Here is a 71,326-nt window from a genome sequence, read left to right on the forward strand (position 1 = left end):
ATCTCACTTTAGGGTGCTGAATCCGAAAATGATGGCTATCAAGCTGGATTTTTAGTGGAAGTATGCCTAATTCGCATTAATATTTAATACCTGTCGTGTAATATATTTGTTCCCATATTTGGATACATATATATATATATATATATATATATATATATATATATATATATACATATATGCAATAAATTCAGAATATGAGTTAAACAAACTTTGGCATATCTCTCTTCTGGACAGACTGTTTCGTACCATAAGGCACTCATCAGCAAAATATATATATTTTTTGTAAAGTTTATTTGGGTGATTCTACTTACACTTCCTTGCGTCATGATCTGCGTTAAGTGATTTCAAACCTACGATCTCTTTCGGATTTTTTTCCCCGGAACCAACTGTCTTTCCGGCCAGGTCATCCCGGATTGCCGGATTCCTTCTTTTTTGGGGGGGTGCAAAAATCAAACTTAATTTCATCATCACTTATACTTCGAACCGTAAAGCTTTACTCGTCACCTATACTCATCTTTCCGACCCCCAATCTTTTTTATTTCCTCGATATCGTTATCACGCGATCGGTGAATCATCCATCCATTCTGTATCTGTATGGTTACGTTGCAGAAACCTATTCAGGCATTATCGCAACGGAGTATAGGTACTCAAGGCACTGCAGAGTATATAGGTACTCAATGCACTGGGAGTTATGTCTATTATTAGATGAATGAAGTCCGGTTCTTTTCAGAACCACACATACTCACAAAAGAGATTTATTCACATGGTGCTACCGCAAACTTATCTTGTCTTATGAATGAAGTACATGAGAAATATGAGACCCATTATGTAGCACCTTATAAGGGTTTACAAGGTGCTGCGGCCACTGCCCAGGACACCGGGGCGAACCCCTTCTCTTAACGACAAGTGTTACTGGGTTCTTTAACGTACATTACACAACACACGGGACCTACGGCTTTACGTCCCATCCGAAGGACGAAGCATGAATGGTTAAGTGCCTTGCTTAAGGGCACAAGTGTCCGCCGGCGGGCTCGAACCCACCGTCACTGTTGCCTCTGAAACACCAGAACATGAGTCCGGTGCTCTTAACCGCTAGGCCATGACACTCCAATGGAGTAATTTTATTTGTTTGTTTTCCCGCAGATTATTAAATAATGGAATATCCAGTTCAAGGCGTTTGCTACCCAAGTGTCCGGAGAAAAAACCTGTGTACATTTCCAGATATGTTTGCTGATGAACCCCCCCCCCCCTGCGAAAATTCCTGGATCCGCCCCTGCTTATAGGCTTATTTTTTTCATTTTTTCCCCACTTCTGAATTCCATTCTTTCGTAGATAGCTGGTCAAGGATTTCGTAAAAATTTGGTTGTAATATCATAGGGCCTATCAGTATCAATAATCAGCAGTGCCTTAAGTTCAGCCAATTAAACTGCACGTGTTTATGACCGTCATCATGTAAACACAGTGTGTCGATCAATATTTTTTATCAATGAAATTTAGTCTAGCGCCCTCATTTGTCTGACAATGTCCATGTTCACCACGTAAACGTGTAATGGCTGGATTGACTTGCCACTGAAGCGGAATTTCGTCGTAAGTTATTTTGTATCAATTTCAATTTCATAAAACAAACGAGTGTGTCATTGTGCTTGTAAGAATGTCAGTTGCTTCTTTACTATTTTCTACTACCGCCCTGTACTAGTGTAGTAAAATGACCATCTATGTTTTCTTTTTGACGGTGAAGGACCGCGCGATCGACCGTCGCTTTAGCAAGTTGCCCCGCCCCTACGTTACAGTATGGAGGGGTAGATTTGGCGATCGTGTAGTGTAGGGCCAGGGCCCGGTTCTAGCATAAGGGAACAAAATCTACTTTTAAAATTATTAGACCGACCAAACTTGTTGGCGACGTTCTCAATAAACAGGTACGGTATGTCATAGATAGAGGGCAGCCGGCAGGGTTTTGATTTTTTGAGGGAAATTTGGGCATGATTGTTGGGGGTAAAATGACGATGACAGTGCGACGACAACATGCAACCCGAAAATAAAGATGGCAATCACCGCGCAATGTACCGTGAACATACTCCTAGAACTATGAGGCTCCACGTAGTGGAGCCTCATAGGCAGATTACCCCTCTAAACTGTTTGCTATACAAAACACCAACTAAGTACAAAAACGTCCATCCCAACCAAGCTTTTTCCCACAGAACCGCTGCACAGTTTGCCCCTAAACTCCGTACAATACCTCATGACATACTCGCGTTATGTGCACCAAACGAACATCGGTGGATTCTGTCGGTTTTTCGGCAAAAATGATGAAAAATATGCCCTTTCCGCACTGAGCCAACCTGACACTTGAAAAGTGCACGCGCGCAGAATGATCGCAGTCATTTTCGGTTCGATCGCTCTGAGCGCTCGTATTGTACGGAGTTTAGGGGCAAACTGTGCAGCGGTTCTGTGGGAAAAAGCTTGGTTGGGATGGACGTTTTTGTACTTATGTTTTTGTATAGCAAACAGTTTAGCGGGGTAATCTGCCTATGAGGCTCCACTACGTGGAGCCTCATAGTTCTAGGAGTACCGTGAACATGCACGGCGCGCTGAATCGCAAGGCACAAACCGTGCAGAAAAATCGTGATTTCTACCCCAAGAAACTGTTCAAAATCGCAAAACGGGTGTCATTAGAATCGAGAAAAGTCTGCTTTTGATTGCAAAGGTGATTTTTGAGCAATAAAAAACATTTTTGACTCTAATTTGTTCAAAACAAAATAGGGGCCCTACTCTACACCTACGCAGGTACTCAGCAAAGTCCACTTCTGGATGTTAATGCTGAGATGAAGTTTAAGGTGCATGTGAAGCAGGGGGAAGCTTGTGCAGAAGCAAAATTTAAGTGCGAGTAAAAAAGCTCCAATCTTGGAGCTACTTGGCAGAGATGTGTGCCCTGAAGACGTCCACTGATGGAACTGTGATGACGTCTGCAGGAAGGGCATTCCAGAGCCGGACTGCTGTAGGCACAAAGGAGAACTTGTAGATGTCCTTGGAGGAATGGGTTGTGAGAAGCTGGTATCTTGCCGGATGGTAGTTTCGAAGTCTGGTATCTGTCATGGGGGTCAGGTAGTACTGATATTTGTTAATTGCGATGAGGTTATGGGATATTTTGTATAGCATGATCTTGATGGCTGCTTCCCTTCTAGATTGGAGTGAAGCCCACTGCAGGTTTTGTAGCATTGCGCTCACACTCTCAGTACGTTGGTAGATGTTCAGCACAAATCTAGCTGCTCTCTTCTGGATGGCTTCGACCTGGTTGATAGTGGTTTGATGATGTGGGTTCCACACAGTGGAGCAGTATTCAAGATGTGGCCTGACCAGAGAGATGTAGGCTTGTTGTTTTAACCGTGGGTGGCAATGCTTCAGGTTCCTTTTAATAAGCCCCAGCATCCGGTTGGCTTTTAAGGTGATGTTTGATATGTGCGTCTTCCAGGAGAGCTTGGATGTGAAAGTAAGACCCAGGTATGGATGTTCGTTTACTGATGTCAATGTGTCGTCGCCCAGGTGGTAGTCAAAGTCGATGTTGTTTATGCGGTGGGAGACTTGCATCACATGGCATTTGTCTGAATTGAACTTCATCTGCCACTTTGGCTGTCCAAGAGTACAGCGTATCAAGATCATTCTGAAGAGCTCTGCAGTCTTCCACGGTGTTTATGTACCGGTACATAAAACAGTCGTCAGCGAACAGGCGTAAAGACGAAGTGATGGAGTCTGATATGTCGTTGATGAATGTTAGGAATAGCAGTGGCCCTAGTACCGTGCCTTGGGGCACACCAGACAGAACATCTGACCACTCCGAGGCTTCGCCATCCACCACGACTCATTGGGATCTTTTGGTGAGGAAGTTGCTGAACCACTTCAAAAGAGAGCCACGTACCCCATAATGATGTAATTTAAGGAGGAGTCTTTGGTGGGGTACTCAATCAAAGGCCTTGGAGAAGTCGAGGATTATGGAATCTGTTCGCTTTCTGTCATCCAGGGCTTTGGCAAAATCATGGGCTACAATGATGAGCTGTGATTCACAAGAGCGGCCATGGCGGAAGCCATGTTGACTTTCGATTAAGATCTCATGAGTGTCGTAATGGCCCATCACATGGCTAAAGATGTATGCTCAAGGATTTTGCATGATATTGATGTGAGCGATACTGGTCGGTAGTTGGCAGCTACACTGCGATCTCCTTTCTTATATATCGGCGCTATGTTTGCAATCCTCCAGTCATGGGGAATTTCACCAGTATCCAGTGACTGCTGAAAGATGGATGCCAAAATAGGGGATATTTCCTCTGCCATTTTTTTCAAGATGCAGGCTGGAATTGAGTCAGGACCTGTTGCCTTGGTGATGTTGGTGTTCTTTAGCAGTTTACAGACACCATCCACTGAGATTTTTATGTCCTGGACTTCAGGGAAAGGAGACTCACCCATCGATGGCAGATCAGACAGATTTTCAGAGGTGAAGACGGATTTGAATTTCGTATTCAAGATCCTGGCTTTGCCTTTGTTGTCGGAGACTGTCCTGTCATTGTGTGTCAGGGGTGAGATACCAGAACTATCTTGCCGCTTGGCTTTGATGAGGCGCCAGAAGTTTTTCTTGTGCTTGTCGTCATGATCATTTAGCATGCGGTTGGTGTAAGACCAGTAGGAGGCTCGGATCTTTTTCTGCACAGTCTTACGGAATGACTTGAAATGGTCCCAGTCATTTCGAGAGTTAGAAGTTTTTGCCTTCTTGTACATTCGGGCCTTCTTTCTGATCATACGCTTAATGGAAGGTGTAATCCAAGGCCGGCTAGCACGAGATCTTGAAATCTTGCTGGGGATGTTTTTCTCCATTGTCTGCAGGATGAAGTTTTTCAACAAGAGCCAGTTCTCATTGGTGGATCGCTGAGATAATACGTCATTGAAGAACTCTTCATGAAAGGTTTTAAAATCAGATCTTACACCTTCCATGTCACCTTTGCTGTAAATAAAGATATTTCTTGGTTGCTTCTTGTTGACTGCAGGCCGTAAGTCGATGTCACCCAGAACAGCTTGGTGGTCACTACACGATAGCCATAAATTTACACACGCATATTCCTTGGCAAGAGAACAAAAGTCCACATAGTTTTAGGATATTGGACTAACCAATCTACGATTGTTGTGGATATGGAGCAGGGTTTTGATTTTTTTGAGGGAAATTTTAAGGTCAAATGACGACGACAAAATGCAACACAAAAATAAAGATGGCGATCACCGCAGTGCACCATGTTCGTGAAAGCACTATTGTGTTGTGCATTAAGGCCTACTGGTGTTACGTGAACCAGGTAGGTAGGCCGACGATGCACACCCCTAGTTGATTTGCATGGTATCAACTGTCAAATGCATAAGAAAATAGGATTTTGTACTGAAAGATAATTAAGATATACCGTTACCGGTACTATTACTATTCAAAATTTCAAAAAACAAATTGTGTCATTAGAATTAAGAGAAGTAATAGTCTGCTTTACTTTGCAGAAGTCATTTTGGAATGATAAAAAAGTCTTGACTCTTACTAGCCCCATAAATGTGGCCAATTTACTGGACTACCTCCGTAAACATAGGCCACACGTCCACCATGTACAAAAACGTGTCGCACTTTGTCAAATTTTGATTTTTACATTTAGGCTTAGTTTGTAGGGTTTTTTGCTTTAGAAGCATACTTACCCTATTGATAGGCTAATCAGAAAGTGCTGCCTTTTTCAGATGTCTAATTTTTGTGAAATTTCATGTTGAATTTTTGATACGCAAATGTGTGCAAATGAATCTGGAAATTTCACAAAAAATAGACATCTGAAAAAGGCAGCACTTTCTGATTAGCCTATAAAGAGGGTAAGTTTGCTTCTGAAGCAAAAAAACTTACAAACTAAGCCTAAATGTGAAAATCAAAATTTGACAAAGTGCGACACGTTTTTGGACATGTGGACGTGTGGCCTATGTTTACGGAGGTAGTCCAGTAAATTGGCCACATTTATGGGGCTATACTCTTACTTGACCAAACCTAAAGGGAGACCTGTAACTTCACAATGCGTTCCCTAACCCTTTTACCGGTCGGTGTGACCGAAAATGTGCAGTAACTGAAGGTATAGTTTGTGCTGCATTATACGAAAGTTTGCACAAAATCCCATTTGTAGTTCACTCTGTCCCACAATGCAAAGCAACTTGATGTCTTCACTGCATACTTCCAAGTTCCAGTTTCTCCATGAAACCATCTTCAAAAGTAAAGGCTAAAACTAATTTGAGTAACTTATCTAAAGCATGTACTTGTTGCAGAAACACACGACTGATTGTGGAGTTTACACACCTTCCCCCCTAGAACCACTGGGACAGCATGGCCACCCCTGACCAAGCCCCGCCCACTGGGGAGGGAGGGGAGAGCAAGTCTACCCCTGGTAAACCCGGAAAGGTAAGGAAATGTTTAAAAAGCGTAACTTAAGTTCTCCTGTAATGACTAAATTTTAGGAAATTTTGTTCAAAATGTGATGGGAGGCATTTTTTTTGCAGGAGTAAATGCACTTGTATTAAAATTGCATAATTTGCAACAATGATTCGGTTCAAATTTTTAGCCCTAACCTTCCCAAATCCTCCAAAATCCTCCTTGCATGAAGTGGAGGATTTCAAATGATTGAGGCTATATGGCAAAAATGTGTGGCTGAATTTGACTGACTGTGTCAAGGTCTTGGGCCGGACCTTGTGTTGTTTATGCTCAGCTGTGCATAAGTTTAGGCCTAAATTATACTTGAAATCCTCCACACTGCTCCAGGATGTTACTGGCTCTGCCTCGACATATTGACAGTGATTGCTGGAGAATGGAGGCAGAGGTCACCGCTCCAAGGAACGTCTTCAAGAAATAATGGAAGATTTAGAGGATTGAGGCTGTGTGCAATTTTTTCAAGGAGGCAGTTGGAGGATTTTGCAGGATTGAGGTTGCCTCCTGGCAAAAATGGTTAACATGCGCAAGTAATTAAAAACAATTTTGCAAATGAAGAGAATGAGAAAATGACATTGTTTCCTCCCCCCAAAATATTATATTTCATTGGACAGGAACTACTGTAAGTACCGGTATTAAAATGATGATTAGGCCGAGTAAAAAAAAAAGAAAAGGTTCTCGTCCGGGTGTTTGAAAAATAGGAGGAAGAGGGGCTTTTTATTTTATATTTTTAATTTTTTTCAAGATGGCCACCATTTTAAAATTTCCTGCAACCGTTGGTGTTTCCACTGTTCAAAGACACTTTTAAAATGAAAGACAAGTTGGACAAGAGAACTGAACATATTTACAGTGTCCTTTAGAGTTGGTCTACCAAGAACAGTTTTAGATGCATTTGCTTTAACCGCCAAAAGTCGCGAGCGAATTCTAAAAACACATGCTCCAGCGTGAGCTAGTCTCATACCGGTTGCATTCTGGCTTTGAAGTCAGCATTTACCGCATACAGTACGGCAGACAGATTCCGGTTGAATTTTCAAACGACTGTAGTCTAAAATTATCAATATACATACATGTACGTAGTCTGGTTCCCTAGACCTGACAATTATTCCTGACGCTTACGTCTCAGCCTCGACTCCATGGGCGCGTAGATTCATCAGGAATAGTCAGAATCTTTTCGTCTGGGAACCAAGTGGGTGAGTTGTTGTTAACTCGCCATGCTCGCACTGTCGCAGGGGTAGCGATCACACGTCGATATTATGTGGTGTACAAAGTGACCGACAGAGTCTATACTGAAAACTTCGACTCACATATTTCGCAAGTATTTATTTTCCGATGAATTTGTGGACTTTTTCAGTGTTTTTACTGCATTTTTCAAAAATAAAAAATAATAAAAAAATCCAGGTGGTCTCCAAAAAGAGGCGGGCGGGGACGAGAAACTTGTTTTGTTTTTACTTTGCCTTACATGTACTTTCAAAATTGGATGTTGCTGTCACTTCAGTTTACTGTGTACATGATGGCATTAATGATTTTGTAGCAGTTTTGTGTGTGTATATGAATTTACATTTATTATTTATAAGATGAATTTGCGTCGGGGTGATGTAAATAAATATTAGATTTTGCCCTTCTACATATAAACACTGTATACTCAGTGTGTTTTTATTTTATTATATTTTATTTATTTATTATCGGGCAAACAAGATAAAAATATTAAAAACAAACAGGCCCGAGGATTTTCCAAAATCGAAACTAATCACTATTTAAAGGGATCTCCAGACAACAGATAAAATACAAACAGTAAACAAATATACTCACATACATAAATAGACAAAAAAAACATTGACATAGGACAACATCCAGTCATTAGACGCATAAAAAAATATTAAAAAAATATATAAAAATTCATGTATTACTGCTTGGATTGTATTTATAAAAAGTTCTAAATTTCACGAGAGGAGGGCGCCCCACAATAAAAAAGAAAATTAGATACATATAATATATGTATGTGAGTATATAAATATTATTTAAAAATACAGGAATAAAAATACAGGAATAAAATTACATGGATAAAAAAAAACAAAAAAAACCCCCAGAGCCCCAAAGACCAAAATCATGTTGCGGCCACCCTGACTTCATCCAACCCAAATCAACACAACCAAGAACGAGGCCAGAAGGAAAAACAGACCGGTTCCCCTTTGCACAAAATACATGAACTCAGCACCGTCACCGGATACAGGGAACACGACTGAAATGGTGGCAACATGACAAAGGTCTAGCCTATATTACAGTCATGGACAAACCTTATTACGTATTAAAAAAAAAAGAAAAAAAGGCAACGTTAGGCCCCCCAAAAAAGTCTCCGGTTTCTGGTATGGAGCTTGCCCAAAAAGTGGTGCGGCGACGCGGCTTTTTTTTTTTTTTACCTGTTTTTTTTGCTTCAAATGTCGGCTGAGGACTGCAATTGGTGCCAGACTAAACTTAGTGAAAATATATGGGAGTTCAGAGAGGCCACATAAAGCTTATTCTCGATCATATCCCCATCTAAAAACACGTTAAAATTGTGCAGCAGCAGGATTCCAGTCAAACCAGTGAGTTTGGCAGTTTTGAGACATCATCTTTTATTGAAAAAAAAACTTTTTCATTTTGCCGACGCGCATGGCTACGGCGACGCACGCGCATACCAGAAACCGGAGACTTATTTTTTTTGGCCTTATCATTCCAAAATGTGGCGCTGTATAACAGTTTTGTAGTTCGTTGAGTTGATGGCTTGGTCTCTAACATCAGCAGGCAAACTATTCCACACATAAGGAAAATTGTTAAAAACAGAGAATTTGAAGGAGTTGGTTCTGGCAAAGGGGATTTTAAACCTAAAGTCTTCAAGATGCCGGGTATTGATGTCAGGGAGGAGATGGATTTCTAAGTCATACCGTTTGTGAAAGCAATGCAAAATGAATGTGAGAAGTTGATATTTATGACGGTGTTACCTCCCCAGTAAACAGAAAAAATCAATTGGGTGGGACTCGAACCCACGACCTGCTGCTTTCTGGTGCAGACGTCTTTAATACCACTCGACCACCGAGCTAACGGGATCGGTTGGCTGGTTCGAATTTGATGGACATGTAGATATCAATATTAAGTTTTGCCTTTCATCGACGTACATGTATAAACACTGTATACTCAGTGTGTTATTACCTCCTGAGTAAACAGAAAAAAAATTAGTTGGGTGGGACTCGAACCCACGACCTCCTGCTTTCTAGTGCAGACCACCAAGCTTGCGGGATCGGTTGGCTGGCTCGAATCTGATGTACTTGTAGCAGCGGGTACCGCAATTAAACTATTCATTTTTCCAATGTCACTCGGGAGGTAACACACTGAGTACATACAGTGTTTATACGTCGCTGAGGGGCAAAACCTAATATTGATGTTATACATTTGTCACCCATTTCTTTTCATGCAGGAAACATGCACAAGAGTGCCCACTAGTATAATGCACAAAAACACCAGGCTTAAAAAAATGGCAGTGCTGCGGTACATAATGCCTAGCCTCGCCAAGGGCAATTTTATAAAAATGCAGAAATTGCTGCATTATGTATCGCTACGGCTCACTGACCGTACATAGCCAAGAGCTGCATTTGTTTACTCGCACCACCACACCCAGAGTTGCACACACATCGTTGCTACGGGTACTGGCTTGTTAACAATCGTCTTTGTGGTTCGGTCAGGCGCAAATCTCATTCTGTGGGGAATATGCTGTCGTTCAATTGAAATCGAATGAATTGATGGTTCGTGCACACTGCACACAGGACTTGTTTTGCTAATTTCTGTGCAAAAAAATGGAATCTGATAGTGTATTTATTCAACTTGAATTTTGAAAGAGTGAAAAATTTAAATTTTGATATATTTTTGTTTACATTTCCCCTTTTTACAATGGTTAGATTACATGTCAGAAATTTAAATAGTATATGAAGAACACTACCAAAATTAACAGTCTTGTGAAGTTCTTGATTTGTCGCAGATAAGTATTTTTTTTTCATGGTTTGTTTGTGCCAATGAGACTTTCTCTAGCTAATGGAAAAATTCCGCCCCCCCCCCTCAGGTCTCGGCCATTGAGTGAAGAGAAATTATTAAACTTGGTGAATGCATAGAACAACTTAATATGCACATGCCCAAGAAATTTCATGACTATATAGGTTGAAGGGTTTTAGAATTATCTGCTAATTAATTATTCATATGCACCAATGGTAATTCGGCTTTGCGTACACTAAACATATGGGGAAATTCAGTTTCAGGCCGCAGTAACCCATGGTCAGAATTTTATGTTTTTGTTATCAACAGATGCCCAACACTCGAGGCTAAAGTCAGTAAAGCTCGAGTCGGGAAAATATTTTTGGCAAGGGTATCGCGGAACAAGTTGAGGGGAGGTCCCCCTTGGCCCTTTTAGGGTTAAAGTTGGTTTGGAATGGTTTCCAAAATACAAAACCGAAAAGTGAAATTCAAACGGAATTTTGAAATATCCGGATTTTGAACCCACCGTCGGTTATGAAGCTTTTTATGTTACATGCAAGTGCAAAACTTGTGTGTACTCACACATGTATGCACTGCTTTTTCTCCTTGTTTTATGTGTATGAATTTAGAAGTCTAAAAAAAATTTAAAAAGCTAAATCCTTGATAAAAAATGTTTAGGATTTTGTGTTCATGAAGGTATCTTTAATTAAAACAAAAATATATACCGGTAGATGGCATTATTTATGCAAATTGAAAATCGACCCTGTACCCGGAGCAGTTGTTACTCATTGGAAGTCAGTATTTTACGGCCATGCTATTAATAATTAATTTTTATTGAGCAAAGTGGAACATCTGTCCAAGTTGAATTTGATTAAACTTATTGATTTTTGAAGGACTTCGTGGTTTGTTGTTGCAGCTTTAGTTGGATGCATTCTTCTGGTTTTTTCTGGGTTTTTTTTCTTGTCTGTACTTTCCTGGTGGCCACTTGACTTATTGGAAAAAAAAAGTTTACAGTGAAGTATTTTTGTAGAGATTTTCAGATTTGAGCAAAAGATTGAATTGTTTCATCTAATGTATTAAAGAGAATATACAACAATTTGCAAACATCGAAAAACAAAACTACCAAATTTTTACGAAATACCTTACTAGGATGTTGGTAAATGACAGTTTAAAGCATCCTGGAAATTTATGGCACCTTGTGTGAAGTCGTTTGTATTTTTGTACCAATTTCCAACGGTGGTCGGCCGACCACCGTTGGAAAAACCGAACTATTTTTCAACTACTGCTCCAAATTTACCACTTTTTTCAGTTCAAATTTTGTTTGCTATTGGTTACATGGTCATGAACGGGTGCAGGCCAGCCAGACTGGTTCCCTTACCTTACAATTTTCCGGCATCTATAAATTGATCCATTTCATCTTTAGTGGAGTCAGGGAACCAGACTACTTTAACATTTTTGTTTTTGTTGTTTTTTCCCCAGCATTTTTGAACAACACTGTCAGTGTAACAATATTTGATCCATTATACTAACTCCTCAATTAGTTCATTTCTGAAAATTACAGCAAAAGCCAATGATGTACATTCCCTTTAACAGGCATGCAACTTTTCCTCGGATCCGCCGATTTCCTCGTTTTTTTACTTCCCATGAATGCCATTACAAATTGATAAAATACTGTACAATGTCTTGTGTTGTTTGGAGTTTCCTAATTTTTTTCCTAAAATCCCAGTTGCATGCCTGTGTATATAGCACAGAATGCTCAGTGCTTGTAACCCTAACTGAACTCAACCCATCAAAGTCCAACAGCAGGTTTTGTTGAAATCTGTTAGAATGGGTACAGTACCCCTAAACTGATGGTCTTTTACATTGGGGTTGGCATACCTCCAGAAACTAAGTCCAACAGTGTGTGTGTACAATTTTCCATGTGGGTGTTGGAATTTGCCAGAATGGGTACGGTTCCTAGTAAATTAGGGAGTTAGGGGTAAGAAGGAGTATGGACGAAAAAATATTAGTGTTTTTAACCAAATTGTGTCAAATTTTTACGTAAAGTGACGCGTAACTAATATATTTTCCTCTCTTTTTTGCAGTTGGACACCTTGGCAAGGGAAGATTTGATCAAGTTCGTGAAAAAGCAAGCCATGCAGGTGCAGAAATTAAAGGCACAGTGTGACAGTAAGTATGGAAACCCTCACCAAATTTACTTCTTCGCGGGAATCTTCTTTGCTCTTCCAAAATCCAACGCTGCACTGTAAAACAATGGCACCTTCTTTTTTTAAAAATGAAATCGGGATGTAAAGCCCCCAAAAAGTTGATCACAAAATGATTACAAGTTGATCACAAGTCAATCACGAGTCCATCACCAATCATTCAGTCCTAATTCAGTTAACAAGCTTTAAAAAAAATAAATGCGACAAAGGCCTTTCTTGTGACATGAAGGGGCATCATGGCGTGCATTTGTGAAATGTCTCAGAAAAGATCTTGAAAACTGCACGGACCTTTTTTTTACTCGATCAACTTTCAGAGCTTACTAAGGAGAAGGCAGGCTCCACCCCGCCCGGCGACCAACCTGGCGTTGCCAAGGCAACAGAAGAGCTGGAGGCAAGACTCAAGACGTCCGAGGAGGAGCTGGCAGAGTTGAGAGATGAACGGGAAGGGATGCTGACAGCTTACAACGCTGTCCAGCAGCAGCAGGAACAAGCCGTAGAGACACACAAGGTACCATAGAGCTAATGAACGGTAGAAAGTGTACCATTACCACTTAAAGGGAAAATACAACATTTGCAAACATCAAAAAATAAAACTACCAAATCATTTTGAAATACCTGGCTGGACTGTTAGTGAATGACAGTGTAAAGCATCCTGTAAAATCATGGCACCTGGTATACTGTCATTTTCAAGAAAAGTGGTATTTTTGTATCAATTTCCAATGCTGGTCGGCCGACCAGCGTTGGAAAAAACTGGCTTTTTTTCAAATACTGGCCCCAATTGACCATTGCACTTGTTTGCAATCGATTACACACCTATGAACGGGTACAAGCCAGCTAGACTGGTTCCGTGACCTTACAATTCCCCAATGTATGTAAACTGCTCTGTTTCTTCTTATATGGAGTCAGGGAACCAGACTACAGGAAAATGATTGTTTTTCTTGGTTTTTATAGCATTTTCGAACCCAAAACCTCAAAAAAGTCAGTGTAACTATATTTGCTATATATTTCCAACCCCCCAATTCCATCCATTTCTGAAAATTACAGCTAAAGCAAATGATGTTTATTCCCTTTAATAGAGCTCTGTCTGCAAGACACATGGCACATATGCACTTGTTTGCAATTGTACTGATCAGGTAGTACGCACAGCTAATTTTTTATTCTGATTGTCAACAAACGCATGTTGTCGTTGTCTGAGCCCCAGGTTACGGCGGCAATACATTCAAGTCCGCTCTAACTCTCTCTAAAGCGAGCCAGGCAGTATTTAAGCACAAAAACCTAAGAATAAAAGATTTGATAAATTACCTGTCTTTAAAGGGACACTAGGTCCTGGAACAGCCCAATTGGGCTACAAAACGCGCTTTGAACGAGATGATGTTAATCGGAAATAACATTTAAAAGTAGGATATAAACATCCACACAACTATCCTTTCAAAACTGGGCGTTTTTGTGTTATTCCTGTATTATGCATGCGAGAACGAATTTCGGGGTCCACTTTTGCGACCCCATAAATTTGAGCTGTTTGGATGCTAGTTGTGATTTCATTCGTAAAGTGTTCGCCTTTTGCGGACGTTGAAGAAACCATTTTTTTTCTGCATTGGTGATTGGTCACCGCTGTTCCCGAGACACACAACGTGTATATCGTACACTGAGAACGACACGAAAAACGTATTCGTACTCCGTCATGTCCGATGTAAACAAGCGGGGGTTTTTGTCTTTTTCTCGGGAATGGTAAGACATTAGGTTCGTTTCCTTTCAACCAGATGTTTAAAATAGGCTAAGTAAACAATCCAAAACGTAAAATTTTCAGGGATTTCAGGACCTAGTGCCCCTTTAACTTTTACGGAAGTTTTTCATGAAGTGCAATCTTTGTCATTCCCAGAATCTTGAGGATGCCTTGAATAAGGTCTCAGCAGAGAAGGAGGACTTGGGCAAAGAAGTTTCCCATCTTAAAGACGATTTGAGTAAGGCCACCTCAGAAAACAAGGTAAGATTGTCGTCTACTAATGTCCATTTACTGATATGTTTTATCAATATAGAGCTTGAACAAAGATATTGAATGGAGCGAGATTAGAACCTACTACCTTCAGAACACCATACTGGGAGTCAGGTTGGCGTAGCACAAATTTTCCTGGCCTTCCATCGCTGTGACCCGGGTTCGATTCATGCCTGGGCCAATATGTGGATTGGGCTTTCAGTCCCTACTTGATTCCTTGGGTTTCCCCCCAGAATATTCTATTCTGGGGATTTTCTCTCACATCTAAAACTTGAATTCCTTCACATTGTCTTCTCTTTCCTGGGCCTCATGGGAGACCTGTGGATTTTACTGAATGGGATACCCATTTGAAACAAGAATTGAGTAAATAAACAAAAAAATAGTGTTAGACTTTTTGTAATTTATTTGATGAGTTATTTTTATTGCGTAAAACTTTTCAAAACTGGATCTGTTCCTGACAACTGTTAGATGAAAATTACCCAAAGATCAGAAGTTTTCAGACCCTGGGAATTTATGTTTGTTTTTTATATTTTTAGGAGCTGTTGGAGCAGCTAGAATGCATGCAGATGAAGCAAGAAACAATGACGTCCACGTTTCAGTGTCTACAGGAAGAACAAAGCACTCTGGGGAAAGAAAATGAGGTCAGTTCCTCTTACTCTTAATGAGTGAAACCATAAACCTTCAAAATCCTTCAAATTTTCCCAGTGAATGTTAAAGATCTGGGAGTATTTAGAATTCATCCATGTTGACAATAAAGCTATATCTTTGTACAATTTCTGTTGTTCCAAAGGCCTTGCAAGAACAGATCAAAGTGCTAACGGCTGCAAGGGATCAGGTCATGGACTCGCTGCAAGCCTTCAAACAGCAACAGCGGGAGAAGTCAAGTGACGCCACTCAACTGCAGAACACCCTTGCTGAGGCGACAACTCAGAGAGACAAGCTGGCTGAGCAGCTCCAAGAGCTGCAGAAGTCCCAGGAAGCCTCTGCCACTGAGATTCAGGAGCTTAGGTCCAAGCTAGAAGCTGCTAACGAAGAGAGCAGCATTTCTCAAAAGCAGGCGGTGGACAGGACAGCTGAGGAAGCTCAGGCCAGGAAAGATCTCGAGGAGGAGATCCAAAGGCTGCGTCGCCTTCAGGAGGAGATTGTTAAGTCAAAAGACAAACTTATCACCACCAATGAAGAAGCTATGAGAGTTCTTAGAGAGGAGCGTGAGATGGCGAAAACAGAAAATCTCGAGACTCAGAAAGACCGAGACAATCTGGCAAATGAGGTGACAAAGCTCAAAGAAGAACTTGAAGCTAGAGAAAGAGACTCTGGAGATGCAGCACAAAGACAGAGTGAATTAGACAACCAGTTGCAGCAGATGGAGGAGAGTTTGAAGGCAATTGCTGCTGCGAAAGAGCAATCTATTAACGAAACTGAAGAGCTAAACTCTCAAGTTATGAAGCTGTCATCCGAGTTGAAATCGGCAAATGAGGTTCTACGCTCATCTGAGCAGGATAAGGACAGCAGCCAGGCCATGTTGAAGGAACTAAAAGAGAAACTTGAGGATCTGAGAAGTGAATTGCAGAGGTCTGAAAATTCTAACAGTGAGCTAAAAATCCAGATTGACCAGTTGACAAAGGAGAAGGACGAAGCAACTGAAGAGACTCAAACTCTCAAAGAACAGGCTGAAGATAATGAAACACAGCTTTTAGATCTTAGATCGGAACTGGAGAGCTTGAGACAAGAGAAGGACCAAGCCATCAACGATTTGGAAGAGAAGGCAAGGAAAGATGAGACCGCAGCGGAAAATCATAAGAAGCTACAGGATCAACTTGATGCAGTCCTAGCTGAGAAGGAGCAACTTGCCGGAGAGATATCCACCCTGAGGCAACTTCAAGACGGCAGTCAAGAGCTGGACAAAATCGTAGAAGGCTTACAAGAAGAGAAAAACAAATTGGCCACCAAAGTAACTGACATGGAATCAGTGAATTCCTCACTTCTTAATGGCGTGGACTGCTTGAAGAAAGAGAGGGATCAGCTTGTTGCAAGGGTAGAAGAAGCCGAGAAAGAAGTAAGCCAGCAGTTGCAGAGCAACATCAATTTAGAGCAACAGGTGCAAGAAAAGCTCAATGAAGCCAAAGAAGAAGCACAGAAATTGTCTGAGAACCACAAGAAGGCCTTGGAGATAGCAGAGAGAGAAAGGGACAGGGCCAGAGAAGATCTTGAAGCTGTCAGAAATGACCAATCAAGCTCCAATGATGAACTTCACGAACAGCTACAAAGGATCCGGTCTGAACGGGATAGCTTAGCAGATGCCAAACTCTCCCTGGATTCAGAGGTGAAAAGGTTATCAGAGGACTTGGCCACAGCTCAGGACAGCTTTAATGTATCTCTGAAAGAACAAGAGTTGAAACTGGAAGTTGGGAAAGAAGAAGCGACCCGTCTAGAAGGAGAGTTGAAATCAATAGAACAGACCAACGAGGAGCTTCACACTGAGTTGATGGCCATTAGGGAGGCGCATCTGGAAGCTTTGAATCAGTGCACAAATGCTGAATCACAGCTGAAAACCTTGAAGGCTGGACAAGACGAGAGTCTGTCGAGAGAAAAGGAGGAACTCCAAGAGAAGTTACAAAATCTGAGTACTGAAAAAGACGGGTTGACCATGCAGCTTCAGGAACAAGAGGTAAACTTCAAACATCAGTTGGAAGAGGTGTCAGTTACCATTCAAACTTTGGAGAGGGAGAAACAACAAGCTTGTGATGATCTGGTTAGCTTGCGGAAGATGGAAGCATCAGAACGCGGTCTAAAGGAAAGTCTAGAGACAGTTAAACATGAGAATGAAAAACTGCAGGGAGAGTTTCAGGCCAAGGAAACTGATTACAAGAATGTAATTGGAGAACTGAGGGGGCAGTTGGAGACATTAGAAACCAACCAAAGCAAAGTCAGGGAAGATCTAGAAAGGATGGCTTCAGAGCTTCTTGATAAGGATTCAGTTATTCAACAAACTACAGAACAGAACAAGGTTGAACTGGAAGCCAAGCAAACAGAATTAGACAGTGTTAAAGCAGAACTGGAAGCTACTCAACAAGTCAAAGAAGACTTTATTGCAAAGACCGAGCCCAAGGTTCAAGATAGTTCACCAGAACGAGCATCTGCGTCCGACTACCAACAGACCCCAGAATCTAAAATTCAAGACCTGGAATCAAAGATCAAATCTCTAGAGGCAGACAAGGTGGCTTTCAAAGCCAACTTTGAGAAACTCAAGAAGGCCAGCCAGAACAAAGTCCAGCGTCTCAAGGATCAGATGGAAGCCATCCAAGAAGAGAAGAAGACTCTCTCCGAAAAACTTGATGCCTTGGCATCCTGTGACAGAAGCAGAACCAGCCAGATTGAAGAGCTAACTGCCCAGACCGAGTCCCTAAGAGTAGAGAAAGCTGACTTGTTGCAAGAAGCGAAATCCGCAAGAGAGGATTGTGAAATGCTAGAGAAAGCAAAATTGAAGCTGGAGTCAAACTTGAAGGATGTGGAAACAGAGAGGACATCCCTCTTTGCCGACTTGCAAGCAGCACTGGCTGAGCAGAGCTCCCAGGAGGAGGGGCAGCAGGACTTGGCCAAGAGGCTCCAAGATATGGAGGCGTCCAAGCAGAAGCTGGTCAACGAGCTGCAGGAAGTCCAGGCAGAGGTTGACCAGAAGGGAGAGGAGGTCAGGCGCTTGAGGGTGGACTTGGAAGACGCTCTTGCAGAGAAAGAGAAGCTGAAAGAGAAGGGAATCACAGGAGCCATCTCTGAGAGTTCACCTGAAATGACTGAGGTAAGGGATACTGGTGTACTTAATCAAACTCTTTGTTTAGGGTTAGGGTTACAAGTTCTGCTTTTACTTTGCCCCAAATTTCTCTAATCTCGAGTGTTAGTCATGGCCTCTTGATTTCTTGAGTCTTCAAAGTTTGAGATTTTGGGAATTTTTACCCCTGTCCAGAATTGTTAATAGCGCATTTAGGATCCGAACTTGGGTCAAACAGGTAGCAATGAAGTGAAAAACCACTGCACTTGTACAAGCCAATTGTGGTTATGTTTGCTTCAAATTTTGCCTTTGCATCTTTTTTAAAACCATCTTTCAGGAAAAGCCGAAAGAAAAAGAGTCCCTTCAAGCTTCCGCCCCTGCAGGCGACTCTCTGCAACAAGAATTAGGTAAGAAAATATGTTAGCAGGAGTACCTTGAAGTGAGTTTCCAGCATGCTTGAAGTAAGCCATTCTTAAATTCCAGATTATGTGAGGTTCTTACGGGGTGGAGTTTGTTAGAGTGACTATTCTGTGTTCGCAAACAGTTGGTCTCCCGTTTAGCCGGGATCCTTCAAAATCCGTGAGGAACGGCTGACGAGAATTTGCACAAGCCTCTCAAGTTTTAATCTCAATAAAAAATGCTGAAGAGGTTAGGGTAAAGCTAAAAACGTCTCTGGCTTGATTTAACGTTTTCTTGTGTGTCTTTGTCAGACGCCAAGGTGAAACAGTTGAAAGACACCGAAGAGAAAGCTCAGAAATTGAGATCCCTGGCGATGAAAGTGAAGAAGGAACTCGAACAGGCCAAGAAACAGGTAAAGCACAAAAGTCATTCTTCATTCATTGTTTACTTGATTTTTGAGAGAGTGGTGTAGACGACTGGACGGTGTTGGATGGGGTGGTCACTTGAGGCCAATTGTCAACGAACGGATCTCTGCTGCACTACGTTATATCTCTTGAAATATGAATGGCTTAAAAGTATTGACGAATGCTGTTTAATGTGGGCCAAATAACATGCAAACGATGCTTAAATGTTTGGGTTGCCGGGCGATTGCCTGTCAACATGACATCAAATGACACATGTTGTATTTAAAGAGGTTGTGGAATGCTCGAAGACATTTCCGTCATTTTTCGGGTATATGTAGCCTAAGGTGTGATGAAATAAAAACGACTATTGTTTCTGTCATAAGATGAGTACAAAAGGTACTTTTGAGAGCTGTTTTTCAAGTCCTGTCATGCCTGTTTCGACCCGAACGTGCAATTTGTGTAAAAGTCGTCGTTGCGGGCAGCAAACAAAACACAGTAAATTGTGACGTAATAAACAGGACTCCCGATGCAGAGTAGCATAAACGAGTCCTGTTTATTACGTCATGATTTAGTGTGTTTTGTTTGCTGCCCGCAACGACGACTTTTACACAAATTGCACGTTCGGGTCGAAACAGGACCTGAAAAATAGCTCTCAAAAGTAACCTTTGTACTCATTTCATGACAGAAACAATAGTCGTTTTTATTTCATCACACCTTAGGCTACATATACCCAAAAAATGACGGAAATGTCTTCGAGCATTCCACAACCTCTTTAACAGTCCCCTACGAATGAACAATTTGTATTGCGAAAATTCAAGTTTTTGAAAATATCTAATATTTCTGTGAATATTTCTTTGAACAATTGCATCAATGAAATTAATGAAATTTCCTCCAAAAAGTGTTTCTTGAAAAACTATTGAAAAGATCAACAAGTCAATAAATATGTATTGAGAATATTTAACATTTTGTTAATATTTCCAAAAGTAACGGCTACCGAAAATTGATGAAATTCAAGCCAAATTGTTTTGCCCAATAGTTAGAAAATGTTTGCGGATATTAGTAAGCCATCCTGCAGTTTAATAGTGAAGGATCTTTTAATGAAAGATTCTTCATTTGATGTCGTAGATAACTTCTCAGGTGGAGGAACTGAGCCGCGTGACATCAGAAAAAGAGCAGTTGTCGAAGAAGTTGGACTCTCAGACTCAACAGCTAAGTGGAAGCAGGCAGCACATCGAGAACTACCAGGTAAATCAAAAAAATAGTTCGAGCTCCACCCCAAATTCTGTAAATACCCAAAATCTGGTGTTTTTTTTAGTATTTGGAGAGTTCAAGGAATGTACCGGTACAGCACAGTCACAGTCGAGGAAATTTTTTAATGTTTACCATTAATAAAGGAATAAATGTGTGCTTGGCCAGTTTTCAACACTCTGTCATGTGTTTGGATGCTCATAATTGAAGGCAAGGGTAATTATCAGCACCCAGACTCCAACTGGTCTTAAACATAGCATTTAATACCGGCCAAGCACATGTTTATTCTCATTCATAAATACCTTTTCGGTCAAAAAATCTAAACTTTTCGGTCAAAACAAGTCAAAAATTGTAAATCTCCAACCATTTCGTTCAACAAAACACCCCTCTAGATATGGTATGGCTCTCTCATAAACAGCTCCTTATATTGTGTGTACTGCGTGATGTGGCACAGAACACAGCTGTGCCGGTCTAGTGTAAATTTAGGACTATGAAATACGGCGGACACACTGGTAGTATTGCACATGTCTTCGTGAGGATTGTGAACGTTCAACCAATTAATCGGTACTGGCACCAGATTTTGTAGGAGTCCACATTTCATGTGACTTGGGAAAGTCTTTAAGACCAGCCACCCGGTCTTTATCAACCGTTTAAAACTGGTCATGTGATGGGCTCTCGACCAATAGGAATGGGTAAGCTGTCTTAGGTAAATTGAGATTTGAATTTTTTTTTTACAGAGCCTTCATGTTGAGTATGAGAAGTTGCAAGATTCGCTGGATGCTGAAAAAGATCTGTAAGTATCGAAAAACAATTCTAAATCTTCTTTTATCAAAAGAAAATGACACAATTTGTGTGAAATTTGTGTTTCATTGACCAAGTTTATGCTCATTGTAAACAATCTTCTAGGTCCCGAGAGCTGCAGAAGAAACTAAATGAGACGTCTGAAGATCTGAAGGTAACGCTTGTTTCTTTTCTAAATCAGTCAGATCAGTCACATTTGCTGTTTCAAAATAGGAAAAAATTAATAAGTAAAGTAAAATAAAAAGGCCTGCAATTATCAAAACTAGTGCTGATGCAGACGGTATGCTAATATTTCACTTTACGTGGCCTGGAGCAAGCCCACAGATGTGTAATAGGAAAGGAAAATATTGAGGACAGTTAAAAAAAAAGGCAGTCTTTAAATGTGGTACAGATGGGGACGAGAAACGAATGATTCATTACACATGGCCTGATCCAAGTATTTTGGTCTTTAATTATACAAAATTAACCACAGATAAAAAGTTAACGCAGTCATCAAAACTGAATCAGGTGCGAATGAGAAACCAACCATTTACTTCATGTGGCCAGATGCATTCACTATAGTAATGCACTATGTTAATTTGGATTTAAAGATAAAATAATTATAAAAAGAACCACTTTTTTTTTGGTCAGAATCTTTCCTCGGAGTGTGCCCAGACCAAAGTGGCTAAGGAGGAGCTAGCCAGGTCATGTGACCACGCCGTCAAGGAGATCCACACCTTAGAACGGAGCGCAGCGGAACTCAGGAGCCGACTTCTTGCCGTAGAGGATGAACGCGACAAGGAGAAAGAGGAGAAAGAACGAAAGATACAGGAGCTGGAGGAGGTACATGGGCCTTGAGTTTGTTGGGGCTAATTTATGCAAATTTATTCCAACTTGGTAGGATGTTGGCTGTACAATAATTTATGCAAATTTACTCAAACTTGCTAGGACTACCAGTTCAAATCTACCAGTTTTTTAATTTATGCAAATTTATTCAAACTTGGTATGATGTCAGCTCTTCAATAATGTATGTACATTTAATCAAAGCTGTTACAATGTCAAATCGATTATTCAACAATAAAATAGGAATTTATGCTCAAACTTAATGGCCCGTATACTGCGTAAACACGGACATTTGAAAAGTAAGTTGTGTTTCTTTGATTTACAAAGCAAGGTTGACAAAGACTTGGATGCATTTTTGTCTTTTCCTGAATTTTGTTTTTGTAACAGGCAATCGAGAAGATCAAAGCATTTGAACACGACGCTGGGAAACAAAAGGAGAACTTTGACACCACGACAAGGCAACTGCAAGCTGCTCTCAAGGTAACTACATGTCTTACCAAGGCCAGTAACAGTTATACCTCCCCTCCCCCTTTTCACCAAACCCATCTCCCCCCCCCCCCCCCAAAAAGGACTACATTTTTATTGGACACTATTTGCTGAATCTACAAGAGATATAGCAAAATATGTACCTGCGGTAATTTTATGCCTACTTACAGAAACAAACATTTTCTGACTAAGGGAAGAAGAAGCTCGGGATGCAACTATGACTGCCCACCACTTAATTATGGGATTGTTTTTTTTTTTACAAATTTGAACAAGTTTTCTTCTCCACCGTTCCACAGGAGGCCAGCCAAAGCAACCTGATGGACCTGGAGATTGCCGACTACGAGAAGACTGTCTCCAACCTCAACCATACCATCCAGGAGAAGGACAACCGCATCGTTGAGAGCAACACGGAGATAGAACGTCTCCAGAAACGCATCGAGGCTATGCAGAAAGAGACGGGTCAGTTGCCTCTTTATTCCCCCCCCCCCCCCCCCGAACTAATTTGTTTAAAACCAATTAGAGCACAGTTGTGCAGAAATGTCTCAAAATGTTATCTTGTTCTTTTCCCATCCTGTAGATGCATCTGATTATCAGCGAGCGCAAGCTGATGAAAGAGGCAACAAGCTGAAGGCCATGCTCATGAAAACCAAGAAAGATCTAGCGGACGCCAAGAAAGCTGTAAGTCGCTCCAAGAAGCTTGTCAGGTTACAACCCTTGGTTAAAGGGAAAATACAACATTTGCAAACATCAAAAAATTAAACTACCAAATCATTTTGAAATACCTTGCTGGACTGTCAGTGAATGACAGTGTAAAGCATCCTGTAAAATCATGGCACCTGGTATACTGTCATTTTCAAGAAAAGTGGTATTTTTGTATCAATTTCCAACGCTGGTCGGCCGACCAGCGTTGGAAAACACTGGCTTTTTTTTCAAATACTGGCCCCAATTGACCATCGCACTTGTTTGCAATCAATTACACACCTATGAACGGGTACAAGCCAGCTAGACTGGTTCTCTGACCTTACAATTCCCCATTGTATGTAAACTGCTCTGTTTCTTCTTATATGGAGTCAGGGAACCAGACTACAGGAAAATGATTGTTTTTCTTGGTTTTTATAGCATTTTCGAACCCAAAACCTCAAAAAAGTCAGTGTAACTATATTTGCTATATATTTCCAACCCCCCAATTCCATCCATTTCTGAAAATTACAGCAAAAGCAAATGATGTATATTCCCTTTAACATATACCCTGTCATCCAGTGCCCCCACCAGACCCAATCTTCCCCTTCTGCCATACTTGCCAATCTTACTATTGTCGACTAGGTTGGAATTGCTCAACGTCTTTCATAATTCAACTCTGTGGAGACAAAATGGCTTCCAACAATGTCCCTGAGAACACTTCTGATGAAAACATAAAGATGGCGTACATCACTGCATGTAGCAAGTCTTTATTCACAGCTCTTTCTTGTTTGGTGGCATTGCTTTGTAACACATTCTTGACCTTTAACCTTTGACCTCAGGAATCTGACCAGCGGACCAATGAGGCGGCTCTCCACGGCCAATTGGAGCGACTGACCCAGCAGTCGGAGGCCCTCAAGGTGGACCTCTCCGTCTTAGCGGCTGAGAAACAGAAGCTCCATGACCAGGTTCGTCCACTGAAAGGACACGCTACAGAACTGACTGTGGCAGGGTCTGCGGATAGTAGACCACATCAACACTGACGTCACATTTGCAATTTTCAATTTGTGACACCCGACTGTACAGCTACCCAAATGCCTGTCTCATGAAAATCCCCATTATTGTAGTGGACAATTCCAACGCTATGAAAGGAATGGTAATGTCTGTGACACAGGCAATAAACCATAATATCTAATTAATGATTTAGAGAATGATCCAAAACTCCTAGTACAACGCCATGGTCCAGTGGTTACTGTGTTTGACTCACGCACGATTGTGCGTGGGTTCGAATCCTGCCAGGAATATGGTGTTTGTGCCCTTGGGCAAGACACTTAACAACAATTGCCTCTCTCCACCCAGGAGTATAAATGGGTACCTGTGAGGGTCGAGGACCGATTGAACGCTGATATCGGCTGCCACGTGGTCCCATGGCCTGATGAACGGGGCAATAATTGTAAAGCGCTTTGAGATTGTTGATACAATGAAAAGCGCTGTATAAGCAGTACAATTATTATTTTTGTTATAAGTCTGTAATCTCCTTGACCATCACTAGATGATAGATGTGTAGGATTTAAAAATTCACTGCGCTCCTGCAGGTTCTGTCATGGACATGACATAAGGCTTTATTTGCTGTACAGCAAAAATTAATACTGCAGACGTTAATTTAAATTTCCCTACAATGTACCCCATGAATGATTTTGTTCTCATGCGTTTGGTTGTAGCTACGCGCAGCCAGCGACGTCAACCTACGCACCGTCCGCGGCTTGGAACAGAAGAACCGAACCTTGCGGGAGGATCTGGAATTAGTGAGGAACGAACTGGCGGGCACACAGGAGGAATTCGAAAGCTACAAGGTACAAAAAAAGAAGGAAAAGTGTGCTTGAAAATGACTCCGTCTGGCTGTCAGTACAATTCACAATTAAAATTGTGGACAAAATGAAAAACGACACTTTTGTGAATTGGCCATAACTCAATAAATGTTTACTCGATTGGAAAGGTTGGTTTGATGCACTACAGTCTTTAACTGTGTATCTATATTTGCGGTGTATTTGAGGGCGCTTTGAGTGTTGTTTTTTGGGGGGACACCCAGTAGTCAGCAGTAAGGCCAAAAAAAATAAGTCTCCGGTTTCTGGTATGGAGCTTGCCCAAAAAGTGGTGCGGCGACGCGTTTTTTTTTTTTTTTTTACCTGATTTTTTTGCCTCAAAATGTAGGCTGATGACTGCAAATTTTGTTCCCGACTAGACTTAGTGCAAATATATGGGAGTCCAGAGAGACCACATAAAGCTTATTCTCGATCATAACCCCATCTAAAAACACGTTAAAATTGTGCAGCAGTAGGATTCCAGTCAAACCAGTGAGTTTGGCGGTTTTGAGACATCATCTTTCATTGAAAAAAAACCTTTTTCATTTTGCCGACGCGCATGGCTACGGCGACGCGCGCGCATACCAGAAACCGGAGACTTTTTTGTTTTGGCCTAAACTGATATTTGTTTCTTTGTCCTCCGGCTGACATTACACCTTTGACCCCATGTTGGCATGTCACCTTTGACCTCTGCAGGTCAGAGTTCACAGTGTTCTGAAGCAGCAGAAGACCCGGGACAGTTCGCACGTGGACGTGGAAGCGGAGCTGCAAGAGAAAGATCACCTGGAGAAGATGAACAAGCAGCTCAAGGCCAAGATCCAAGAGACAAGGTTCGTACATCTTCAAAAAAATGTGTTTAATAAAAATTCATAAATACCTCAGACAGTTTAGCCATTCCTATTGGTCGAGAGCCCGTCACGTGGCCGGTCTTAAACGGATGATAAAGACATGGCTAGCTGGTCTTAAACACTTTTCCAGTGTCGCAATAAAATGTAGACCCCTAAAAATCCAGTGCCTCTTAACGTTTCATTGGTTGAACGTTCACAATCCTCACGTAGGCATGCACAACACTACCAGCGAGTCAGAATTTTATAGTTCTAAATTCAAAACGCAACGCGCCAGGTGCGTTCTGCGCGACATCGCTCAGAACATGCCACGCGCGCGTCAATCTCCATAAAAGGGCTGTTTACATCTTACTCGCCAGCTGAACACTTCATTATATTGCTAGAGGGATGTTTGAAAAAGCATGAAGTGAACTTGTTGAACAAATCGGTATTTTTTGAACGAATTATTTGATATTTTTTACCAAAAAGGTATTTATGAATGGGAATAAATATGTGCTCAGTCGGTATTTATCACTCTGTTTAAGACCACTTAGAGTCTGGGTGCTGATAATTACCCTCGCCTCTGGCTCGGGTAATTATCAGCACCCAGACTCTAAGTGGTCTTAAACAGAGTGATAAAAACCTCCAGAGCACACATTTATTCCCTTAGTAAAGTGTGGTTCCTTTCTCAAGCAAGAGCACGGCAAAATGTTTGAGTCCAGCGTCATAAAATGTTATCAGTTTGGCCCATCTACCAACCTTTCATGAAGAGCTCTACTGTACAACTTTACAGCCTGTTAGCGTCAACTAATAATACAAAAAAAAAAAATATCTCAATCATGATCAAGTCTTAATCCTGAAACACTTGTTTATGTTTTTGATATAGGGATGAGCTGAGGGCAGTGACAACAGAGTTGGAACTCCTCCAAGACGAGCACGACCGACTGCTGCAGCGACACAGCGACATGGTGCTGGACAGCCAGAACAAAGAGGCAGCATGGAGGGAAAAGTAAGCTACTGCATAACTGCAGCTGCTGCCTTAGTCTTGGTTTCCAGACTGGATTTAATTTAATGTTCCCTAAACGCAACCAATTCTTTCCCATCCCCCACTCTACTGGCACAATTAATCCCCGGCAATAGAGGGCGCTCTCAACAAAATGAAGCACATTCAATCTTTGGGAATCTTGGCACTCGAACCAAAAAAATTTACGTGAATCCAGGTAACTGGGAGTCCCTCAGGACTGAGTGCCAGGATTGCATCCATCTTGTTGGTAACGCACTCTACCATCTCAGAGTTTTGGCTGTGCTTGGGCACGTGTGGTCTAGCGTTGGAGCACAGGATTCGTGATCGAGAGGTTGTGGGTCCGAGCCCCATCGTGGACATGCGTGTTGTGCCCTTGAGTAAGGCGCTTCACCTCAATTACTCCTCTCAGCCCAGGTGTTAAATGGGTACCGGCATTATTCAATGCTGGGAAGGTATAACAGACTCGCTTTGGAGGAGGTGTGGCGATCTCCCCACAGCAGCATACGAGTCTGGCCCAATCGCTATGAAAGAGAGATGGGCACTCCGTCCCTGTGAATACAGGTTCGTCCCCTTTACTTTTTTTTTTGGCTTCAGCCTGAATGCCAATGCTATATGCCTATTTTGGCATGGAGCACTTTCAAGCTCATTATTTTTTTTTTTTTAGGATGGAGAAACTACGCATAGAGAGCCAGTCAAGTAACATTGAGCACCGCGAGACGATCAGGGAACTCACTGCCCAGAACGACTCACTCACCAACACGTTCAAGGTAAAACTAGGGAAGCCAATTTTCTCAAATTTCAATAGTGACTTCCGCCCAGTAAGAAGCGTTGGTTTCAGGTGCCGTTTAACCAACCTGATCCCGTTTTTTTTATTTGCAGGCACAGATGCGACAGCTACAAGACGACCACCACCGCAGCTTGGACTCGCTGCAGCACCAACTTGAGATGACCGAGAACCAGATGTACCGGCTGCAGAAAGAGCAGCAGCATGCATACCAGCAGCAACAGCCGCAGCAGCAGCAGCAGCTGCAGCCAGGGCGCCAAGCACCTGCAGCAAGGAACGGCGGAGAGACCAAGGAGAACCTGCAGGACGCGTCGGCGGCAAGGCCCACACTGGAGGAGAGGGAACAGGGAGAGGTGAGATTGACACCTAGGCACATTCACTTTCATTTTAACATTTCTACTTAGTTTTCAACCATCACAAATTATTAACTCTACAAACGATCCACAAAAGGAAACTGACTAGGTGCATTATAATAGGTGCATTGTCCTGGGCATTCAGAAGATGGTGAAATCATTAAAATTTAATCGAGCACATCCAACAACAAAAAAGGAGAAAGAAAAATGTGAAAAGTGCGTAGCTTTGTTGCCATACAAGGAAAGTAGACTTTTTTCCTAAGATGCACTGGGGATAAAGCAGACTTTTCACTGAAAATGGCAGCTTTTTGTGAACCACATGCATTCTGGCACCTGATTTAGAAAAATTCATGTGTATCCCAATATTGTATTCCCCACTTTCTCCTGCCAATTTAGGGCATGGAGTACACGGACGCGGAACCCAGCACCGCCAGCAAGCAGCGTCTCTCCTCCACGGCCAGTAATGCCCCCATGGTACCCCTGGCTCAACTCCTGAGCGAGTCCTCCATGGTGGAGTCTGCTCCCAGCATGGTCAGCCTGGTGGGGTCCACCGCGGAGGAAGAACAACTCAGGACGGAGCTGACCGCCACGAGAAAGAAACTTGATCACTTCAGCGAGGTAGGACTATCTATTCAACCCTAACTGTATTGGATCCTTTAACATTGCAAACAGCTGGTTTCATGGAATGTCACATAACTTTATATGTGATGCGATCAATCTAAATGAGTCATTTGTTGGGAACTTTCATTTGGAGATTCAGGCCAAAATAGGGCCACTTCATCACATCACTTCATCACATTTCTTGGTGTTCGGACTTCCATAATTTTTGAACTAAAGATGGTACCAGCATGCGGTTTTTTACAGCAGTAATGCTTAGATTGTGCTCTTTTCAAAACTGTAAAAAAAAACATTTACCAGGGTCGACAAACGACTCATTTAGCTTGATCGCATCACATATGCCAATAGATGGTGTTTCACAGTTAAGATTGATTTTTGTGAAACTCGGCATGTCCTGAGTATTTTAAACAACTTGGACCAGGACGATTTAAGCTGATTGTGTTTAGTTTTACGACAGTCACAAAAAATAGTCTTTGAATAAGCTCAACTTTTGATTCTGAAAAAAAAATATCTTTGTTTTTTATACTTGAAATCACTTATCAACTCTGAAAATGGTTTCACAGGAAAACAGTGTTTCTTTGCCCGGAAAAACAACCCAATTTGGCCAATGGCAGACTTTACGACTATCAAGAAGCTTGGGAGGCAAATATTTAGAGGGAGGCTTTTAAAACAAAAATGGAATCTTGAAGAGAATTTTTTAATTTCTTCAATTTTTTTTTTTAATTCAAACCAGATCAAAAAGTCAACAGTATCCATTCTAGACAGTTCCAAGGGGTGACTGAGTGTAATCTAAGTTTAAAAAAAATTGAGTCGCAGTCCACCAACACGAGTATTTACACAAACATAAGACGTTTTGTAGGTTTCTTCCTTTCCAATACAACATCTTATTTCTCAAGTGATCATGTTATTTTTATTTGTGCAGATCATGAGTGACAACGAAGCGACCATCATGCGATTGACGGAGCAGGCCAAGGTGCTCAAGGAGGAGATCCGACGTCTGGAGCGAAACCAGGAGAGGGAGGATGCGATCGCCAACATGGAATACCTCAAGAACGTCGTCATGAAAGTAAGACCGATACCTTTCTCTGTTTCTTGACTTTAATAATCTACGCGTATCAAATGTTGCTTCAAATTAAGAACCCTGTTTACTGGGATCCCCCCCCCCCCCATAAGATCTTGGCCATCGAGTGACGAAAAATTTTGAAACTCAATACATGCATAGAGCAACTCATCATGAACATACCCAACAAATTTCATGACTATAGGTCAAAGGATTTTGTAATTATGGCTAATTAATTATTCATATGTACGAATGGTAATGCTGCTCTGCCTACACGACGTATATGGGAAAATTTAGTTTTCACGCCGGAAAATGTTTCGCTGTGCGGCAACCCATGGTTCGATTTTTATATTTTTGGTATCAAAAGATGCACTAGGTTCGAGGCTCAAAAGTCATAACAGCTCGGGTCGCGAAAACAATTTTTATCATAGCTATTGCGGAAAAAGTTTTAGGGTTAAAACACTAAAACCCCTAATCAATCCATTTCTGAAAATTACAGCAAAAGCAAATGTTGTATATTACACTCTACCTATAAATTATCCAGTAAGTTTAAGACAAGTTTATCCGCATTTGAAGCAAAAGACGACAAAAAGAAATTTCAAATTCTCCTCTCAGTTTCTGGTGCCAGCTCAGTCAGGCGAGAGGCAGCATTTGATCCCCGTGCTGACCACGATGTTGAAGCTCAGCGACAAGGAACGACAAGAAATCTTAGATGCCATGGAAGGTGAGTTTCTCTCCAAGATGCCCCCGCCCAAAACTTGCCTACTTTTGCCACATTTCGTCATCATTGTACAAAGATACAGTTTTAAAAATCTTATATTTTCACCCATTTCCAAGCTATCGAATCATGGCCCAGTTCATCATGTATCTATTTTTATACTTTGGGGAAAAAAAATTAGAAATACATCAATGGAATTTCAGATTTGTTATTATTGTTTCTATTCATAAGATGGATTTTTACTTTTTTTTCTGTTAAATAGGGGAAGAAATAGCAGCTGGAAATGAGACTAAGAAGTGGGGTTCCTACTTGCACCGCTGGTCTGGGGGCATTGTGTGAATGCTGGCACACCACAATCACGGCTGAAGAAGAGGCCACAGATAATTTGGCATGGGCTATTTACGGTGACCCGGCCCCTAGCCCGTTTTAAATGCACTTTAATACCGAGGAAAAAAGGAGTGCCACATTGTTCGGGGATATTTGTAAATTTCTGGCAAAAAGGAAGATTTAGAGGACATGTTTTGTAGGTTTCTTTTTACAGGACACTAAACACCTGCTTTCTCTCTGAGAAGTGTTTATCAGAATTTGGAAATATTTCTTCCGCTTCAGGGACTGTTTTTGGTTGATCACAATTCAGGCATTTGATTTCATCCATAACAAAAATCAAGACATCTAGAGAGAATGTCCTTCAGGTTTCATATTCAGCTCATAGAATTTTTTTGTTTCAAAAATGTTTTTATGATTTTGCACCTTCTTCCTCCTCTTACTGGCTATAATGTTGAAAGTTGAATGTTGGTTTCTCAGAAAAAAAAGTCCTGCTTTTGGTGGGTTTCTTGTGGTTCTCGCGGGCAAATGTTTTGTTGATAAATTAATACATGAAAAAGTAGAAATATTGAACATATGTTTATTTTTGTAACAATCCTGTAAAAAGTAATGGTAGCATGCAATCATTCCAGATATCAAAACTTTGCTTTGACTTAAATAAGATAAACAGATCACTAAGTGGTGGACCAGAATTGAAAGTGTAAATGACGAGACTACATGTAAATACAATTATGAGCGGTAAATCAAACAGTTTAATTTGATTAATTAAGCACCCCTTGGTAATTCTCAAGCCATCTCCTGTTTATCATGAGATTCATTCGTCAATATACTGATTTTATTAAAAACATTTCAAAAGTTGAACTAAGACATTGACTGGAGCGGGGTTTGAACCTGCGACCTCCGGTTTGCAGTTCCGGTGCTCTACCAACTGAGCTAGCCCTATGTTGGCGGTTCCCCAATTTGTCAATGTATTTTTTCAAGGGGTGCTAGTCAGGAGCCATAAACCTGTATATGCCATGTTTTTTTAACTTTGACAATTATTATAATTAACCTAGCCAGTTTCCCCTTGTATTTTATTTTGAGAAAAAAATTGTGAATTTTTGAGTAAGCACAGATCTGAAGTAAAACTTGAGCCGAAACAGCACTTGTTTTCTTCTTTTTTTTCCCCTCTAGACTTACACTTGTGTAATAGCTATGTAGGTATTTCGACCACCAGAAAAAAAACCCATGTTTTTTACCCAAACAAAAATGGGTTGTGTAGGGGAAAAAGAAGAAGAAAATATCAAACTTGGGAAGATGACTAAAACTTCTGTCCGTATATTTACCCACACAAAAATCCACCAACACTAATTGTATATGATAGTGTATCGTGGCTGTAAATTATCATAGCTTATTTAGGAAAATTAGTGTGCATCAGTTTTTCGCTATAAAACCTTAATCTGGACAATATTTTATACTACAAAAGCATTATCCATTTACATTCCCCCCCCATCCCCCCCTCCCATCCCCCCATCCCCAAAATATTCCATATCTCTTGCTGTATATTTCAAGTTGTGTATATAACTTGTTCTAATACATGTAATGTAAGTGCCTTAATGCCATCAGCTTTCATGCTATGAATAAGATTTCTGAAAATATGTCAATTAAACCGGAGAGGAATCTTGGTGTTCTTTTTTTTTTCCTGTCAATGAAATTTTCATGACTTTTTTTGACTGATTTTACCCCATATTCTTGACGCAATGTTTATTTGGAATAGCACATCTTGCCTGTAGACGAGTTCATGCATCTTCCCGGCAAGTTTCAAACAATTTCATTTATTGGCCGAAATTGAAAACAAATGCAAGGGGTTACCCTTGCATTTTTTCCATCAAATTTGGCCAAAAATTGACTTTTCTCCGAACAGCTCAGAAATACCACCGGATGCAAGAGGAGCTTCAATAACTATTCAAACACACAAAATCTGGAGGATTCATCAATTTTTATTTAAAAAAAAATCACATTTTTGACTGATTTTAGCCCAAATCTTTGGCACTTTTTTGTTTGGAATAGCACACCTGTTCAGAACTTAAGTCCAGTTGGAATGTGTTTTAGGACCCTTAAGGCATCTTTCTAGCGACTTTCAAGCAATTTCATTTTTTGGCCAAAATTGATAAATGCAAGGGGTTAACCTTACTGTACATTTTTAGTCAAAATTGGCCGAAAAATGTCTTTTCTCGAAACAATGCAGAAATTCATCTGGAAGCAAGAGGAACATCAATTAATACTCTAACATGCACAATTTTGAAGATTTGAGCAAAAATCATCCATTTTGCAGAAAAAGAAGTAAATCTTTTGAGCGATTTTACCTTAAATTTTCGACGGAATTCCCCCTTTTATAGCACATCAGTCCAGAAATTGATTTGGAATGCCTTCTAGGGCCCTAAGGGCATCCTTTTAGCGACTTTCAAGCAATTTCTTTTTTTGGCCAAAATTGAAAAAATGCAAGGGGATAACCTTACATTTTTAGTCAAAATTGGCCAAAAATTAACTTTTCTCGAAACTGCAGAAATTCATCTGGAAGCAAGAGGAACATCGATCAATACTGTAACAGGCACAATTTTGAAGATTTGGACAAAAATCTTCCATTTTTGGAGAAAAAGAAGTTAATTTTTTGAGCGATTTTACCTTAAATTTTTGACGAAATTTCCCCTTTTATTGCATATCTGTCCAGAAATCGATTTGGAATGCGTTCTTGGGCCCTTAGGGCATCTTTCTAGCGACTTTCAAGCAATTTCATTTTTTGGCCAAAATTGAAAAAAATGCAAGGGGTTAACGTTGTATTTTTCGTCAAATTAACTTTACATTATTTGTTAGTCAAAATTAGCAAAAAAAATACTTTTCTCGAAACAATGTAAAATTAATCTGGAAGCAAGAGGAACATCAATCAATACTCTTACACACACAATTTTGAAGATTTGGGCAAAAATCATCCATTTTTGGAGAAAAAGAAGTTAATTTTTTGAGCGATTTTACCTTAACTTGTCGACGGAATTTCCCCTATTATGGCACATCTGTCCAGAAATCGATTTGGAATGCGTTCTAGGGCCCTTAAGGCATCTTTCCAGCGACTTTCAAGCAATTTCATTTTTTGACCAAAATTTGGCCAAAAATACAAGGGGTAAACCTTACATTTTTCATCAAATTTGGCCAAAACTTGACTTTTTTCCAAACAGCTCAGAAATACCACAGGATGCAAGAGAAGCTTCAATAACTATTTAAACCCCAAAATCTGGAAGATTTGGGCCAAATTCATCAATTCTTGTAAAAAAAAAGTCCCGTTTTTGACTGAATTTTGCCCAAATCTTTGGCGCATGTTTGTTTGGAATAGCACACCTGTTCAGAAGTCCAGTTGGAATGTGTTCCAGGGCCTTTTAGGCATCCTTCCAGCCAGTTTTAGCAATTTCATTTTTTTGGCCAAAATTGAAAAAAATGCAAGGGGTTAACGTTGTATTTTTCGTCAAATTTGGTTTTAAAAAAATGGCTTTTCTCGAAATAAAGCAGAACTTCATCTGGAAGCAAGAGGAACATCAATCAATACTCTTAACACGCACAATTTTGAAGATTTGGGCAAAAATCATCCTTTTTAGGAGAAAAAGAAATTAATTTTTTTGAGCGATTGTACCTTAAATTTACGACAGGATTTCCCCTTTTATAGCACATCTGTCCAGAAATCGATTTGGAATGCGTTTTTGGGCCCTTAAGGCATCTTTCTAGCGACTTTCAAGCAATTTCATTTTTTGGCAAAAATGGAAACAAATGCAAGGGGTTAACCTTACATTTTTAGTCAAATTTAACAATGTGACTTTTCTCGAAACAATGTAGAAATTCATCTGGAGGCAAGAGGAACATCAATCAATACTCTAACACGCACAATTTTCAAGATTTGGGCAAAAATCATCCATTTTAGGAGAAAAAGAAGTAAATTTTTTGAGGGATTTTACCTTAAATTGTCGACGGAATTTCCCCTATTATAGCACATCTGTCCAGAAATCGATTTGGAATGCGTTTTTGGGCCCTTAAGGCATCTTTCTAGCGACTTTCAAGCAATTTCATTTTTTGGCCAAAATTGAAAAAAATACAAGGGGTTAACCTTACATTTTTCATCAAATTTGGCCAAAACTTGACTTTTTTCCAAACAGCTCAGAAATACCACAGGATGCAAGAGAAGCTTCAATAACTATTTAAACCCCAAAATCTGGAAGATTTGGGCCAAATTCATCTATTTTTGTAAAAAAAAGTTCCGTTTTTGACTGATTTTAACCCAAATCTTTGGCGCATGTTTGTTTGGAATAGCACACCTGTTCAGAAGTCCAGTTGGAATGTGTTCCAGGGCCTTTAGGCATCCTTCCAGCCAGTTCCAAGCAATTTCATTTTTTGGCCAAAATTGAAAAAAATACATTTTTAGTCAAAATTAGTAGAAAATGGAATAAAGCAGAACTTCATCTGGAAGCATGAGGAACATCAATCAATACTCTAACACGCACAATTTTGAAAATTTGGGCAAAAATCATAAATTTTAGGAGAAACAGAAATTAATTTTTTGAGCGATTTTACCTTAAATTGTCGACAGAATTTCCCCTTTTATAGCACATCTGTCCAGATGTCGATTTGGAATGCGTTCTAGGGCCCTTAAGGCATCTTTCTAGCGACTTTCAAGCAATTTCATTTTTTGGCAAAAATGGAAACAAATGCAAGGGGTTAACCCTGCATTTTTAGTCAAATTTGGAAAAATGTGACTTTTCTCAAAACAAGGCAGAAATTCATCTGGAGGCAAGAGGAACATCAATCAATACTCTAACACGCACAATTTTGAAGATTTGGGCAAAAATCATCCATTTTAGGAGAAAAAGGAGTTAATTTTTGAGCGATTTTACCTTAAAGTGTCGACAGAATTTCCCCTTTTATAGCACATCTGTCCAGGAATTTATTTGGAATGCGTTCTAGGGCCCTTAAGGCATCTTTCTAGCGACTTTCAAGCAATTTCATTTTTTGACCAAAATTGAAAAAAATGCAAGGGGTTAACCTTACAATTTTAATCCAATTTGGCGAAAATGGGACTTTTCTCGAAACAATGCAGAAATTCATCTGGAGGCAAGAGGAACATCAATTAATACTCTAACACGCACAATTTTCAAGATTTGGGCAAAAAATCATCAATTTTTGGAGAAAAAGAAGTTAATTTTTGAGGGATTTTACCTTATATTGTCCACGGAATTTCCCCTGTTAGAGCACATCTGTCCAGAAATCGATTTGGAATGCGTTCTAGGGCCCTTAAGGCGTCTTTCTAGCGACTTTCAAGCAATTTCATTTTTTGGCCAAAATTGAAAATACCTTACATTTTTAGTCAAATTTGGCAAAAATGTGACTTTTCTCAAAACAAGGCAGAAATTCATCTGGAGGCAAGAGGAACATCATCAATACTCTAACATGCACAATTTTCAAGATTTAGGCAAAAATCATCCATTTTAGGAGAAAAAGAAGTTATTTTTTTGAGCGATTTTACCTTAAATTGCCGACGGAATTTCCCCTATTATGGCACATCTGTCCAGAAATCGATTTGGAATGCGTTCTAGGGCCCGTAAGGCATCTTTCTAGCGACTTTCAAGCAATTTCATGTCGGGTCCAAAATTAAAAAAAAAAGCAAGGGGTTAACCTTACATTTTTAGTCAAAACTGGCCAAAAAAAATGACTTTTCTCGAAACAATGCAGAAATTCATCTGGAAGCAAGAGGAACATCAATCAACACTCTAACACGCACAATTTTGAAAATTTGGGCAAAAAGCAATTTCATTTTTTGGCAAAAATTGAAAAAAATGCAAGGGGTTAACCTTACATTTTTAGTCAAATTTGGCAAAAATGTGACTTTTCTCAAAACAAGGCAGAAATTCATCTGGAGGCAAGAGGAACATCAAACAATACTCTAACACGCACAATTTTCAAGATTTGGGCAAAAATCATCCATTTTAGGAGAAAAAGAAGTTAATTTTTTGAGGGATTTTACCTTAAATTGCCGACGGAATTTCCCCTATTATGGCACATCTGTTCAGAAATCGATTTGGAATGCGTTCTAGGGCCCTTAAGGCATCTTTCTAGCGACTTTCAAACAATTTCATTTTGGGGCCAAAATTGAAAAACATGCAAGGGGTTAACCTTACATTTTTAGTCAAAACTGGCCCCCCAAAAAAGACTTTTCTCGAAACAATGCAGAAATTCATCTGGAAGCAAGAGGAACATCAATCAATACTCTAACACGCACAATTTTGAAAATTTGGGCAAAAATCATCTATTTAGGAGAAAAAGAAGTTATTTTTTTGAGCGATTTTAGCTTAAATTTTCGACGGAATTTCCCCTATTATAGCACACCTGTTCAGAAGTCCAGTTGGAATGTGTTCCAAGGTCCTTTAGGCATCTTCCAAGCAAGTGTCAAGCAATTTCATGTTTTGCTCAAAATTGAAAAAAAAATACAAGGGGTTCTCCGTATATTTTTAGTCAAAATTGGCCAAAAATTAACTTTTCTCAAAACAATGCAGAAATTCATCTGGAGGCAAGAGGAACATCAATCAATACTCTAACACGCACATTATTTGGAAGATTCCGGCCAAAATCGTCATTTTGTTCTGAAAAAGAAGTTAGTTTTTTGAGCGATTTTAGCTTAAATTTTCGACGGAATTTCCCCTATTATTGCACATCTGTCCAAAAATCGATTTGAATGCGTTCTATGGCCCTTAGGCATCTTTCTAGCGACTTTTAAGCAATTTCATTTTTTGGCCAAAATGGAAAAAAATTCAAGGGGTTAACCTTACATTTTTAGTAAAAATTGGCCAAAAAAATCACAAAAATCCGGAAGCAAGAGGAACATTAATCAATACTCTACACGCACAATTTTGAAAATTTGGGCAAAAATCATCAATTTTTGGAAAAAATATTTTTTTGAGCGATTGATTGTACCTGAAATCACTATTCAAACACCCAAAATCTGGAAGATTTGGGCCAAATTCATAAAATTTTTAGACAAAATTTTTGTTTCGCATTTTTTTACTGAAGTCCAGTTGGAATGCGTTCTAAGGTCCTTTAGGCATCTTCCCAGCAAGCTTCAAGCAATTTCATTTTTTAGGCCAAAATTGAAAACAAATGCAAGTGGTTAACCTTAAATTTGTCATCAAATTTTGCCAAAATTTGATTTTTTACTCAAACTGCTCGAAATCTGACACCAGAACATACTTATTACTTTAAGAAAGTCGAGAACTGCAAACGCAGGAATAGCATACCCCGGTGGGGTTGTATACGGTTGTTTCAATCGTTTGAAACAACTCGGAAACGGCGAACTGCAATTCCAGGGATGAGACTGATTATGTCTCTGAAATTTGAGGCATAAAGGAAAAGCACACACTCACACGTACGGTGGCAATGTGTAATTAACAATTTCAAGAAAAAAAACACCTGAAATAAGGCAACGGAAAGATTCCATCTAGCCATCACTAATTTTTCCCTTCAGACACCAATCAGCCACCAGAAAGTTAAAATATGTTCTAAAAGACAAAAGAAACAGGGGAAATATTGAAGTATTTACTGAGAAAACACTTAGAATTGTTCAGACCAGTCTCATAGGGTTTGTGCACAGGGTGACAAGTGATGACCAGATATGGGAATCTTTCCAAGACAATTTCAGGTGGTCTAGTATCCCTGCAATTCTGCCTCTGTCGTTTATCTATTAAAAAAAAGTGAGTATTTTTTCATCAGAAAAGTCCCTTTTGTGAATTATTACCCCTAAAATGTTCTTTTTGGGGCATGACACTGCAGAATTTCATTCAAAGTTGATGACAACAATGTACAAAGCAAAACTTTATGCATCACCCCCCTCAAAAAAAAATAACAAATGTTGTGCAATGTCTATAGAATTACCCTGAACAGTCATTTTGCCAACAAACTATTTCACCCGACCCATATGCCTTACTATAGCAACCAAACAAAACAAGGAAAATATGCTTTCAAAGTTATGAAAACACTTTCTTTTTAAACATACGTTGTGTAAAAGAGCCCTTACAAAAGATTCGTGCCGGATAAAAAATCCCCAAATTAGTCATCAGATTCCAGTGGCGTAGCGAGGTCATATTGAATGGGAGGGGGGGGGGGGGGGGGGGGCGGCAGACGTCACTGTGAAAAGGGTACTCGCCAATCCGTGCTGAAAGGTAGACAGTTTCTCACATGTCACTTGGCTTCCGTAAAATTCAAAATTGGATGGATGGGGGGGGGGGGGGGGGGTTGCTGTTCAAATCGGACAATCGTGAACACTGTTGGACAATAGATGGCGCTTTTCAGGGCGGTATAATTGCCGACATTAGCGCGAAATTCCAAAAAGGGCATCGGTAAAAAGTCGCAGTAAAAAAAGGCACTGGTAAAACAAAGGCCACTCTCTATAAAATATTGACGGGGGGGGGGGGGTAAATATCGGTGCTCCTTCGACCAATAGGCTTCTCAAATTTTACGCGCGCGTCAAATTAATAACAGGTGCATATCGCATGCATCATGCGCGTGATCGTGTGCAAGACTATGTTTTGCGCCAAAGGCCGCATCCGAATTACATGACTATGGCTTTGAATTACGCACGGGTCTATGGAAGTGGCTGCAGCCACTACCGTAGACACGTGTGTGATTTTAAGCCGCAGCCTTAAGTAAATCGGACGTGGCCCGAAGCCACAGCCCCGAATATCCAATCGTCAATTCACAGTTCTCATGTTGCCTTCACAAACTTCTCGTCATTCTGAAATTATTGTGGGCGTACCCAAAAGTGCATTGAAAAAGTCAAAGATAAGCCTGAATTATCCAAAAGTAAAATCCACAGATCCTTGCCTAATATGGTCACAGACTTCATGTTCTTGCGAAAGATTGGGCGTGTCAAAAAAAAATGGGGAAAAATATCCTATATAGTACTGGATAAAATGATTCATGCAAGCCTCAATACACTTTTCTCTTCCTTATTTACCCAAACAAATGTTTTTGTACACACCCCGGATTTACTTCCTAACAGTCGTACTGAGGAGGGTGACACATTTGCTACACTATAGGCAAATTTTATCTATATGAATTCAGTGTTGGCGTGAACATACAACTTTGTTTGCACTACATGTCGTAAAATCTTACGAGTGGCAAATTCGCCGTTATTTCAAAAGAATGTCCCCCCCCCCCAAAAAAAAAAAAACACCCAGGCATAACCCTAGTTACATCCTGCTAAATGAATTACCATGGTAATCATCAACGAAAAACTCCCCCCTCCCAAGGGCAGATCCAGAACACAATTTTTGGGGGCCAAAAAAAAATTGATCCCCAAAAAATGTGGGCCCTAAAAATTACGGCGTGGGGTTCGGGGCCCGCTTAAGGGCCCCGAATTTTTTTTGGATTCCAGATGCTCTGTGGTGCGATCTGAGGCACTTTCTGACCACTTTAACTAATGTTTTTTTTAGGAAAAGATGGTGGTGTTCTCATTGACTGCCTTTATTGCGACGTCAATTTTTTTTTGGGGGGGGGGGGGGGGGGCATGGCCCTCTTTGCCCCCCCCATCCGCTCTTGCCCCTCCCCCTACTTTCCAAATTCAAGAAGAGATATTCACAACTTTGGCTATAATCTCTTCAAGACACACACGAAATTAAAGCTTGATCAACCATCTTCCATTTTCTGTTAATTTTTTTTGGAGGTGAGGCGATACTTTTAGTTACCACCCTAAAAGAAAAACGGAAAAAAAGTATGCCTAATTGTTTGGGTGCTCGTAACTAGATTCCTTTGCTAACGCGGGCAAAAAGCTGTGCCAGCGAGCGCACTTTCTAAAACACCTTCAAGAATTGGTTTGTTCTTCTTCCCCGAATGATGATCAAAATTGTTTCTTGCAAAACATAAATCCTTTTTTTTTCAGATTTTAAAATGTTCTTTGTTTTCTTTTTGCCATATTTCCTCACCGACGTCGTTGTAAAACTTGAGACAATGAATCATTGGGTCGTATGCATAAAAACTAGCATTTGCTTTTACTACCCATTTTTAAGCATTTACTTGTATTTGTATGAATAAAAATGAAGCAAATGCTTTTACTGTAAAGCATTTGCTGAAAGCTAAAAGTATTTACTTTTTACTTGCTAGCTTTCGCTAGACTAGAAGTGTTTACTTCATTTCGTATGAATAAAAAGGTCTGAGTATATGCTTCAGATTTCAAGCATTTACTGGTCATTTTTCAAGGCTGGGTTGGGGCAACCTTGAAAATATAAAGCAAATACTTCTGCGCAAAAACTGCTGCATTTATTAATACTAATCGCCCCGAAATTGACGCAAAACGTTAATAAACTACATATAATACCATACCCTGTATTTTGACTAACATTTATGCGCAATTTAAATACTTTTCTATTATGTATTTTTACTAGAATTAGAAACGATATAATTTCGCATTTTGTTCACGATATGAGAAGTGTTAGCATAAAATTCAGTGCGGCATAGAATGATTAAGGATAAATTTTATCCAACGGCACCCTGGGGACTGAACAAAATGAAATCATTTGTTTAGTTTATTAGGTCACCAATCTTTGCAAACTATTGTTTTTTTAATATTTCAATAAACAAAACTCTTTGTGTATCAAATGTAGTTCTGATTGTAGTTTATGATTTTACCCAATTTAACACGGCTGTGATTTTTATGCAATTGTGACGTCTACAAGACACTTTGGACCTTTACAATGTTCATGAATGATGAAAGTATACTTTTTGTATTCTGCAACTGCCGAAAAGTGTCAACATTTTTGCTGGACTGAGGATCGTGCATGTACTTCTACATGTTCTGTATGCATCACCTTGATTTGAACCCTGCGTGTGTGTGCGGCAGTTCGTACACACAAAACAAATCCTATTGTTGGCAATCATTCGTCCATGAAAACAATCCAACAGTAAGAAGCATTTGCTACCTGTTGTCTATTAAAGTGAATGTACATCATTGGCTTTTGCTGTAATTTTCAGAAATGGAGTATTTGAGGGGTTAGTATTTTATTTATCAAATATTGTTACACTGACATGTTTGAAGTTTTGTGTTCGAAAATGTTGGAAAAACCACGAAAAACAAAATTGTTCAAGTAGTCTGGTTCCCTGACTCCACTACAGATGAAATGGATCAATTTATAGTTGCCAGAAAATTGTAAGGTAAGGGAACAAGTCTAGCTGGCCTGCATCCGTTCATGAACATGTAACCAATACCAAACAAAATTTGGACTGAAAAAGGGGTAAATTTGGAGCAGTAGTTGAAATATAGTTAGGTTTTTCCAACGGTGGTCGGCCGACCACCGTTGGAAATGTATACAAAAATTCCATTTTCTTGAAAATGACTTCTCACCAGGTGCCATAATTTTACAGGATGCGTTAGACGTCATTTACCAACATCCTAGTATTAGTAAGGTAAAACTTGGTAGTTTTATTTTTCGATGTTTGCAAATGTTGTATATTCCCTTTAAATGCTGAACAGTAAAGGAAACCTATTATTCATACGAAATCAAGCATTTGCTTTTCCTTAATGCTTGTACTCCAAAGTAAATGCTTTTACTTTTTGCTTAAACTTCCTAACATTTACTAGTTTTTATACATACGACCCAATGTCACTTAAAGTTCGCCTATAAAGTTCGCAACCCAGAACTTTTGCTCCAAAGTGATATACGCAAAAAAATTCTCTTCTATTGACTTAAAATTCAGTTTCTTTTCCTTACCAGAAAGGAAAAGGATTTTACACGGCCATTTTAGAAAATTTCAACAATTTTTGTTGTGAACGAAAGACAAGCTCTCTCACGCTGGAGAAACACATTGCGCAAGACACTATATCGATCAGTCACGGTGAGGGGAAAACCCCGTTTGTATCCATTACGTCATTGGTTAAGCTAAATTTAGAAAGCCTGTTTGATTGGGTGTGAAAACAACGGGTTCAATGTTAATTGTGTGTATAATATGAACCCTGTCCTTGACAGTCGGGGTGTCGCTGGGTAACGTTTCCGGGTTCCTCATTGCAACTGAATCCTATAAAGCAGGCGCCGGTCTTCAAAGTCCACTCAAAAGCTGTGAAACTGAGCTACTGTAAAGATCCACAAAACCAGAATTTCGTTTTTCAGCACTCGAGTCGAACAGAGCGTTTCGGTTTTCACTGAGTTCCGAAACACCATCGCCTTGAGTGGATTGCTCTGAAGTTGAGTATAACTTAGTTAACCAAAAATAAAATGAATCAAGAGATGGCCCAGGAACATCTGATCGGCAGCGGGGTGGACGGGTCAAATCATGGGGACGAGGGGCGCGTGAGCCCCGCGCCGCTTAGCGAGGCCGCCGCGCCGATGGGCGCGGGGCTGGATCTGATGGAAGAGGCAAAGCACCGCGTGAAAGACCTCATCCACAGATTCGAACCTTCGGGCCATCGGGAACGGGGAGCGGCTCAAGAAGGAGAAGCCTTGAACAAAGACATCGGAGTGGAAGAAACAATCTCCTCGAGCACTATCACGGAGGAGGAATCCCTTCCTGGCAACATCATCACAAAGACTGTACACAAAGTCGAGAGACGGGCCAAGATCGTCGGCCATGCCGTGGTAGAAGGGGTGAAACAAGGCGCCCGGGAACTGCAGCAAGGCGCCCGGGAACTTCAGCACGGTGTCGAGATCTTGATTGAAAAGTTCCTTCTCCCTGAGGTAGGTTTCCGTATTTATTTCAGTTCATAATTTGTTGGAAGGAAGGGAGGCTATTAAATTTCAAACTAGAGACGTCCTGGAATTTATTCTTTGTTGTGTCCTGGAAACTGAAAGTCGTAAAGATATTGACGATCGACAAGTCAAATCACAAATACTTCACAAGTCAAATCACAAGTCCATCACAAGTCAAACCACAATTCTCTATCGCAATTCAAATCACAGGTCCGTCACAAGTCAAATCACAAGACTTAGTCTATCACAAGTCAAGTCACAAGGAAGTTCTACAGGAAGTGGATTTTTATAATACTGGAGATTTGAGGTTTTTTTTAAATGGAAAAAACAATTGAACTCATAAGGACACATTTTGGTATGACTGTTTATGGGCGGGGCATTAAATCGCCAGAAATTGGAAGGGAGAGCAGCCGGACGCGAAGACTGCATATTACAGACACATGACAGCACAATACCCATGCGTGAGCATTTCGTAAGCAACAGTTTTTAACTTTCATTTCAATTTCTGAGCGTAGCTTCCTTTTCCATGCTCCTTCATGCCAAACGCATTCTGTGTTTGAATGAGAAAAAAAAAAGAACCTTTCGCGAGTACAGGAAATGTAGCGGTTCAACAAGCAAATAAAATGGGCAGTAAAAAGTCCAAAAAAAGTCAAAGAGTGTGCCACAAAGCACATGAAACGAAAGCTACTATACCGGGTATATAATCATCGCTTCACGCGAAAGCGGAAATGACGGGGGAAATATCGTTATTTTAAAGTCAATACAAGAGGCGATACGAAGGCCCAAATATGGTCGTTGTGAAGTGCGACTGTTCTGTTATAGTCAAATCTGACTATTTTTTTTTTTAATTCTACATGCAGAGTTCTCTGGAGCAGCATCCAGGCAACAACGTCCACGTGCCGCATCCCGACAAGCTGATTGGTGGAATGGTGGGACTCGGCATACATATTCAGAAGGACGCGAAGGGTCACGTGGTCCGTACCGTCATTCCAGACGGCTTGGCGGCAAAATCGAAACTCCAGTAATTACATTATTTTTTTCCCGATTCAGATATGTTTTACAAATCGAAACGTTCACAATTAAACACAATTTGGCTTGTTTTGACATGATCACTTCTAGTATAAGCTGCATTGAATCGATTTGTTAGTACATTCAGGCTGAGGAATGGATGAAATAATCAATAAATCAATAATTCAATTACCGATTAACTGATATGACATTGTCAACCCTCCTGCTGTCTGAACAGTCACAGACAGTCAAAACGATTATCCTCTTACCCTGCCTTGCCTTTTACACAGGCTAATCACCAACAGTCAGATCATTTTTCCAGCAATTAAGCACTGTGACTAGTCAAATTGAGTCAACAGACAAAGCAGGCAAGTTGTGGTCGCAGCTGTTTTATCACTCACCGGAAGTCAAAGCATAGCTGTACCAAGTTACATAAACAGTCACAGCCAGTCAATCCTGCTTTATATGTAGGCTGGGAGCTCTTAACAGTTGAAAACAGTCACTTGACTGATTTCGATCGACTGAAAGGGCAACTTTGCATGGAATGTATGTTTGCATAGGAGGGAACAAATTAACTGATTATATCTATAAATCAATCAATTGTTCTATCATTTGAATGAAGCAAATTAATTGATCAAGATTATTAATCAGTAAATTGGTTGGTCAGCAGTAGTTGGGCAGTCTGTTGGCTGGGCGAAGAATTCATCAGTCAATCAACTGAATCATTCAGATGAATGACTTGATTGATTGATTGATTAAGTAATTAACTGATCAATGTATCAGACATTTTGTCAGTCAAATTCAAAGATTGATAGAATGGGTCAATTAATTGATGAATAATACATCATTTCATTACTGGCGCTCAAGTTGGTGAAATGAAACTAACAATGTTTCCAATAAAGCAAAATGGAAACAATTGTTTCTATGAAACTGTCATTGTTCTCACCCTAGGCCAAATGAAGAGGAAACACCTGGACGAGGATATAAAAAGCAAAAAACAAAAGAACAAGTTAAATAAACAAAAACAGTAAGAAGGAAATTCTGCTTCATGGTTGTACAGAAGTAGCTTTATACATTTCAACTATCCTCATGAAATATTTTCCCTTTTATATTTTTTGTCTTTTTCTTTTTACATAGGGAAAACGATGTCATTGTCAGCGTCAATGGGAATGATGTCACAAGCTGGGAATTTGAGGAGCTCCAGCAATTTTTTGGCTCTTTGGAAGAAGTGGACTTCAAAATTGTACGTAGCTGAAGACCAAACTATCCCGACACCTACAAGCTGAAAACTTTCCAAATAATTTCTCAATTAACTGTTAAAAGTAGACCCAACCCATCCCCAGCCCAATCGAACCAACCCCAACCCAACCTCGTCCACCCATACAAGTGTGTATTTGCCTGAAATCAAGGACACCCTAATGTCCCTCTTTTGTTTGTACTCTTAACTTTTGAGGAAGACCTCCCATATGTTTTGTACACGAATCCAAATTGGGGGCCTTCAGGAATTGGAGACCCATGTCCCCTATTGAATACAGAAACAAACTCACCCCAACCAACCAACCTGACCCTACCCACTCCACGCAAACCCAACCCCACCCATAAAAACTATATATAAAATAAACACACACACATCCAAAGGCATTCTTACTACTAACACAAAAACATATTCTACTGCCTTATCTTACTGGATCGTTTGCATAACATTTTTATGAAGAATCTCTTCCATGGCAAATTCATTATGACTCACTTCCTTCGTCCTTTTGTTATTCCGCCAACAGGTCATCGAACGCCAAGAAGAGGACGAAAGTGGCAACTTTGTTTGCCGTAAAGTAACGATATCAATCAAGATTTCACTCGAAGGTACACCAGCTTATTTTCCACTTACGATAATCTCTCCTCAAGCTGTCACGCATTTGGGTCGTGCATATATCACCTCATGGTGACCCCTGACCCCAATCACGCCACATTCCTAAGACTTAAACAATACCCAGCGCGAGGGAAGGGGCGCGATAACAAATCATGCCCAGGCCAGTATGTTTACCGACGAGAAACTTATCAAAGTCGGTAACCAAAGCAAATGGGTACAACTTGGTACCAACTGGTCCACTCACCATCTGCTTCGAGGAAAGCAATAACATTTTTTTTTTAAAACCTTCAAAAAAGTGAGAAAACATGGGATGCACTTCATCCCTGCAAGCGAGATCCAACATTCCTGACCGTAAGAGTTGATTTTGTTTCATTGTGCAAAGCAGATAAGGAGGATTTGATCGACTGTTCCCAAAGTAAATGTGACTTGAGTCGAGTTGGACAGAAATTTTCAGGAAGACTTGGCAGGACTGGCCGACGTCCGATTCTCCGTTGGTGTCTCTCGAGGTCATTCATTCTACTATTCTCTTGTTTTCTCTCTCTATCTGAAGGAGATCAGGTGATGGTGGATGTAGATGTCAAGGTACGCTACAGCCAGTGGTATTGGAATGGCGAATCGGAACCTAGCTACATCTTCCAGAATAACAGAGGCCAGAGCACCAAGTACCTGACGTTAAAGAACAAGTGTTTCTGCATGTCGACAGCGAACGACCTCACACCTTGTAAGTTCACGCCTGAGACAAATCCCAATTTTTCCTCAATGGTTCATAGTTTTCAAACAATTAAACTATAACATTTTCGTCAAAGGGATAGTTTTATGTACAACAATTATCTTTCCCAGTCCCCCCGTTTAAGAACACATTAAATTACATTATTTTTTATTTAGAAAACAAACATAATTACACTTCTTCTTTTTGATTTTGTTTTCCTTTTGGTCATAGGTCGCTTCAAGTTTTTCTATTACATGCCTTTCGATTTTGGACCAAGGGCTATCATCAACTTGAATAATGACTCACCGTTGGATCATGGGGAGCCCTCAAGAATTGTAAGTCAGTTGCAGCAAAATGTATAATTGTACTCTGAATGACGCCTGCGTCACGAAAAGAAAACAATGAAATATTGAGTGGCTTATACGAAGATAACAAGAAATAATATTCAGAACTAGTTGTGTCAGTGACTCGGTCAGTGACTCGGTCAGTGACTCGGTCAGTGACTCGGTCAGTGACTCGGTCAGTGACTCGGTCAGTGACTCGGTCAGTGACTCGGTCAGTGACTCGGTCAGTGACTCGGTCAGTGACTCGGTCAGTGACTCGGTCAGTGACTCGGTCAGTGACTCGATCAGTGACTCGATCGGTCAGTGACTCGATCAGTGAGTGGTCAGTGACTCGATCGGTCAGTGACTCGATCGGTCAGTGACTCGATCGGTCAGTGACTCGATCGGTCAGTCAGTTGGTCGGTCGGTCGATCGGTTGGCTGGTGGATAAATTGTTTTGTCAGTGACTCAGTCAACCAGTCACTCAGTTGGGGAGTCAGCAGGATTCTTATGAATCTTGGGTTGAAGACAAAGCCAAAACCCGAAAAAGCAAACCTGAGTTTCGTAAACCACCAAGTTACAATCCCGGCCAAAATAGTTGGGATACTTCCTGAGCCTTCCACGGTCACCCACTCCCCTGCTCCCCTGGTCAATGTTGTTCTCTCCAGCTGATGGAGCACACACCGCGTCATGAGAGACAACACTGAGCGGGGGCCGGGGGGTTGGGGCCCAGCGAGATTTGGCCAGGATTGTAGTTATCAAATAAAGGGCTATGTAGATTCCGCAGTGTCAAGAAATCAGACATGTTTATTTTTTTTTTAGGGTGTAAACAGCGCTGAGTTGAGAGAAAGTCTCTTCATTCTGAATGACGACAGAATCTTTCTCACTGTGAGGCAGGACAACACTAACAGGTTAACGTTCGAGCTTGCATCTAAAAGAAGTGAGTTTAACAAAAAATTTACTAAACTTTGGCTTGGCAGTAACTCAAGTCTGTGTCAAATCAACATGGCTAATCAGTTCAGCGTTTTACCGCCTATTTCCTTGGTATTTGAACAAAATAGGAATATCTCTATCCCCCCCTCCCCCCCGATGAGATTCTAGTCCATCGCAAGTAACTTCAAGACTAATACTGGTACTGATTTGCACTGCTAGGTGGAGCAATTAACCCTCAATTGCAAACATTCTGTGCCATGTAGTTCTTTCAGTCAAACAGTGAAGAATTCCCAGCCGACATAAAGCAGGATCTACAGGCTGGGACTGTTTAAATACATGTACCTGTACAGCTATGCTTTGACTGCGGGTGAGTGATAAAACAGCTGTGCCTGTGATCACAACTTGCCTGCTTTGCCTGTTGACCCAGTTTGACTAGTCACAGTGCTTGCTTGACATCATGATCTGACTGCTGGTGACTGGCCTTCGTTAAAAGTATAGCAAGGGAAGTGGAAGTGAATTTCGACTGTCTGTGACTGTTTAAATAGCAGGAGGAATGAATGGGGTAAAATGGTTTGCTTAGGGACACCACACACAATAAGATTGATTTGAACCAAAAAAAAAATGTTTTGCTACTTTCTTTTGGAGGAATTGAATAAAAATACCTTCTGTAAAGCTTTCTACATAGTTGATACTAATTAAAGAGTGTCGTTAACTGTTTTTTTTTTTTTGATAGGGTATTATCTCACGGCTGATTCAAAGGGAAATTTGACAACGACCTACTTCTCAGACGTCGAAGCCGTGGATGAAAGCGGTCAGTTTAACATAGTGCATACGTCTGAAGTCGACAAGATGACCCCCTCCGACAGACAGAATTACAACCCCAAGGTGCAGGGTAGGTTCAATGGCAAGGGCAAGGGCAATTCGTGGAAATGAGTCCCTGAAAATCATGAGCTGGGAAAATGACTGTTCAGCTCCTCGTAAAATTGCCCCCCAAACCCGGTTGTATGTACAAAGTGATTTAAGAGGGTGATTTGCATGCATAATAATTGTACAATTGTTCTGGTCTATGGTGTGACTACTAAAACTCACAATAAAGTTGTAAAAATGACTGCCATTAAAGGGAATATACAACCTTTGCAAACATCGAAAAACAAAACTACCAATTTTTTTTTTACGAAATACCTTACTTGGATGTTGGTAAATGACGGTCTAAGGCATCCTGTAAAATTATGGCACCTGGAGTGAAGTCATTTTCAAGAAAAGTGGTATTTTTGTATACATTTCCAACGGTGGTCAGCCGACCACCGTTGGAAAAACCTTACTATTTTTCAACTACTGCTGCAAATTTACCATTTTTTCAGTCCAAATTTTGTTTGCTATTGGTCACATGTTCATGAACGGGTGCAGGCCAGCTCAGTAGACTGGTTCCCTTACCTTACAATTTTCCAGCATCTATGAATTGATCCATTTCATCTTTAGTGGAGTCAGGGAACCAGACTATTTGAACATTTTTGTTTTTGTTGGTTTTTCCAGCATTTTCGAACCCAAAACTTTAAACATATTAGTGTAACAATATTTAATCCATTATACTAACTCCTCAAATAGTTCACTTCTGAAAATTACAGCAAAAGCCAATGATGTACATTCCCTTTAATTAATTTTTAGAAACTGCTTAAAATATTTCTATGCTGCTAATTTTGTTGGTAAGTGGGTAAGGTTTATGGGACCAAAATTTCGGTGAGAACTTGCAAGTTGGCAAAGTGGAGAAAATTGTGAATGCCCTGACACAAATTAACATTAAAATCACACTTAAGAATGTGTTCAAATGTTTTTATATGTTGTTAAATACAGGGCAAGTTGAAGAATTTTAAGTTTAATCCTCGAAGATGCCCATGGATTTCAGTCGGTATTTTTAATTCCACTGTTTGGCATCCACAAGAAGAATACTCACAAGAATTGTTACGTTTTTAGTCTTTAAGCTGATTTTGTACATGTAATTAAAGAAAATATGGCATTACGTGATGGACAAAAAGGAGACCTTTTCTTTGACTTACGCTAAAGTATTTTGTTTGGGCATTTGCGGTTTTCATTTCAGTATTTTCACAATTTGTGCAAGACTGCTGTTTATCAAAATGTCAAGTGCTGTTGAACGCCGCCTTTCTTTTGTAACAAAAATGGTATTTTGTTTTTATCAATATTTTGATGAAAAATAGTTCATGCCGTGTATTCAAGTTTCGTATCAACTAATAAAGCTAAATATATTATATGGCATTAGGATGTATCTAATTTTACAGTGAATTTTCTTGCTAAACATGAAACAGTTGTGGATGGTTTTGTAAACATTACTTTATGAAATGTCTTCGCTACAAGTACTATAGCATTTACCTATCAGCATGAATAAATGAGTGTAATAAAATAATGGTACCTGTTCTCTGTCAATTTGTCATATTAAACGGTTATATGCCTTAAAAAAAAAATTACATAAGCGAGGCTGTAATACCGGTTAATGAGGTTATTCCACAAACGTATCTGTATCTTTATTCACAGTAATGGCAGAATATTTGTTACTGTCAAATGGGTTGTCGGTGAAGAAATTACACAAATAAATTTGGACTTGCAGGAAATAAATGAGACTATACAATTTCTAACAGCTTTCGATTCCACTAGACCTTTCGAGCAAAAGGCCTATTTTAAAAAAAAGGAAACAAGATGATCATCCTTTCTTATACATTTTTTTTATGCTGTTGTTTTCTGCAAAAATACCTATCAATACAATTTTAAATTTTAAATGTCCTATTTAAGTAAGTGCAGGAATGCTTTTCCTGTTACAAAAATAAGCATAAGACTAAATTGGGGACAAAAATGAAATAAAGTTAATCCCAACCCCCCAGGCCCTTTTGGCTAGGAACCATCCTCAATCCTACAAAATCCTCCAATTGCCACCATGTAAAAATTGGATTCAGCCTCAATCCTCCAACAATCACTGTTAAAGCCAGAGTCCATCATTTGCAGCTATCCAAAAAGTAACTTGCGTAATTATTGTTGAAAAACATACTTGGTTGAAAGATAGTAAGGGAACTAAACTCCCTGTGAAATTATTCTTTCTGGCAAGCTGTAATTTTGTAGAAATCAACGAAAGAAGGCCATTCCAACGATGCGTCTTAAGAAGCACCGTTTGAAATGTCCATTAGTAGTTCCTTTTTTTTATTCGGCAAGCGTTGACACGACGGACACGCGCGCGCGGTTGCTATTATTCGTCGAATCAGTGCGCGACATCGCGTGGCTGTAATCGGCTCAGTGAGAACGTGTCTGGGACGCTGAATTTAGGGCCAATTCAAAACATGATTCAGCAACTTTTGATTTGAAATCGAGATCCTAGAATGTTGTTTTTCTCACAATATACAGCTGAAGCTGAGCTGAAACTTCATTGGGTTAGTTATTCAGCACCCTTCTTTAGATTTTGAGCACTTTTGTTGCTTCAAACGAAAAAAATGCACCAATTACAAATGATGGACTATACCTTTAATGGGTTGAGGCAGTGCCGATGACATCGAGCACAATGCAGGGTTCAATTATGCATGACTGCACATATGTATATAAATAATGTTGGGTACAGCCTTCTTACGATTTCAACCCAAAGAAAAGATTGCTGGAAAAACAATATTTTTGGCCTTCAGTATTTGGTGTCCAATTTTGGAATTTGAAGAAATAAAAAAGGGAGTTTGACATGTTGGTGATGTCACCGACTTTAGCTATTCAGTTCCAGTTCCCGCAACTCACTGACGATGGCCGCTTCTCCCTCGATCTTTTGGAGTTGGTTTGCCTCCAGAGTCTTGCCCTGGGCTTTCTCGGCCTTCAGTTTCTCAATTGCTTTCAATTTCTAAAAAAAAGTAATAAAAATAGTATTATTTTGGTTTGAGTGAAAGGTTTGCTGAAAAATCAAGTGGGAATAATTTCTCAAACTAAGAGAATGGTTCTGAAAAGAACCAGAGGTATAAACTCGACGTTCCGGTCAGCATGCTCTGACCGTCTTCAGGAGAGTTTAGGCACTCTCCTGAAGACGGTCAGAGCATACTGACCGGAACGTCGACTTTATATCTCTCGTTCTTTCAAAACCATTCTCTAACTTTGAGAAATTATTCCCACATGGTGTCTCTGCAAACCTTTCATTCATTAGCATCTCCACCATGCAAAGCCTCAAATCTTACTTATTTTGGTTTGAGTGACCTCTGACAAGATTTCCTTTTTTTTTAAAACAATTTTGTAGCCCCGCCAGACACTCCAAAGCCATACCTGTAGTTTGTGGTATGGCAGACAAAGGCCTCATCTTGCATCCCCTCAAGACTCTGGTGCAGTGATGTAGTGCCTTGATGCTGGGCCTTGGCCTTAAGGCTGCCTTAAGGCTGGACTTTAGGGCCTTGGCCTTGGCCTCAAGGCTTGAGGGCAAAAGCCTTGGCCTTGAGGGATCAGTGCCTTACAATTTTGAGTCAAGGCTCTTCAAGGCCCATAGATTTTTGCATTTTCCAGATAAATCTGTTTCAAATTTTGCTGTTACCATTTTAATCGTGTTACCATGGAGGAGGGAAACACCCTATAGATTTGTGTGTTGGGCACACTTCCACTTTTATAGCATCATATTTTGTTACCATTGTAGTAGATTTGCTGCAACAATATTCTGTACACTTGTGGGGCTAATGAGATGATCACTTAAATTGTATACAATTATGGAATAGATCTGATTGGTTTTATATGTCTCCCTGATAAGTGCTAAAGATTTGCATGTATCTGTTTTAGATAATGCTAATATTTCTGACCATGTTGGCCCAGCAAATAAAAATTTCCCAAATCAGTTTCTTGGATCCCCCTTTTGTTACACTCGGGAGAGTGCGTCAATATATCGTTATTTTGTTTTAGTAATAAACCATATTCACGAAGACCTGAACTTATACTTTAATACACACAATGCAGTCATAACGCAGTGTATGCGAGCATGTTGATTGCAATTAAAGACAACTTGTTCTTCTTAATGAGCGATTCGTGATGATGTGTCATGTGACTATAATTAGTTCTATATTAGTGGTCATTTTATAAAACAGGGCCTTGGCCTTGGCCTTAGCCTTGAGGGTTAGGCCTTGGCCTTGGCCTCGAGGCTTGAAGGTCCACGCCTTGGCCTTGGCCTTGGCCTTGAGGGTCAAAGCCTTTGCTCCAACATTGCTCTGGTGATGTTTTTGACCTTGTGACCTTTACTGACCTGGATGACCTTTCCTGACCTCGCTGACCTGTTCAACCTTGCGTATGCTTATTTGCATTCCCTCCTGACCTTGCTTGACCTTTCTTGGCCATTCTTTGACCTTTCCTTGACCTTTCGGAGCCACCACACTGACCTTTCTGAGGTTCTTGATCTTCTTGTCCGTCTCTGCAGAGATCGGGGCATCCTGTTCTGAGGCCGGAGTCACCGGCGTGTTCTGGGCCGGGGCCAGGACGTACGAGGCCATGGCTAAGGCATCTCGTTGCTCGGCCGAACGTGAATCCTGCAAAACCAAATAAAAAATTGAGCCGTTAAAGGGACATTACTTCCTGGAATGCTCCTAGTTGGGCTACCAAATGTATTTTAAGCAAAATGATGTTAATTGGAAAGAGCATGTAATTTAGGCTCAATTTAGAGATCACACCACGCCGTTATTTCGCAAGTTTAATCTTCTCACTCTTGCCAATATCAACTGCCTCCAACAAAATATTTTCATGTTCAAATTCTTCAATAATGTACTTCCTCCAACTCTGCATAATCTTTTTCAGTTAAACAGATCTGTTCACAGTCATAATACCCGGTCTTCTTCTAAAGTTCACATTCCACTGGTTAAAACCACTCTCTCTCAACATTTTATTACGTTCTCAGGCCCTAACAACTGGAATAGTCCTCCCTTACCACTTTCTGAATGTAAATCACTCGCTCTTTTCAAACACAAACTGAAGTCTTTGTTAATCCACCAGTCGACTCAGTAAGCCCCACTTACTTTACTTTTCTGATCTTGGTTTATTATTTTTTTCTTATTGAATCATATCTTTTCTTATTTTAGTCGTCGTACACGTATACACACTGTTTGTGTTCTTGTTATAGGTGGTGTTATGTTTATTCGTTTATTGTGAAGCTGTTACTTTGTTTTGTTTTTTTGTAAACGGGCTGTTCCTTGACAAGCCCCGCTTTTTTGGAACGTGCCTCCACATCTGTCTATATTTATTGTACTTTTCTTTATGATCATGTGGAAATAAACGTTACTTTGAATGTAAAAGTAGAATGTAAACGTCTACACAGCTGTCCTTTAAACACCGGGCGTTTTTACACAAATTCAACTTACAAAAGGTGATCCAACCAACTCATCCTTCTTGGCCTTGGCTTTTGCTTCTCGCTTTTTCTTATTTTTAAGAGCATTTTTGGAGAGAGCCTTCTCTGTAACAACAGTAAAGATAAACCATCAATAAGGACACCTTGAAATTGAATAATAATAAATAAACACATGTTAATTCAAATTTATATTGCGTGGTCTACATACAAACGATCAACACAACAATGTCACAGGAACAATAATAACACGAAAAAATACTGGAGATAAAACAAATGAAAACTATCAAATTAACAGAGGGGTGGGGGCCTCCTACATTGGTACAATTAAACAACAAAAAAGGACTACAATTAAAAAGAAGGAATTTTAACAAGTTAATTGTTGGAATGGTTGATTATTGGAAATGGCTATTTTGACTCTGCTAGATGCTGAAGCAGGCAATTTCATGGCTCACGTGTTGAATAATAAACAAATTGCTAAAAGATGATAAAGTTGACGTGGTCTTACCAGACAACGCCTCTGGAAGTTCTTCTTCCTGTTCCAAAAATAAATAAATAATAAACAAAAAAGTAAGCTCACGCTCTTTTCCCAAAAACCATATTTGGTAAAATCCCTAGAAAAATTTACCAACAAAATTCACGAGCTTGCTTCGGTCGAATTTGAACTCTCAAACTCTTGCTTACTAGTGAAGATGTCTAAACGCTATGTCAGCGAAAAAAATTACCAAAAATTTGAAGTTTGAAGCACCAGTTGCGTTTGGGGGTCTGTAAGGGGCTGGCTTCGCTTCCGCTGGGGTGGCCGTCGTCTGTGGGCTGATGACGGCCTTTGCTGGGAAGGCTCCAGCAGGGAACGGTTGCCATACGGCTTCCCATAATTCCTTGTCGTTGGGAACGGAGAACTCGTTGAGTAACCGGCCTGAGTAGTGCCAAAACTTGTAGCTTGGGTTCAAAATGAAAAGTAAAAGGATCGTTTAATCCAGGCAAAAGTAACAGAAACTCTTCCTGAAGGGAACAAGTCAGGAGGCAACATTTGCTTTGAGTTACGTTACTTTGTGTGTGATGTGAACTACTTATGCCCTCGGCAAAATCTGAGTGACACTGACCTGAACACACATTCTTGTTCCGTAATTGTGGGGACTTACACTCGTCTGTGCAAGGTATTTGTGGGGACCGAAAATGCTATGGGGACAGCAGAAAGTCCCCATAACTCGGTCCTAATTTGCCAATAAAAAACTTCCCCATAACGCGGTGTATGCCTACCCACACACGGTTACAGACACCCAGAGAAACACAGTGACTCACCTGTTGCCACCCTGAGGCGGGGCACACAGGTAGCAGTCAGGAAGTGATTCCCATCTGGGCTCTACAGGAATTTCATTACGTTTGGACAAACACTGACCCAAAAACGTGATAGTATACAAATATTGAGTGGCTCAGAGTGAAATGGGAGGAATATTATTGCAAGGTAAAATCTGGACTTGCCAAGTGAATTGGAAAAGTCCAGATTTTAATATTCCTCCCATTTCACAATGTAAAGCCACTCAATATTTGTTTTATATAACTGACATATAGATTCTTGTCATTTGATTTATTTGAACTTTTATTTCAATACAAAATTGGTGGAAAACTTAAGTCTCCCTTCCAAACCACCCCTTCATGAAAATGTTTGAACCCAACGCTGTAATGCTGGCTCTTTTGAACAGTATACAAATATTGAGTGGCTCAGCGTGGAATGGGAGGAATATTATCGCGAGGAAAAATCTGGACTTCTGGAAAAGTCCAGATTTTACCAAGCGATAATATTCCTCCCATTTCACAATTTAAAGCCACTCAATATTTGTTTTATATAACTGACATATGGGTCATTCTATAAATTTGGGGTCCAAAGTGTGACATTTTCCTGTCCCTGTTACCTTGGTTACTTTGTCATTTGCCATTCAAGTATCATTATGAATGACATCAAAGTATTTTTTATTTGTTGGGAAAGTAGTTTGCTATTCATTATCACTCTTGGAGGATGACTGCATAAAGGAGTGCATCAGAATGATCAAATCATAGATGTCAGACGTAACAGGGACAGGAAAAAAAGTGGACCCCAAATTTATAGAATGACCCACATATATAGATCCTTGTCATGTGATATATTTGAACTTTTTTTCAATACAAAACTGAAGAAAAATCTATTTCTCTCTTCAAAACCACCCCATCACGAAAATGTTTGAACCTAACGCTGTAGCGCTGGCTCTTGGAACAATACAGCCTACGCGCAACGCTGAACGCGCACACCAGCATGCATTTGCACACAAATACCGCGTCATGATCCTAACTGTTGAATAGTATTTCCCATTCCCCATGGGCGGATAGTACTTTTTGAGCCGCGGCGTGAATGGGAGCAATGACGAATGCCACGTGATGTGAGTTCCACCAATCAAATGACTAGGATCTGTATGTCAGTTATATAATACGCGCTACGCGCAACGCTGAACGTGCACACCAGCATTCATTTGCACACAAATCCACGTCATGGAACAAGAATGATCCCAACTGTTCAATAGTATTTCCCATTCCCCATGGGCGATAATGGGACTTTTTGAGCCCCGGCTTGAAAGGGGGCAATAACGAATGTCATGTGTTGTGAGTTCCACCAATCAAATGTCAAGGGTCTGTTTGTCGGTTTTTTAATCACACCTTTTTGAACACATAGGGTGACAGACACCCAGAGGGACACAGTGACTCACCCGTTGCCCACCCTGAGGCGGGGCGCACAGGTAGCAGTCAGGAAGTGCTCCCCATCTGGGCTCCACTCAAACTGCGTCGAGTCATCAGCCTGCATCCTACTGACCAACTTCAGGGAGCCCCGCCCCCAAAATTCCTGTGTAGAAATCAATCAATCAATGAAACACTGAAAACTTGAGTTGAAATCATAGAGCTATATTAAACTACTAGAGCGCTAACTCGATGTACAAAGTAATGCCTGATGGGCGCATCCATGTTTGTGCACAAACCTATGGAGAACTAGCAATTTTGTATGGCTTTTGTACGGCTATTAGTATTTGCATATCTGCGTTTGTATTCCATACCAGTGCGTTATCGAAGCCGATACGCCCAAAACCGAAACGCATAATCAGCAAATGAGAGTGTCATTTTGCTCTACGCAAACAGCGCAACGCGTGCGCGTATTCGCTGCAGATGCTTTTTGCCGTGACGTTTTTTGAACTGTCATGACACGCTTAAGTTGTTTGCGCATGTTCTACTTGCGCGTTGCTTTTAGAGTACACTTTCAAAATTCAATCCATCCGATTTCATTATGTTCTACAAACAAGCGCATGAATTCAAAATGTCTTCGCCCAGGACGGCTTCAAAGCGTCTCTGCGCGCAAGAATGACGAGTTAGCGCTCTAGTAATTTAATATAGCTCTGCGGTTGAAATCAAGTAATGGTATGCATTTGTGGGTAGTACAGGGACCGGGTATAAAACTGAAGCAAAACACGGGTACAGAATTACCATTCGTACCTATGAATAATTAATTAGCCATAATTCCAAAACCCTTTGACCTATAGTCGTGAAATTTCTTGGGTATGTTCATGATGAGTTGCTCTATGCATGTACGGAGTTTCAAAATTTTTCGTCACTCGATGGCCGAGAACTTGGGGGGGGGGGGATCCCCCCGGCTGAGAGATGGTCAAAATAATCCGGCCTTTTAGGGTTAACAAAACTTAACAGTGTGAATATTGTCGGTGTGTTAAGGGCTACATAAACTGCAACTTTTGCCAGCGTCATCTGTCTCACATTAAGATGCCCCTAAACGTGAAATTTGCTATTAAATCTGTTAACCATGATCACTTATATGCCTAACACATTTCAAGTGGAAAGGGGGAGGGGGAGGGAATGGGGACTGGGGGTGGGGGGGTGGGGGGAGTGACTTGGGTTGATTTTTTTTATGGGGGCCCCCCTGTCAGACACAAACATACATATACAGTCCAGTCTCGTTATAACAAACTCGTTGGGACCTAGCCAAATTGTTTGTTATATCAGAATTTTGTATTAAGAGGAACATCAGTCCCATTCATTGTGCACATAAATGCACAGTTGGGACCAAGCCTTTATGTTTGTTATAACCAGAATTTTGTATTAACAGAGTTTGTACTAACGAGAGTCGACTGTATTATTTCTTCTTAGAACAACTAAGTTCCCTTTTAAACAATACAATTCCCTTTTAAACGATACAAAACCTGTATTTTTAGCAACTATCTCACTCGTTCTTACCATTTTCCCTCTCAAGTTCCCGAAACCGGCAAGGCAAATCAGTACAAAATCATTAAGGAAACAAGCTGCAATAATTCCGAAAAAAAAGTGATCCTCACAACGGTTCACACTTTATCTGAAAACAATTCCTTGATGCATTTCAGCCGGTGGCCTTGTTTTCTCCATACAATCTGCCTCAGATTTGCCAGCTCACCAGCTAAGCATCAGAGTTGTAATGACTCGAGTCAATGACTCGACTCGAGTCTGACTCGAGTCACAATTTTGGTGATTCAACTCGACTCGAGTCCCTAAGGGCAAATGATTCGACTCGACTCGAGTCACTGCGAGCAAATGACTCGACTCGACTCGAGTCCCTCATCAGAATGACTCGACTCGACTCGAGGAAGGCTAATGAGACTCGAGTCCCAAAAATAAAAGCAAAACTTTGCGAAAAATATTTGCAATGACTTACGCCGGTGCAGGTTTTTGTTCACGTCACGTTAGAATGTTCGCGAATAATGTATACATATACATACGTGGTTTGATCACTGTCCCCAGTTGAATGACGATCAGCTGGCACCCCCTTTTTATTTTCATTAAGAGGCAAATGTGGTGTCGCCACATGTAGTAGCCCGAATGTAAAATTTAAAAAGCCAAAAAATGACTTTCTCTCTAGTGTTTATTTATTGTATAGTGCTCAAATATTTGTGACTCGCATTGACTCGAGCTAAATACTTGACTCGACTCGACTCCACTCGACCGTCTTGACCTAATGACTCGAGTCACTTCTTTAAAATGACTCGACTCGATTCGAGTCACAAAAATCAGTGACTCGTTACAACTCTGCTAAGGCCAAAAAAAAAAAAGTCTCCGGTTTCTGGTATGGAGCTTGCCCAAAAAGTGGTGCGGCGACACGGCTTTTTTTTTTTTTTACCTGATTTTTTTGCTTCAAATGTGTGCTGATGACTGCAAATGGTGCCCGACTAAACTTAGTGCAAATATATGGGAGTCCAGAGAGGCCACATAAAGCTTATTCTCGACCATAACCCAATCTAAAAACACGTTAAAATTGTGCAGCAGCAGAATTCCAGTCAAACCAGTGAGTTTGGTGGTTTTGAGACATCATCTTTCATTGAAAAAAAACCTTTTTTATTTTGCCGACGCGCATGGCTACGGCGACGCACGCGCATACAAGAAACCGGAGACTTTTTTTTTTTGGCCTAAGCATCAACCAATGAACATGGCCCATGATGACAGAGGATTTGTTGACAAAGTATCAAAAGGATATCAGTCCCTTGCGGATTGTAGTACACACAGTTCCGAGGTCCGGTGCCAAAGTCATAGATGGGCTCACACTTGAGGTTAAAGAGGGTTGCTTTGGCTGGGCTGACTGATGACAAATGGGTCAAGGAAACAAACATTTGACCTGTCGTCAGAAATTATGCCCCAATGTCAAAAAAGGTTGCTGTCTGAAAGATGTGAGCTTCTTTTAGGGTAAAGATGGCGTTTGTCATAAATATGACATACTGTCACAAAAATATGACTTACTGTCAGATAAATATGACCAACAGTCATATATATATATGACCCAGTGGCAATTAATATTACCCATTGTTGGTTATTATGTGACCTGCTGTCAGATAAATATGACCTGTTGTCAGATAAATATGACCTGCTATCAGGTAAATATGACCTACTGTCAGATTTACATGACCTACCAACTATCAGGTTACATTTGACCTGGTGTCAGCAAATATGTCATGTTGTCAGATAAATTTTGCCAAGTTTTAGATGCGCTCATTTGAAAATGACAATGTCGGACACGTTTCCAGTTTAAAGGATACAGCCATACACCACACAGAAATCTAAGGAGTTGGGGTTCCAGTCTATGCTGTAGATGGGTCCTTTCTTGGCTGAAATGAAACAAACAAACAAACAAACATATCAATTCAATAAACAAGCAAACAAACAAACATATCAATTCAATAAGCAACTTTGCTAAAAGAAATGGTGGTAAAATGGACAAATCTCCAATGTGATAAAATGGAAATTGCTTAGCCAGAAATGTATTTGCCAGAAACAAAACCATGGCCGCATGAGCGAATAACTTCCCAACAATACATGAAGACAGACAGACAGACCAACAGACAGACTACTCACAGAGTGTTACAGCACATCCCTCGCCGCTGGTTTCCAGGAAATGCAGCGACTGTTCTCCGTAATACGACTTGCCCGTTTTGTCTTCGTCTGTGCTAGCCATAGCTAGAATAGCATTTCCTGTCAAAAGTGGGACATGAACAGCAATCAAAAGTAAAAAGCTGTGACCTTGGCTAGAAGTGTGAACTTCGACTTGAATTGTGAAAATCAAAATCAAAGGGAGCAGTCCAGTACAGTTAGAAGGGCATTATGGCCTGAAATCCATGAAAAATATCTTGTTTTGGACTTTTCGTTGTTGTTTCGTACCAGTCTGCAAAATGCGAACCACTGTGCGGCAGGATTCACAACTAGCACTCAACAGCTCGATTTTTCGGAGTCAAAATTGTGACCCCCGAAATTCTTTCTTGCATGGTTCTTGCAAGAATAACAAAAAAATGCCCAGTTTTTAAAGAATGGTTGTGTGGACATTTATATCCTACTTTTAAATGCTCTTTCCAATTAATGTAATTTTGTTTAAAACGTGTTTTTGTAGCCCAATTGGGTGCCTTCTAGGCCATAATGTCCCTTTATACTCACCTTTCTTGTTCCACAGCATGTGAACGCTGTCAGATTTGAAGAAACTCCGACTGGCCAACGCAGAACCCTCGCCCCCCAAGTTGGGGTATCGATACAACCTGACAAAGGCAGGGGTCCCCTAAAACAGTAGGGAAAAACCAATCAAAAGGAGATATAAAAATGAAGTAATTCACGAAATGGCCAGGGGCTACTGATAATACAGCCACGTGACTAACAATGATTGATTTATTAAAGTGTTCATGAAATGAATTTTTCTTAGGGACACATTTTGTGCAACTTTCTACTCCTCTTAAATGTATGAAAATATTTGACATCCCTTTTTGGTTAATTTTACTCAAAAGTGCACTTCTAATAAACATAACAAATGTTCCATGCTTTTCCGGACAACTGAGGGCGCTGTTGCTGTGATGTCATTTCAGGAAGACACTGTTCAATTTAGGGGTTTTCTGTTCAAATGTGAACCCCAAAATCTGCTCCTTGAAAACATTTGTGAGAAAAAGTTGCTCATTGGCTTACTGCCATGTACTGACACAACAACTAATCACCAAAGAAAAGAAAATTCACGACAGCAAAATATCCCCAATTCTGGCAACTTTTCGTGCTGAAATAGCTGAGCATAGTGGTTTGTGCCTGAAATGACATCACACTGTTGCTTATGAATATGGCAATCCATTAGCATAAAATCCCAAAAGGCACCAAAATATCCTTGAAATTGAAAAACGAAAATTTTGAATCAGGTTAAATGGGACACAAAGGTATGTTTTCAAGGACTGCATTAGAAAAAGTATATTGCATGGGCCCTTTAGTTGCCGAAGACGCACTTAAGTTGTTTGCTCATGTTGTACTTGCGCGTTGCATTTAGAGTAGATTTTCAAAATTCACTCCATCTAATTTCATTATGTTCTACAAACACGCACATGAATTCAAAATGTCTGCGTGCAGAAGGATTCCAAGTGTATTGAACGCCATGGTCCAGCGGTTATGGTGTTTGACTCGTGTACGAAGGTGCGTGGGTTCGAACCCAGCCAGGAACATGGTGTTTGTGCCCTTGGGCAAGACACTTAACTACAATTGCCTCTCTCCACCCAGGAGTATAAATGGGTACCTGTGAGGGTCGAGGACCGATTGAACGCTGATATCGGCTGCCGCGTGGTCCCATGGCCTGATGAACGGGGTAATAATTGTAAAGTGCTTTGAGATCGTTGATACGATGGAAAGTGCTATATAAGCACAATTATTGGAAAAGGGTCGAACAACCAACACTCAACAAAAGAGGGGGGCTAAGCTTCAACCTATCACATGCATGGGACCAGGCCATTCAAGGGATTCCAAGCCGTCTCTCACGTGACCAGTCCACCAGGTCACCAGTTGCCTGATGAAGTCCGATGGTTTCGGACGCAACGTCGCACAGTTGCAAAAATAAAGTAAGTTCCAGTATTCAATTCAATTAAGAAAAATCATCAACTACTACTGGATGACTGATAACATACATTATCAAGCACAATTATTATTAAGTATCTCCGGGCGTAAGAATGAGGAGTTAGCGTTCTTGTAATTTTAATATAGCTCTCTGTTACCTTCACAACTGGCACGTAGGCAGCGACTGAAGGAGGAGCCACGCCCTCTGATAGGACACATCCATCCAATCTGGGAAGTGTCAATCTTGCTGTTATGTTCTCTGCAAAACAGGTTAAAATTTCCGCTTCAATATGTAATCATCTTCCAGCAGTATCTGGTAAATAAATAACTGACAGGCCACGGCCGAAGGCTTCTTCTCTCAAAACTGTACTTTTCTTAGATAACTGAGAAACTTTCTTAAGAATTTAAGTTTCCAATTTTCTTCTTCATGTAACTTTGAATTTAATCAAAACATTTAAAAATAGCAAAACGTACCAAAATCATCTTCTTTATAGAAGTGAACTCCGCCACTCGCAAAGACAGCGCAGATTGTCTCGTCCGACGACCACTGAGGCTTCCTGAAAATTGGCAAACCCAGAAATATGTGAACTGCTTCAAGGCGGGAAGTAAGAGACAGTTAATGCCAACAGACGGTAACCGCTAAAAAGTAGCCTGTATTCTGCCCCGGTCACCCTTGGGAGGGGGCGGGGGGTACCAACCTACCAACCAATATGAGGCTGTTCAAAGTATAAGATACTAATGGAAAATAGGTGGCGTTATTTCCTTGCAGCTCATCTGCCAACTTTAGACAATTTTGCCGGCAGGCCTATTTTGCTGCCAAAACTGCCAGAGGACTATTGACAAAATTCTGAAATAAGAAAGTCTAACAGAAACTATTGCAACACAGCGTATTCATTCTTTACCAAAGTGTTCGTTTCTTCTGAATGGTTGCCTTGACGACCTGGCCCGTCTCTAAGCTCCAGATGTGCAAATTCTGGCTGGCTGCTGGGTTGTCTTTGACGGCTGAGAAAGTGGGGGGAGGGGGGAAGAAAAGAGATTAAGAACTCTCTTTGAATGCTCTTTTAATAGGAACTTAGGGTTAGTTTTTTTTATTGGATGTAATGCAAACAGTGCAACACTGATGTCAAAATTTTATTTCAAATAAAATTGTAATATAATTTATCATTAGTATGAATAAATAGTACACCCTGGACACGAGACTGACAACTAAATCACTGGTTTTACAACTTTTCATTCCATTTTATTCGACTAAAAATTACTGGGCTAAAAATTGTTCATTCCATTTCATTCAAAATATTCAATGAACATGAAGATTGGGAGCTGTCTGCACTTGGGTCATGTTGGTTGTATTCTGTATGAGGAAATAAGTCTGCGCTCCGTTAATCCTTACTCCCTAGGCATTTTTGCTAGGGTGCAACCTCAATCCTGCAAAATCCTCCAACTGCCTCCATGTAAAAATAGCGTACAGCCTCAATCCTGCAAAATCCTCCGCTATTTCTTGAACGTTGTCCTTGGAGGGGTGACCACTGCCTCAATCCTGCAAAATCCTCCGGCAATCACTGTCAATATGTTGAGGCAGAGCCAGTGACATCCTGGAGCAGTGCGGCGGATTTCAAGTATAATCCAGGCCTAAATTTATGCACAGCTGAGCATAAACAGCACAAGGTCCGGCCCAAGACCTTGACACAGTGCATCCTCCAAAATCAGCCACACAGTTTTTGCCATATAGCCTAAAATCCTGCAAAATCCTCCACTTTGCTAAGAGGATTTTGGAGGATTTTGGAAGGTTAGGGTTTATAACAGACCCATCCATAAGGCACCACCCACAACGAATACGGGTAATATTATGCCACACTGCGTGTTCAAGACGAGTGAGTCATGAAAATGTCGGCATGCCAAACCCTTGTTGGATTGTGATTGGTCCAAATATTATGGGGCAGGGCATAATGATTCGGTCTATTGTAGCTCTTTTATACAAATATTGAATGCTTCGAGTGGTGTAGTAAAACTAGCCTCCCGAGGTGATCCATAGAATGCTGGGGAAAATAGAATGCTCCATGGATCACCGAGGGAGGCTAGTTTTACTTCACCACGACATAAAGCAGTCAATATTTGTTTTATAAGATTTTACTCACAGATTCTGCTTGGTTTTAATATTTTAATGTATTTAAATCTGAACACAGTTGAAATAAACTTCAATTTCAATACAAAATTGGGGAAAATATATTTCTCTCTTCCAAACCACCCCTTCACGAAATGTTTGAACCTAACTCTGCGGCGCGCTCTCTTTCGAACAATACGTGCTACGCGCAACGCGCACACCAGCATGCATTTGCACACAAATACCGCGCCGTGGATATAGTACTTTGGTTGCTAATGGTATAGTAGGCCTACTTTGGTTGCTACGGGTATAGTACTTTTGGCCGAGCACAGAAAGATAGCAAAAATAGAAAGTAACATGTGACTCGCTCTCGGCCAATCAAGACAGAGAATCCGTGGGTGAGGTGTTATAAGGTTGTTCATTACCTTGGTAAGGCTGCCATGTCGCTAGGTAGGTCCCAATGGGGGAGAAGCACAGCTGAGCAGTTCTGGAGGTTGCAATCTGCTGGACGATCTGACAATCGGCGACTCTGACCACAGACGTGCTGTTGAAAATCAACGAGAAAAAGTCCCACTTTGGAAATAAGTCAGCGTCTTGAACAAGTGTGTTTGACTTTTGCAGTTATCAAAGATGCACGCATTAAAAATAGTTGCGTCTAAAAATATTTCAGAAATTTCCGGTGGGACTATACGTAGCATTTCAGGGATATGGGGCTAAAAGATTACAAATAGTTTGCGCCAAAGTTAATCAGCAATCTTCTACATCTCTTCCATTGAAGCTGTATTGCCCAAAATATAGCATCGTCCCAACTGTAACTGGGATAGTCCTGCCTATAGTTGGGATCATTCAAACTTTAATGGGGAAATGTCTCGACTATAGTTGGGACTGTCCCAACTATAGTTAGGGCCATTGCTTTAGTTGGGGCTTAAAGGGAAGATACAACATTTGCAAACACCAAAGAACGAAATGATCAAATTATCACGTAATACCTTACGTGATAATTAAGTAAAGCTTCTTTTAAAATCGTGGCTCCTGGTGTGCTGACATTTTCAAGAAAAACTGTATTTTTCCAACGTTGGTCGGCCGACCAGCGTTGGAGAAAACTGGCGTTTTTCAAAAACTGTTCCTACTTTTTCATATTTAGTTATTCTGACTTTTCTTTGCAATTGATTACACACCTGTGAAGGGGTACAAGCCTGCTAGACTTATTCTCTGACCTTACAATTGCCCAAATTAATTTAATTACTCCGTTTCATCTTAAGTGGGGTCAGGGAACCAGACTACAAGAATATGATAGGTTTTCTTGGTTTTTCCAGCATCTACAAGCCCAAAACTTGAATTAAGTCAGTTTAACAATATTTTCTATAACATACTAATCCTCCAAATCCATTTATTTCTGAAAATTGCAGCAAAAACAAATGTTGTATATTCCCTTTAATTACATAATGTAATGCAATGGGGGGAAAAAGTAAACAATTTGTCACCTTTGGCCGTTGCACCACGCAAACAGTGTGCCATCCGGACTGTATGCCATGACCCTGCATGCTGGGCTGCTATCCCTGGAAGAAAAATTGGGGAAAGAGAAACGAAGAGAACAAATTCAATGAAAGGTTCAAAGATCAAGTTAAGCACACGTCCGATTAATTTAATTAAATTACATAAAGACTTCACCGCACAAGCCCTTTTTTATTTGATTTACATAAACACCTTTTTTTTTAAGTTGTTTTTCCCCAAGTTCAAATTTAAAATGACTTTTTTTTTCATTCTTGAAACTATAAACATAAATTCTGATTTTTTGATACCTGCAATTTGGCCATGTATGCAATGAGAAATAGGAATAACAAGAGTGTAACTTATATATTAAAGCTAGAGTCCATCATTTGCAGCCATCCAAAAAGTAACTGGCGTAATTATTGTTGAAAAACAAACTTGGTTGAAAGATAGTAAGGGAACTAAACTCCCTGTGAAATTATTCTTTCTGGGAAGCTGTCATTTTGAAGTAATCAACGAAAGAAGGCCTTTCCAACGGTGCGTGTTTAGACGCACCGTAGGAAAATTTAAATTAGTAGTTTGTTTTGTTATTCGGCGAAGCGCGCGCAAGCATTGGCATGACGCACAGGCGCGCGCGGTTGCTATAATTCGTCGGATCAGTGCGCGACATCGCGTACATAGCTGCAATTCAATACAATTCAAAACAAGATTCAGCAACTTTTGATTTGAAATTGAGATCCTCGGATGCTGTTTTTCTCGGAATATACAGCTGAAGCTAAACTGAAACTTCATCAGGTTAGTTGTTCAGTATCCGTCATTAGATTTTGAACACTTTTGTTGCTTCAAACGAACAAAATGCACAAATTACAAATGAATATGATGGACTATATCTTTAAAAAAAGAAGAAGTAATATAGGCTACCTGGCAAACTGGGCATTTTCTCCGATTCTTGGTGGTCCATTGACCATCCATAGTCCTTGTGTTCCACGCACTGGCAAAGTCAAAGACGAGAAATGTAATGTCTAAAAATCATTACTTTAATTTTATATAGGCCTACTTAACGGAAAAGTAGGCCCATGGAGGAACTATGGTAGGCCTAATGCTAATTCAAAATTGATAACTAACCTAGCCTCCCCCCCCCCTCCAAGCTCTATTATTAAAACAAACATGACAAAAAAGAAGGGGGAAAAACAACAAATTATTTTATCCAAATATTTATAATAAATATTTGGATAAAATAATTTGTTGGTTTTTTTCTCAAAAACGTGACCCGCTCCAGGAAAAGGTGATATAAGTCGCGTTATCAGGGGTGTGAGTGACCACTGATAAAAATAGCTGAAAACAGCTGAAAAAAGGTGTAAAAGCTGAACTTTGGAAATCTCCTAAAGGCTACAGGCCTACATTTGTACACAGCAAATGAGGGAAAAAGCTGAAAAAGGCTGAAATCCGAAACAAAAAAAAGCTGAAATCAGCTTTAAAGCTGAGATTTCACACCCCTGGTTATGCTTTTACGTGTAATGGCCCGCTGAATGTTGAGAGGGTGAAATTTTCCGTCAAAATCCAAATTCCTTTTTTTGGTCTTAATTGACATCTTTGATACCTAAAGTTTAAGGATTCATTCACAGAAATGTTGATTTTGATGAATAAAGGGGGAAAAAACTTATTTTGTGTGCATTTTTCTCTTTATTTTACATCCAAAACTGCCCAAAAGCTATAATTTTATTCAATATGCAAATTAGCCAAAAAGTAATCTGGTTTCAAAAAGTCTCTTTTTCCCAAAAATCATTGAAAATAATTAAGGTACTTTTCCTGGAGCGAGGGTCACAAATATCATGGATTTTATTTTTGGTAATCCAGGATTCCAGCTTTAACAACACAAAGATCAACTGAGAAATATTTTTGTCAAAAACTCTCAAAATTCCTCCCTGTTTGTTTCAGTGTTTGACACTGAAAACTGTGCACGCTGCATACAGCCTGCCATGCGGATTGCGTACAGCCTACTGTACTGCGGTGCGCGTGCGATAAACATTTGGATATTAAAAATGACAACTTCAGACGTGAATTATACCACTTTTACTGACAATATGAACTTCATTATGTCATATAAGTAATATTAACATTTCAACAATGTAAATAAAATTAAATCAGTCGCTTAAAGAGGAGAAAATCTCAAAGAAATGGCAGAAATACACACGTGCAACTTGCGGCCTGGGAGCTGCCATCTTGCATTTCTGTCATGACGTCATCACGAACGTGCGCAGATATATGGGCGGAGTAATAAGTTTAGAAAGTGGGGTGACTTCATGAATCATGACAAAACAACAACAATAAATACATAAAAAGTCAACAAATAAGAGTAGCGTTTCTCAAAAAAGAAAAGGCAACCAAAACTTTGTCTGTCTTTCTTTTATTTCACAAAAATACCAAATGGAACCGCGTATTGTCTTTATCTTATTTGCATCAAATAAAGAGAGAATGTAAGCGAAACCCTTAGATTTACTTTAATTAAAGAATGGTAAACAAAAGCAGAAATTTATTTTGTTTTTCTTGATATAAATTTAAAAAAGAAAACAATATATATATAAAAAAATATATGTTTCAATTTAGATTGAAAACTTTTGAAATGTAACCAGAAACGCTTTTCTCTTTTTAAACTTTAAACAAATATAGTGCGAAGAGTATTATTTTGTCCCTGTATCTTCTTAAAATTGAGAAAAGAGGTTTTCTTTTTTTCATCGGTAAACCAAATTAAAACCGGACCCTCTTGTATTTCTTTTTAAAAATTAGAAAAACAAAACGAAAAGAGTGTTTTCTTTTAAACTTTATCTTAATGATGAAAAAAGAGAAACATGCCTTTTTCCTTTTATTATTGAAATAAGGAAAAAGAGATAGAACTCGATTTCCGTTTGTGGACAGCAAAATTAGCAAAATGCAAACAACAAACAGCAGATGCACTATGGGAAGTCTAATAAGTAGCCAGTCCCCTTCATAGTCTATCTTTACAAATAAACACACTGACGTTTGGGAGCCAGACGCTCCAAAACTAGATTGGACTTGTCAATTGTTGCATGTTGTTTACGCAAAACGAATGACTCATTTTGGAACACCAAAGTACCTGACAAGACAAACAAATTAAAATATTTTCTGAAGAAAATCGTTTCTTTTAACCTTAGAAGCATGGATTTAGCTATAAATTACTCAATATCACCTGAATTTGACTAAAAGTCAACCAAAAATGATTATGCATGAGATGCAAATGTAAGGTCAAAAGTCGCGCGCGCGATATCGAGATTGTGAACGCAAAAATGGCGTCGAGTAGCGACGAAATATCCCCAAATGGGGACGCAAAAAAGGAGAGAAACCGATCAAACCTGCGGCTGTCTGACTGCAAATGCCCGATCTGCATGTCTATCTTGATCGAGCCCGTGCGAATGCCCTGCAATCACGAGCTGTGCATGCCGTGTTTTCGACAGAACGTCCAGGAGGCCAACTTCACTTGTCCGATGTGTCGACTGCGGATCAGCAACTGGGCCAGGCGGCGGGCCAGGGAGAACAAACTTATGGATGAGCGGAGGTGGAGGCAGATCCAAGAGGCTTTCCCCGACCAGTGCCGCCGGAGGATGGAGGGTGAAGAGGAAGAAGCAGAAGAAATTCCTGGTAAATCTTATTCCCGAAAACGAATGACAATGTAGATTCCAAACAAATGCCAGAACTGTCTAATTTGTAATTATATTTTTTTTATTAAAAATAAAAATATCAACAACATGATTTATATTTTTATATTATAGACCTTTGTCATTTTGAATTTAAATTGATTTGAACATGTTGAAAAAGTGAATTATAATTCTTTGTCAGTGGCTATTGTAACGGCAGTCGTCGACCGTCTGGTTTTTTTTTTTTTTACCTATCTGCCTATTCAAGTTCAACACCAATTGGCTTTCTTACTTAATTTTCCTTTTAAAAATAATCCCTGCAATAAAGCCATTGATTGTGATTACGAAGAAGAAGATCATGTAAATTTAATCTACTTCCGAGTTCTGTAAAAAGTAGGATTTGATTAAAAATCATTTAAGTTAATCAAATCATTAAAAGGGGAAAAAAAAGAAAAACAAAGTTTGGCAAAACACAGGATTAGTTGAGCAGTTAAGTTCTAGATTTGAGATGGTGTTTTTGCAATGCCACAACGATAGCAGATGAATATCACATTATGGCTGCCATAGCGATAGCCACTACATGTTAAGTTTGAGGTTTGATTTTGCATCAGTTGTCCTGTATATTCCTAAATAGTAATGTAACGTTGAACATTTGGAAATCAAACATCCAAAAACTGTCTCAAAGTTTAGCAACACTTCCTGTTTAGAGAAAAAAAAACAGAAAAAGATGAGTTGGACATCAGTCTCTGTTGTTTGTTATGATCGATTGTTATGTGGGTTTTTCAAAACCTGTAAAACCCTGTGCAGCTATAAAGCCTAAGCAGATTACATTGGGATAACAGATGTTTTGCTAAGAACAGAGGCAAATAAACTTATTTTGTCTTCACCTTTTCTTTCAGATTTTCTTCCAGTGAAGAGA

General features: G+C 40.1%; 4 protein-coding genes across 7 annotated transcripts in view; 3 read left to right on the forward strand and 1 right to left on the reverse strand.

Annotated features, from left to right (window-relative positions):
• Nucleotides 1-1,517: 1,517 nt before the first annotated feature.
• On the forward strand, nt 1,518-31,195 carry LOC119723745 (GRIP and coiled-coil domain-containing protein 2-like). Of its 4 annotated transcripts, none has more exons than XM_038194581.1 (26): nt 1,518-1,587; nt 6,319-6,451; nt 12,559-12,643; nt 12,993-13,186; nt 14,558-14,662; nt 15,208-15,312; nt 15,462-18,467; nt 18,775-18,844; nt 19,148-19,248; nt 20,366-20,485; nt 21,226-21,281; nt 21,395-21,443; nt 21,920-22,111; nt 22,499-22,591; nt 22,894-23,056; nt 23,175-23,275; nt 24,118-24,243; nt 24,997-25,128; nt 25,834-25,967; nt 26,848-26,970; nt 27,650-27,752; nt 27,865-28,122; nt 28,519-28,740; nt 29,663-29,806; nt 30,416-30,524; nt 30,781-31,195. In XM_038194581.1, the coding sequence occupies exons 2-26, from the start codon at nt 6,377-6,379 to the stop codon at nt 30,855-30,857; spliced, it is 5,943 nt and encodes a 1,980-aa protein (XP_038050509.1). In that variant the 5' UTR covers nt 1,518-1,587; nt 6,319-6,376; the 3' UTR covers nt 30,858-31,195. The 4 variants fall into 4 exon arrangements, with proteins under 4 accessions (XP_038050509.1, XP_038050512.1, XP_038050510.1 ...); XM_038194584.1 differs by having other exon boundaries at nt 1,524-1,587; nt 6,303-6,451; XM_038194582.1 differs by having other exon boundaries at nt 1,524-1,587; nt 6,309-6,451.
• An 11,663-nt stretch (nt 31,196-42,858) lies between these two features.
• On the forward strand, nt 42,859-49,415 carry LOC119723747. The gene is made up of 8 exons (XM_038194585.1): nt 42,859-43,573; nt 44,446-44,606; nt 45,731-45,836; nt 46,372-46,453; nt 47,011-47,181; nt 47,401-47,504; nt 48,315-48,432; nt 49,159-49,415. The coding sequence occupies exons 1-8, from the start codon at nt 43,115-43,117 to the stop codon at nt 49,356-49,358; spliced, it is 1,401 nt and encodes a 466-aa protein (XP_038050513.1). The 5' UTR covers nt 42,859-43,114; the 3' UTR covers nt 49,359-49,415.
• Nucleotides 49,416-51,876: 2,461 nt separating this feature from the next.
• LOC119723748 (eukaryotic translation initiation factor 2A-like) lies at nt 51,877-69,014 on the reverse strand. The gene is made up of 18 exons (XM_038194586.1): nt 68,949-69,014; nt 67,676-67,745; nt 66,748-66,822; nt 65,689-65,807; nt 64,065-64,164; nt 63,637-63,719; nt 63,321-63,421; nt 61,744-61,861; nt 61,171-61,287; nt 60,855-60,923; nt 60,299-60,400; nt 59,032-59,072; nt 57,504-57,637; nt 55,491-55,704; nt 55,274-55,301; nt 54,782-54,873; nt 53,810-53,956; nt 51,877-52,305 (listed from the first exon to the last, which is right to left on the reverse strand). Exons 1-18 carry the CDS (start codon nt 68,974-68,976, stop codon nt 52,174-52,176), a joined length of 1,770 nt encoding a protein of 589 aa, XP_038050514.1. The 5' UTR covers nt 68,977-69,014; the 3' UTR covers nt 51,877-52,173.
• An 802-nt stretch (nt 69,015-69,816) lies between these two features.
• LOC119723749 (serine-rich adhesin for platelets-like) overlaps nt 69,817-71,326 on the forward strand; it is a 6,185-nt gene continuing 4,675 nt past the window's right edge. The window contains exons 1-2 of the mRNA XM_038194587.1: nt 69,817-70,411; nt 71,307-71,326. The exon at nt 71,307-71,326 is cut by the window's right edge and continues 51 nt beyond it. Coding sequence (XP_038050515.1) covers nt 70,000-70,411; nt 71,307-71,326 — 432 coding nt within the window. The 5' untranslated portion in view covers nt 69,817-69,999. The remainder of the gene's footprint in view (nt 70,412-71,306) is intronic.

The sequence above is a fragment of the Patiria miniata genome, unplaced genomic scaffold, assembly GCF_015706575.1.
Source record: "Patiria miniata isolate m_02_andy unplaced genomic scaffold, ASM1570657v1 HiC_scaffold_17, whole genome shotgun sequence".
In the NCBI taxonomy this organism is placed as follows: Eukaryota; Metazoa; Echinodermata; class Asteroidea; order Valvatida; family Asterinidae; genus Patiria; species Patiria miniata.

Bases quoted from the DNA above. Each gene is read 5' to 3' on its own strand.
- LOC119723745 (XM_038194581.1), top strand. From the start codon at position 6,377: ATGGCCACCCCTGACCAAGCCCCGCCCACTGGGGAGGGAGGGGAGAGC. The intron at 13,187-14,557 runs GTACCATAGAGC...TGTCATTCCCAG, and splicing joins AAGCCGTAGAGACACACAAG to AATCTTGAGGATGCCTTGAA. The intron at 28,123-28,518 runs GTGAGATTGACA...CTGCCAATTTAG, and splicing joins AGGAGAGGGAACAGGGAGAG to GGCATGGAGTACACGGACGC.
- LOC119723747 (XM_038194585.1), top strand. From the start codon at position 43,115: ATGAATCAAGAGATGGCCCAGGAACATCTGATCGGCAGCGGGGTGGAC. The intron at 44,607-45,730 runs GTAATTACATTA...CTTTTTACATAG, and splicing joins GCGGCAAAATCGAAACTCCA to GGAAAACGATGTCATTGTCA. The intron at 47,505-48,314 runs GTAAGTCAGTTG...TTTTTTTTTTAG, and splicing joins ATGGGGAGCCCTCAAGAATT to GGTGTAAACAGCGCTGAGTT.
- LOC119723748 (XM_038194586.1), bottom strand. From the start codon at position 68,976: ATGGCAGCTCCCAGGCCGCAAGTTGCAC. The intron at 67,746-68,948 runs GTGTGTATTTCT...TGACTTTGCCAG, and splicing joins TCCCAGGCCGCAAGTTGCAC to TGCGTGGAACACAAGGACTA. The intron at 57,638-59,031 runs GTAAGAACGAGT...ATTTCTACACAG, and splicing joins GGAACTTGAGAGGGAAAATG to GAATTTTGGGGGCGGGGCTC.